Source organism: Episyrphus balteatus, chromosome 1 (genome assembly GCF_945859705.1).
Source record: "Episyrphus balteatus chromosome 1, idEpiBalt1.1, whole genome shotgun sequence".
NCBI classification, from domain to species: Eukaryota; Metazoa; Arthropoda; class Insecta; order Diptera; family Syrphidae; genus Episyrphus; species Episyrphus balteatus.
Window position 1 is genome coordinate 121,399,638 of NC_079134.1, and position 60,948 is coordinate 121,460,585.

General features: G+C 30.8%; 4 protein-coding genes across 4 annotated transcripts; 3 read left to right on the top strand and 1 right to left on the bottom strand.

Moving 5' to 3' along the window:
* Positions 1-4,487: 4,487 nt before the first annotated feature.
* On the top strand, positions 4,488-10,012 carry LOC129906216 (gamma-interferon-inducible lysosomal thiol reductase). The gene is made up of 4 exons (XM_055981894.1): positions 4,488-4,723; positions 4,790-4,954; positions 9,492-9,668; positions 9,738-10,012. Exons 1-4 carry the CDS (start codon positions 4,622-4,624, stop codon positions 9,987-9,989), a joined length of 696 nt encoding a protein of 231 aa, XP_055837869.1. The 5' UTR covers positions 4,488-4,621; the 3' UTR covers positions 9,990-10,012.
* A 1,906-nt stretch (positions 10,013-11,918) lies between these two features.
* On the top strand, positions 11,919-13,961 carry LOC129921561 (uncharacterized). The gene is made up of 2 exons (XM_056003447.1): positions 11,919-12,563; positions 13,767-13,961. The coding sequence occupies exons 1-2, from the start codon at positions 12,015-12,017 to the stop codon at positions 13,938-13,940; spliced, it is 723 nt and encodes a 240-aa protein (XP_055859422.1). The 5' UTR covers positions 11,919-12,014; the 3' UTR covers positions 13,941-13,961.
* Positions 13,962-15,941: 1,980 nt separating this feature from the next.
* On the top strand, positions 15,942-27,014 carry LOC129906178 (wee1-like protein kinase). The gene is made up of 6 exons (XM_055981853.1): positions 15,942-16,294; positions 24,642-25,087; positions 25,278-25,380; positions 25,450-26,145; positions 26,217-26,359; positions 26,657-27,014. The coding sequence occupies exons 1-6, from the start codon at positions 16,104-16,106 to the stop codon at positions 26,755-26,757; spliced, it is 1,680 nt and encodes a 559-aa protein (XP_055837828.1). The 5' UTR covers positions 15,942-16,103; the 3' UTR covers positions 26,758-27,014.
* A 3,648-nt stretch (positions 27,015-30,662) lies between these two features.
* On the bottom strand, positions 30,663-57,020 carry LOC129920159 (unextended protein). Its single transcript, XM_056001386.1, has 10 exons — positions 56,546-57,020; positions 40,532-40,877; positions 37,298-37,483; positions 37,013-37,228; positions 36,781-36,954; positions 33,879-34,524; positions 33,547-33,813; positions 33,246-33,481; positions 33,077-33,175; positions 30,663-31,315 (listed from the first exon to the last, which is right to left on the bottom strand). The coding sequence occupies exons 1-10, from the start codon at positions 56,908-56,910 to the stop codon at positions 31,109-31,111; spliced, it is 2,742 nt and encodes a 913-aa protein (XP_055857361.1). The 5' UTR covers positions 56,911-57,020; the 3' UTR covers positions 30,663-31,108.
* Positions 57,021-60,948: the final 3,928 nt, after the last annotated feature.

A 60,948-nucleotide genomic window follows, 5' to 3' on the forward strand; every position in this document is an offset into this window, starting at 1 on the left:
ACCTTAAGTCTTTTATTTTGCTGAACATTTAACAGCTGCGATCCTTTGAGAATATTTATCTACTGCGAAGTACTTAAAGCAGCTTTGAAATACTTTTTCAATATAGCAAACATAGTTGAAAGTAGTTTTAAGTACTAAGTAGTAGATAAATGTTCCCAAAGGAACGCAACTAACATAGTGTTTGACTTTATACCTTATTTTGTTTCAAAATTAAAAATAAAATATTAGAGATACAAAAATTTTCTATAGCTTATTTGAAAGATATTAACCTAAAATTGAAAACAAATGAAGGAATTTTAAAAATTCCGTCATTTAATAGGGTAAATAGGGGAAAAACAAAATTGAAAAAAGTGGCTATTTTCTAAACGCGACGTTGTAGAAACTTAAATTTTTTTTAATCTATAGATAAATTTATTGTAAGGATGACAATAGTATTCGCGTTGTGTCGCGTTGTGTCGCGTTGTGTCCCATTGTGTCGCGTTGTGTCGCGTTGTGTCGCGTTGTGTCGCGTTGTGTCGCGTTGTGTCGCATTGTGTCGCGTTGTGTCGCATTGTGTCGCATTGTGTCCCGTTGTGTCGCATTGTGTCGCGTTGTGTCGCATTGTGTCGCGTTGTGTCGCATTGTGTCGCGTTGTGTCGCGTTGTGTCGCATTGTGTCGCATTGTGTCGCGTTGTGTCGCGTTGTGTCGCGTTGTGTCGCGTTGTGTCGCGTTGTGTCGCATTGTGTCGCATTGTGTCGCGTTGTGTCGCGTTGTGTCACGTTGTGTCGCATTGTGTCGCGTTGTGTCGCGTTGTGTCGCATTGTGTCGCATTGTGTCGCGTTGTGTCGCGTTGTGTCGCGTTGTGTCGCATTGTGTCGCGTTGTGTCGCGTTGTGTCGCGTTGTGTCGCATTGTGTCGCGTTGTGTCGCGTTGTGTCGCGTTGTGTCGCATTGTGTCGCGTTGTGTCGCGTTGTGTCGCATTGTGTCGCATTGTGTCGGGTTGTGTCGCATTGTGTCGCGTTGTGTCGCGTTGTGTCGCGTTGTGTCGCGTTGTGTCGCGTTGTGTCGCATTGTGTCGCGTTGTGTCGCGTTGTGTCGCATTGTGTCGCATTGTGTTGCGTTGTGTCGCGTTGTGTCGCATTGTGTCGCGTTGTGTCGCATTGTGTCGCGTTGTGTTGCGTTGTGTCGCGTTGTGTCGCATTGTGTCGCATTGTGTCGGGTTGTGTCGCATTGTGTCGCGTTGTGTCGCATTGTGTCGGGTTGTGTCGCATTGTGTCGCGTTGTGTCGCGTTGTGTCGCGTTGTGTCGCATTGTGTCGCGTTGTGTCGCGTTGTGTCGCGTTGTGTCGCATTGTGTCGCATTGTGTCGCGTTGTGTCGCGTTGTGTCGCGTTGTGTCGCATTGTGTCGCGTTGTGTCGCGTTGTGTCGCGTTGTGTCGCATTGTGTCGCATTGTGTCGCGTTGTGTAGCATTGTGTCGCATTGTGTCGCTTTGTGTCGCATTGTGTCGCATTGTGTCGCGTTGTGTCGCGTTGTGTCGCGTTGTGTCGCGTTGTGTCACGCTGTGTCGCGTTGTGTCGCATTGTGTCGCGTGGTGTCGCATTGTGTCTCGAACTAAAAAAGTTTTGTTTATAATATTTTTATTGAATTTTTTAACATTTACCCACCTAAAAAATGACATAAAAAATTTGCAAATAAAAAATATATAGTATTTTATATATCTTTTTTAGTTCCAAAATTTTGAATGTGATCTTTTAAAGTAACTGTTTTCCAACCAGAATTAGGTATCAAACATTTAAAAAAAAAATATGATTTAACTTGAGAGAAAAAAAATTTTATGTATGAGTTCAAAATTTCCCATACAAATTTGTATGGGGAAAGTACGAAAAATTTTTGTTTGCTAAATTCCCCTTATTTATTCCCTAAACTTTCGATCTCGGGGGTGCCTACCCCGAAAACATCACTTTGGGAAATAACGGACAGCCTAACCCTACTAACACTTTTCCTTCTATAATGCTTTACAGAAGCAACAATTGCATCTGTTAAGCTTTATAACACCAAAATTGTTTGTCGGGAATTTACATGCGCACGGTTATAGACTACATGTTCTATAAGTTTGAGACTTTTTAAACGCTACGAAAAAATAGTAGGAAAAGATAGGGACACATAGCAACCATACGTTAAGGAACGTATGTCGTAATTCGACCCCTGTATTAGACCCTTAACTTTTTTTTATTTACTTTCGAATGACGTTTTTCAAATTGTCAAAAAAAATGTCCCTTACCTATAATCACTACTTTGTCAAATGTCTACTTCATGTTTTAGTGAGGAAAAAGTGGAGTATCTCGAAAAAATTGGAGTGTTGGAGTTGTTTGTTTTTTTTCCTAAAATCCCGATCGGAGCAAGGTTCGAACCCTGATTGTAAGTTGTACCTTCTTTGTTGGGAATCACAGTACACAGTCAGTGAACCATATGACAGTGACAGATTGCCAAGAAAAAACCTTTACAGTGGTTTTTCTTTTTTAGTTCAGAAGAAAGCTCTGAAAATTCTCTGAACTGAACGTGTTCTGAGTGCTCTGAATAAATATTGAAACAGATTTGAGAACAAACAGAGGAAAAAAAATTATGTTTTAAACATTAAAAATAGAATAGTTTGAAGTAATTTATTATTCAAATTTACCAACTACGACGCACGGAGCCGACAGCTTCAGCCACTATTTTAATTTTTCATTGAGGTAAAAGTTGTGTTCACTGAGGATTTTTCTAGATCAGAACAGGACAGGACAGCACAGTTTCGTGAGGAACCCAACAAAGAATATCCCTTCTATAAAGCTTTACAGGAGCAACAGTTACACCTGTAAAGCCTTATAGAAGCAAATTTGTTAGTCGGGAACGTCAGAACAAGTTAGAACAGTCATTTAAACGTCAGTTGTCAAAATAAAAAAAAAACAACAAATTGTAAATTATATGAATTTTTTGCTTATCGGTTCTCGTTAGTTTTATCTTTTTTTTTGTGTTTTTACTGAGGAAACTATAATTAAACATTGTTTTTAGTTATAAAAACCACGAACACCCGAGAAATATTCGCACCATTAAATCAAAACAAAAACAAAAAAATGACAGCTTTGCTTTTGACACTTCTCACGAATCTGTTCTAACCTGTGCCTACGTTCTGTAACTCTCGCATCGAGAAATTTCTCACATGAAACACGCAAATCGGAACAAAAATAATGTGAATCGACACAAAAATCATTTTCTCACATTCGTTTGTTTCTATACACAAAATTTTCTCGCCTTGAAACATTTCTGAATCAAAATGCTTGACAGATTGGAAAAATGTGAAAAAAACTGTGTCTGTAAGAAAATTATCGAGATAATTTCTCGATTGAACTGCCAAAATTACTCACAAGCAAAAAGGATGCGAGAAAGTAAGATATTTGAAAAAAAAATTGATAATCATGCATTAAATGTGAGATTTTACTTCTGAAAAAGTGTTCACGGTAATTAAATTTTGTATCACTTAAATTTTTAAAATAAAAAAAAGAATATTAAAGAAAAAAAAAGAAAAATTTACATGCCACAACTGTGACTTGAACTCGGTACCCTCCATTAGCTGACCCAGACTGCTCTACCTTCGGACTACCGAGCCTTGGGATATTTATTGTAAAACTATGTCTATATGACCTTTGATGGCCAAAGGTACAAATATTTTCCCTTTTTTTGACAGTTTCCAATAATTCCAATGGAATAAAAAATGTACAGGGTTGCTTCTCACATCGAGATACAGACACAGGTTATTTTTCCAAATAGAGAAACGTATGGAATTTTTGTTTCAAAATTTTTCGATGCGAGAAGTTCTCGACTAAGTTACAGAACATCTGACTTAAAAGCAAGAACAGAAAATCCTGTTCTAAACTGTTCTACATTTTTGTCAATGAACAGCAAACTAGAACAGTTCAGCACAGAAAAAACTCAATGAACAGCAAAAAGCTGATCTTTTCTGCCTAGAACAGTCCAGCACAGCGTCAGTGAACACAACTTTTAGTTCCAGGTTTTACTCAGAAATGTTCGAGCTCGAATTTCGTGCTCTGAACAAGCTCTGAGCGATTTCTGAACAAAAAAGATTGAGGCTCTGAACAAAAAATAAATACGATTTTTTTTTCATTTTTTGATAATTCAGACTCTGTTCAGAACTAAAAAAGAAAAAGCCCTTATGAGAGTGATGTAATTTTGACATTCCTCTCAAATCCTCAAAATCAAAACTCGGAATAAACTATTATATTATGTGTACTATCAAAAATGTACTATGGTTGGAAATACACTATCCATTTTTTTTTATAGAATTCAGCCATTTTCCATTGAATAAAAATCCGAATTTTTCAAGGTAAATGGAACACACCTATATCTTCCATAAAAAACTGAAATTCTTCATTCAACTTTTTTAGTACACCCTCCTACATTCTTTATTATCTGTGGCTTATTTGTACTAAATTTGTTAACGTCAACGTCAACTAATTTGACTAATCTCAAATTTGTTTACATACATTTTAGATTTTTTTTCGCAAATTCTAATTAATTTATGTTTTGTCTATTATAATTTTAATCGATCGATGTTTTAAAAGTAACAAATAGTTAAAGAAAAAATGTTATCACCAGCAAAGAAACGTATTGTTCTTATATGTTGCGTTGGAATTCTTATTTGGCTTCTTTTTCGATACTCGCTTGGCGATGGTTTAATGTTATCAGTAATTTCTTTTTTTTTTTTATTGATATAATAAAAATCTTACGTTTTTCTTTATTATATAAAACAGGTTGAAAGTGTAACACGAATACCAGGTACTCCGATATTAGTGACAGTATTCTATGAGGCTCTTTGTCCGGATTCGAAGCATTTTATTACAAAGCAATTAGTGCCCACTTATAGAGCAGCTCCTTCTGTTTTGGAAGTCGTCCTTGTACCTTATGGAAAAGCATCGGTAAATACAATAATGTTTATACATTATTTAAAATGTTTGTAGAATTTGTTGTCTTGTCTCAATTTAACCTCAGAAGTGTAACAATTAAATTATTGAGCAAGTGAATTCACAAAGGGTTCACACTTAAATAATGCCGGCAGACGCTAGTAATTGAGCGCTGCCTGACTGCCATAAGTTAAACATGGTAGCTACTGTTGCCGGCTGACGGTCTCAGAACCAAATATTTGTGGTTACCTATACTAGGTTGGCAGCTTCCTCAATTCGCGGCTGGCAACCAATTAGTCTAGTAATTTTAGTGAGCTCACCTAACACCTTTATTACGGCATTGTAACGAAGATGTGAAAAATCGACATTGATATCGTGCCGGCTAAAAAAGTTGATAGGGTCGAAAGGTCACGAAAATCAGTTTTTCGCAAATATGACGCGACCTTTTGCTCGGAGGTCATCAGAGACCATTATAAAATTTGTCGTCGTGAAATTATCTATAAATTTTGTTTGTAACTATTTTCTGTATAATCAAGCGTTTCAGGAGTAGAGCGCAGATAAACAGCCCTATTTTGCTGTTCGATTCACGTGAATCGAAAAATTTCCTTCCTTTATCACGTCAAACGTCAAAGAAAAAAAAAATTGCTTATGTTTATTGGGCACGTTCAAAGAGCTAACATAAAGCTATCGGATAGCTTTTTGTTGTTGTAAACAATGTTAAAAATTAGCAAGGAAACGAACCATTTTCTGTCAAAAAATAATCTGAAGGTATCCGAGAATTTCTGGTATACCTCAGGTATTCAAGTGATCAGCTGATAAACATTTAGTTTTTTTTTATTTTGATTACTTTTCGGGCTTAAAAATAAATACAAATTTGCAAGAAATAAAGTCAAAGCGATTGTGCAAGTACTATTCAACAATAAAAAAAATGTAATTTGCTCAAAATAAACAGTTTCCTCTTCTCAATATTTTTTGGTAGCTGCTTGGGCAAGCTATCTGGATAGCTCTTCGTTCAAAAAGATATTCCACATACGGGTATCCCAGATAGCCTATCCGATAGGTGTTTGAACGTGCCCATTATAACCGCCATTTACACTCTTCTTATTTTTGACTTTCACGTGAACCGAATAGCAGAATAGGGCTGAAAGTGACTAGATTGGACACATACGAAAAAATTCATCTCTTTGGTTTATGTGTCTCAATTTTTGAGGTTCTTATCAAGTAGCTTATAGGCCAATATAATGGAGGTAGAAAATTTGATGTCCAGGCATTTTTTTTTTAAACAAAATAACATTTAACTAATGTCGAATTCCTTTCAATGCAAAAATCGAATTTTCGTCGATCTCGATGCGAATTTTTTCTGAAATCATGAATCATGTTCCATAGAAAAAAAATTCGCCTCAAACGAAGCAGAATTCGAATTTTTTTGTTATCCCTCTTTTTTGAGAGATTTACACGGATTTGCACACACACTTGGAACAATTGACATTTCTCAAACCTCAAACGTCAAGCTAAAAGATTCCTTCGTGTTGTTTGTTTATTTGAGAATACCAACTTTAAATAAAGAGTAAACTATAATGGAATATCGTGTTTTTATTGCGGAAAATATGAAATAAAATTGGTATCAAATGAAAGGACTATAACTTAGGAAAAACTTTTACTATGGACGTTTCGCAGTATTGCGTTAAGAATGTAAGAAAATACAGTATTAGTATCGTTAATGCATTATTCAATGTATGAACGACAAATTGGTTTATATTTTTATTTGGAACATAAAATATGATGCTCTGTCATTTTCCCTGAGTCTGAAGTCATTACTCTTGAAAATCCGACCAATAGAACTCATAATATAAGATTTTAAGACAACCACTTCAAGATTTTGTTCGAAAGTTTTCAAACTAACAAAAAATTGAATAACGAAACTCTTAAAATAGTCTTGAAACTGTTGTTTTAAAATGCTTATAGTTTGGGTTCTAGTGGTTGGATATTCAAGATAAAGGTCTTCAGATTTAGGAAAAATGAGAGAGTATCGTATTTTTCACTTAAAATACACACATAATGTCGTTTTCTATTGACGAATCTCAGAATGAGATTTGTGAATTTGACAGCTGAAAGGGGGGGTGAAGAGGGGAAATAGTGGACAAATCTCAGATTTCATGATCTATTTGCGTCTTGAGATTCAAAAAAATGACAAAAAAATGAATCTGAGATTCAAGAATCTGATTCTGGATTTTTATCAAGATTCACGCATACAAACACACGCACTTTCACACACACTCCTCTGTTTGACATTTGTCTGAACATTTGTTGTTGTTTTATTTTTTTTATACGCACAGATTTCGCACACAATTACATAACTAGATTTCATATTCTATTTGCAGTGGAAAATCTGAGAATTTTACACACAAATCTCAAAAGTCAATAGAAAACGACATAAGATACAACTTTGAGACAATCTGCATAAAGTGTTATATGCAAAAATGCATTTTATCCGTTTTTGGAGTACGTCACAAGATTATAACTTTTCCACAATATATGTAAACCTTAATTACATCAAAAAATAACAAATTCATTCCTGGCCGCGCAACGTCCACATTCCATACAAACTTACCCATTCTCCTTTATATATTACCGATATTACCGAAGCAAATAAACAAAAGTATTGATCTTTGGTTTTATTTTACAGAAATTGTTTTGATTTCAGCTTGACGTTCGTGTAAAAATTGTTGTCAAATGACACACACACAATCGCAAAAAGAATTCGGTCTGTTTTCATGTTCCTTTTTAACACCAAAAATTCGATTTTTTTGAGGCGATTCTAAAAATTGAAAAGAATTCGACATAAAGTTTTTTTTTCATATTTACCAAGAGCAATAATAGTCACGCATCTAAGAATATATGTATATGTTTCGGTTAGAAAAGTCTCCATTTATTTTTATTGCATCTAATATACTCAAAAAACGTTCCCGGACATGTCCATTACTCCAAAACTTTAATTCAATCGGCTTAAAAACACATTAAAGTCAATTAATTATAAGTATTTCTTTTTTTAACACCATTTTTTGTACACAATACTCTTTATAATTTGTACATCTCTTACAAAAAAATCCTATCTAAGTATGGCTGTTATATACACTTTTATCAAAAAAAGTTACCGAAAAGCAAAAGAAAAAATTACTTTTGGGCTATTATTTCAAACATGCATAAAAAGCATTTTTTGTTTAAATTCATCTTAGAACCAAGAAATAAAGTTATATATGATTTATTTTAGACCAACTATCTTTATGTCGTCGTTTTCAAAGCAAAGTGGCATAGGTCGGAATTTGCTAATTTTCAGGAGAGACATTTAAAGTTTTTTGAATCATTAAAAAATGATTTTCGTTGTCAATAAAAAACAAAACTCAAAAGTTATATACACTGAAAAATTGCATTTTTTTTGCAATATTTAAAAAAAAATAGTTTGGAGTTATGCCGTTTTTCGAAAAAATAGAACTATTTTCGAAATTGTTTTTCTGACTCTATGGAAAAAGTGCCGTTTTGCACGTTATTGAAAGATAAAAAGCCGAAATGATGAAAAAATATTACCAATCCTATCTACGATAACGACATAACTAAAGAAATGCCATTAATGCATACAAAATGACAGCGATATTTGTGAAAATTAACAGCGGCTTTTTTTTTCATAACGTGGGAACTAGAAGAAGTAGAAAAGCGCTGATTGCTGATTGCGTTTTTTTTATAATCAGTTCTGTGCTCTAAACTCAAAAATGACAAATTTCCACTTTGCCTTGAAAGCGACGATATAATGATACATTATTCACATTGATACTATTTCTAGACTCCTAAATTCGTTTTGAAGAGGTCACCATCATTTCGAGGAACGTTTTTCTAGTACTAATTTCTGGAATTTTGAAAAATACACATTTTTGTGCTCTATCCGTTCTTGAACCGACAAATAATAGTTAGCGAACATTTGAGCATGAATTTTTTTTTTTAAGAAGTTCCAAAAAACATTTTATACGGAATTTCTGCTCGGGAATTTCTACACAGGTCCAATACTTCAGTTTTTTATTGAGGAATAATGCGACACTCTTAATTTCATAGCAAGAACCTTATCTTGCGTAAATATAGAAGCCACGAGTCTCAAAAACCTATTCCGAAATCCGAAGCTCTTTTATTTATTTACCACAATATAAAAAGGACATAATCCTTTTTGAGATTGCAAAATAGCCAATCATGAATGAGGAATATTTGATTTGCGATTTTCGTGACACGACATCAATGCCGATTTTTTCACATTTTCATTTCAACGCCGTAACAAACAAGATGTATACCAAAATTTACCCCATTAGGAATTTGTCCATAGATTGTGGTTTAAAATGCCTAAAATTACTGGACTACAATTTAAATTATAGAAACAAAATGCTACAGCTGCTTATTATAGAAACAAAGTCCCTGTAACATTTTTTAGAGTAGTCGGCTTCAAATTTATACAAGCTTTTCCCAAAAACAAATTATGTAGTGTATACCTTTGAAACATAATCTTTTGCAGACATCAATTAGTTCGGATGGATCACTAAAGTTCGACTGCCAGCACGGTCCACTGGAATGCCAAGCGAATATCTATCACGCATGTGCAATAGAAATCATTACTGACCCTAGAATACGACTCGACATGGTGACATGCATGATCAAAGACAATCGATTGCCAAAGGAAGCTTTGTACAGAGTAATAGAATTCAAACTCAATTTTATTTTTTTTCAAAATTCTATCTACTTTTTTTTTTTTTTCTTTTAGTGTGCTCGAGATTATAATCTAGAAACAGCTGACTCCATTCAAAAGTGTCATGATACGAATCATGGTAGTGAGCTATTGAAGTTGAACGGTGAATTGACGCATGCATTGAGACCATCTGTATCTTTCATACCAACCATCACAATTGATGGTGCGCAGGGTAAACAAGCAGCAATATTGAAAAACCTTATGGGTGAAATTTGTAAAATAGCTCATGGAGATAGTTTAGTGAAAGACATCTGCACGAACGATTAAACATTCCATATTCCAAAAGTTAATTTACTTTTATTTACTTTGAAAATGTTTGTTTGGAAGGTTTGTTCAGGCATCCATACAAACTATCAACAAAAAACAAATTCCTTTAACAAACATCGAAAATTTTCGCAGGCTCAAATTCGATTTTTTAATTGCGATGTATTTACATACATATGTAAGTACTATAGGACAAGTTTATACTACGTAAAAAAAAACAAACTCAAGATAATAATCAGAGATGACATTACTATGAAAGAGAATACCAGCAAAATGGGTCACACATTATAGTTTGTCTGCCTTCAGCTGTAGTCCGAAATTACTGGAGCGATTCCCTTCAAACTTGGTAGTGAAAAGTAGAAATTGAAAGTTTTTTGGAGGCCAAAATCAACAGTGCTTATGACCAAAATAGAAAAGATTACACTTATGTTACCATTGCCGAAACAAAAATATACTTTTCTGAAGGTTTTCAGTGTACTGAACTTGAATCCAAAGTCAGAAAAAATTAATCAGCTCCTGTTTTTGAAATTTTTATTACCTCTAAACCTCTAGTAAAAGCAAACAAAAAAATCTCTTTTTGGCTACTTTGGACGTTATTCTTTATGTAAATAAATTGTACGGAAAACAAAAAAACTGAGGTTGGGATATAAAAGTTTTTCCCGGAAAAAAGTGGGTCCCTTGTTGTTCTAAGGTCGCGAGCTGTCATGTATCGATTGTAACAAAGTTGAATTTGCTCGAAAATGATCCCAACGATTTCGTTAAAAAAATTCTAGTGTAAATTTGAATACAAGGTCTATCTTTTAATGATTTTTTTTTTTTTGAAAATCATTATTAACGGTACCTGTCATAGAACCGTTTTCTTAGTCCGATTTAAGGCTTGGCCACACCGGAGGGTACGCGGTAGCGGTACGGGTAGCGGCAACGATATTTGTATTAAAAAAATTCCACACCCGAACGTTGATGTGTCAGTTTGGAATTTTTTCCATACAATTACCCGTACCGTTACCTGTACCTCTACCGCGTACCCTCCGGTGTGGCCAAGCCTTTACTCCGAAACTGTTTATTCCATTTCAACGAAACTGTACGCAAAAAAGCACTTATACCTATAATTTTTATATAAGCCAAAAATAAAATTTTGAAAAACTTAATTTTTGGATTTTTTAAAAATTTTGAAATTCAAATTTTCGAAAACGGGGCATTGAATTTTTTTTTGAAATTTTGGTTTTAGATTTTGATTAGTGATTTCTAAAAAAGGCATACCAATTTTATTTTAAAACTTTTTTTCCAAAAAATCATTTATAAAAAATTAGTTTTTTTTTAAACGACAAACGATTTTGATTTTTTTTTTCTAAAAATACATCTTAAAATGAAATTACATTTTTATTATTTTGAAAAACGATTTTTATGTTTTTTTTTTTATTTTTTTATTAGCTACAATAATTACATTTACTTAATTTCTATATAAAAAGTCATAACAATTTTAGCAACGAAAGAGTAAGCAAACAACAGAGTAGATGGGAAGTAACGTGCTGTGCAAAATTTGAATTTAAGTCTATTTAGAGTATTCGGAATGACCCCAAATTTTCTGGGTTGCTCCGCTGACAAATTTTCTAAAAAATGACATTCAAAAGTCATTTTCAAAAAAAGGTGGAGGTTTCCTTATGAGACCGACGTTTTGTAATTTTTCCACTTTTTTGTTAAGTATGGGTTTTTATAAAAAAAAATTGTATACATTTTTTCAAAGCGGTAGTGAAAAAAATTATTTTTACTTTTCCAAAAAGTGGCTAATGCAGAGAAAAGAATCATTGCGTACAACAACAAAAAGCTATACAACAATTTTAGGTTAGAATTTTGAACGCATCGAAGTGTGGGGTTTTTAATGTCTCGTATCTTTGTATAGAATATCTTTGGTATTTTGTTCATGCCGACTGTCAAAAAGTCAAATGACAACTCAATTCTCAGTCGCCACATTTGTCTCGTGTTGGTGTTTTATTTTTTTTTAATATCGTTTTAATATATTAAAAAATAATGACGAAAAAGATTTCAAAAAACGTAAAATATACCCAAGCAGAACTTGAAAACTACACAAATGTCGACGGGTCATGTGTTAAAAAAATGAATACAAATTTACATCTAAATATTCTACCATCGGGTTTGAAAAATTTTAAGCAATCCCTACTAACCCTACTCTCGCACAAGAAAGTCGGTTCCTACGATGATAAAATGGAGGGAATCATTCTGGACATACACAATGTTAAATTAATTGGTGATTCTGGAGCCATCCGATTTGACGATCCAAAAATACACTTGGATGTTGTTTGCGATTGTTATGTTTTTAAACCAGTAATTGGAGCGATTGTGAAGGGAACAGTTCGCCATGTGTCTTCCTCTCAAATCGGTGTGATTATCTATCGGGTTTTCAGTGTGTCCATTCGGCTTGTAAATAAATCAAATGTTAAAATTGAAGTGAATTCAGAAATTGAATTCAGAATTAAACATTTTGATATGGAACATGTATTTCCGTACATTGAAGGAGAATTGGTGAATGGCAACGAATTGGGTTTGGAAAATGTAAATGTAAGTTGTTAAAAGGTTGTTACAATTGATTGTAAAATAATTTGTTCTAAATTTAAATAATATTTATTTGTTTTGGTGTCATTCATGAAATTTATGTTTTGCTTTTGTATAAACTGTCAAAATAGAATAACACGTGCGACATGCACCTGTTGCCAAAATGAAACAAAGAAGAGATGGGCAATTTGCACTCATCGAAAAAAATATCGATTACAGTTATCGAGAATTTTTAAGAGTCATAAAGCTGTTAAGCCTGGTACGCAGCTCTCGCTAAATTTTAGCTCCCATACAAATTATCGAAAAATTTTATCTGAGCTAAAATGGATCCCATACAAATTATCAATAACTTGTATGGGAATTTTATTTCGGCTAAAATTTTGCGCGAACAGCGTACCAGGCTTTAAGCCTGGTACGCAGCTCGCGCTAAATTTTAGCTCCCATACAAATTATCGAAAAATTTTAGCTGGGCTAAAATGAGTCCCATACAAATTATCGATAACTTGTATAAGAATTTTATCTCTGCTGAAATTTAGCGCGAGCAGCGTACCAGGCTTTAAAGCCTAGTACGCAGATCGAGCTAAATTTTAGCTCCCGAAAATACTATCGAAAAAATTTAGCCCAGCTAAAAGGTATCCCATACAAATTGTCGATAACTTGTATGGGAATTTTTGCTCGGCTTAAATTTAGATCGATCCGCGTTACTATGCCTAAAAACTTATGATGTTTTTTCTTGATTTTCAATAAATTTGGAATTTTTTTTATGATTTTGATGATGATTTTTCGTTAGCATTTTCTCTGTCGAGTTTGGAGACAGGAAATTTTTTCGTTTTGCTTCAGCAGCTTACTATTGATCTTTCTATCTTTTTCAACAAATTGAATAAAGGACAAAAGCCGTCAAAACGTTTACTTTCCATTCTTTCCAACCTTAAAACCTACCACGAAGACTCATAAAAAAATAGCAAAACAAAACCGCAAGCGAAAAGTCTCGTTATGCTTTTCTTTTCACAGTACGCAGGTCGACAAATGAAATTCTTAACTATTCTACATTATTTGGCGAGTTTTTAGACATTTTGCACATACATTTTTCTCAATGTTTTTTTTTAACTTACATTTAACTTTTTACAAGTATTTTTAAAACATTTTCTTGTGTATCTCTATTATTTCAATTTTCAATTGTATGTATTTCAATTTTTTTTTTTCTTGCAGAATTTAAAACGTGTCAAAATAGAAAAGGAAGAACCAGAAGATTGCAAAGATGAAATTGATATCATTGATTTGATTGATGAAATAAAAGAAGACGAACTCAATGAATCACAAACCATTTCACCATCAAAACCAAAGAAAAAGAAAAAGGGAATTAGTTTTAAAACTGAAGAATAAAAATTATATCTATAAAAAACTGACGCATTTTTAATTTAATTTTAATTATAAAGCCTGGTACGCTGCTCGCGCTAAATTTTAGCTCCCATACAAATTATCGAAAATTTTTAGCCGAGATAAAATGGATCCTATACAAGTTATCGATAACTTGTATGGGAATTTTATCTCAGCTAAAATTTAGCGCGAGCAGCGTACCAGGCTTAATCTTTGAACAACAACTTAGTGGTAGCACCTTCAAGATGTTGTTGTTGTTCAAAGATTATAATGAAATTGACGGTATAAAATAGCAGCCAAACTGCAAGTATAGCCTGGTACGCTGCTCGCGCTAAATTTTAGCTCCCATACAAATAATCGAAAATTTTTAGCCGAGATAAAATGGATCCCATACAAGTTATCGATAACTTGTATGGGAATTTTATCTCAGCTAAAATTTAGCGCGAGCAGCGTACCAGGCTTGAAGTTTCTTTTTTAATTTAACTCATTTGTAGCAGTTTAAATTCAGAATTTTTGAAAGGTTCTGCGGTGGGGCAGAAATTCTCCAATTTCATACGAATCATGCCTCGAGGTGTGCTTCCAAGTTCCAACAGGTGAAAAAGCAACACAGAAATGTCAAAATGATTCGGTGGACTGAGACCAATGTGAACAACTTCATAGGAGCACACAATTGAGTCTTTTATAGAGATCATAATTCATAACAAGTTTCATAACCTGTCACTATTGGAGAATCGTCGAGTGCATATTCCGACTTTCTTACAACATATTCATGCCTATTACCGAAGAAGCTGATGCCTATTACCGAAGAAGCTGATGCCTATTACCGAAGAAGCTGATGCTGATGGCGGCGAGTGGGAGTCATTTTTGTCCTTTTTCCTACTATACCGATCCCGCTGGTGCGGAAGTGATAGCATGACATTTTGCTATATAATACTATGTTTCCACCTACGCTAAATCCGAGATTTAGATCCTATTTAGGAACTATACTTCTCATTAAAAAACGAAGGAAGAAAGAAAGAGATGAAACATAATCAGCGTCGGCAGCGACCCCTATCCATTCATATGGCGTTACAATGTATTAGGTATAGCCTGGTACGCTGCTCGCGCTAAGTTTTAGCTCCCATACAAATTATCGAAAAATTTTATCTCAGCTAAAATGGATTCCATACAAATTATCGATAACTTGTATGGGAATTTTATCTAAAATTTAGCGCGATCAGCGTACCAGGCTTAAGACTTGGCCACACCGGAGGGTATGCGGTATAGCGGTGTGTCAGTTTGGAATTTTTTTCATACAAGTACCCTCACCGCTACCCGTACCGCTACCGCATACCCTCCAGTGTGGCCAAGCCTTTATAGGAACAAGCACTCCATATATTATATCCTCTAAAGCCTGGTACGCTGCTCGCGCTAAATTTTAGCTGAGATAAAATTCCCATACAAGTTATCGATAACTTGTATGGGATCCATTTTAGCTCAGCTAAAATGTTTCGATAAATTGTATGGGAGCTAAAATTAAGCGCGAGCAGCGTACCAGGCTTAAAGCCTAAAGGCTAAAATGGATCCCATACAAATTATCGAAAAATTTTATCTGAGCTAAAATGGATCCCATACAAGTTATCGATTACTTGTATGGGAATTTTACCTCAGCTAAAATTTAGCGCGAGCAGCGTACCAGGCTTCAATGTCAAAAAAATCCAAAAATTACCACTTGGGGAAAATAAATTTTACTTCTAGGCACAAAACGCACTAAGATTTTATATAATAATGCATTTAACATAATTTTCTATAATACATAATAAAAACTATTAAAAAAGATAACCATTTGCAAAATCGTTCGATGTAATGAGGGTCTAATCGTAGTATATGCACATCTCACCAACTGGAAATATCCCAGAGTGTGCCATGGGAAATTATATACCTTGGAATTTGAATTATGCACATGAATAATACCCTGGAAGTCGTGGAATATAATTGGAAATATTGTTGTCTCATTATCATTTTATTAAATTAATTTTAAATTTGAATACAAGCAACAATTTAAAACTAGTAGTAAATACAAATATTATTGTTAATCGTTATTGTGTTGAAAAATTAATTAAAAAAATACTTTCATTGTTTTGTCATTTGATATGAAAACATCTTCAATAAGAAAATAATAAAAACAAAATGCAATCTTCGCCAAGTTTCGCAACAATACAACCAAGAAAACTAACATTTGGCTCGCCACCATTTCAAACATTTAAAAAGGCTCCTTCTCTACGTGGTGGTGGTGGCAATGAATTGCCTACTACTGAAGCCACTAAACCTGTACAAGAAAACTCCCTATCACCCCCTTACCGAAAGGTTAGGGCCTTAAGGTATGTGATCAGATTAAATTTATTTGTATTTTTAAGTTTAAATTGACGTAGTCTTTTATTTTTATATATAAAATTAATTTCTGTTTTTGAGCTTGAATCAATGACCTTTTGTTTGTGTAAAAGAACACGAACTAAATAAGATGCCTCAAATATGAAAATTATTAAAATTATTATACGTATTATTTAAAGCGAATCAACCTTTTAAGAAACATTCTAAGGAAACGTATGCTTCTTTCATGTTGAGCGGGGTGTTTTAAACTGAAGAAGGTCTTGAAAAAGGATGAAACGCATTTAAATATTACCCACCATTATTCTCCATCAAATAGTTTCCTCTATTTATAATTATTAGTCTGAACTTGAGTTGGACCCATAACTTGTAAAACCTTTAGAGCCCAGTATTATTTCAGTGGGTACAATGTGGATTGAATAACAAATACGTTTTAAGTTTTACTAGTTGAATGAATGGATGTGGGGGAAGTTGCACTGCGACCTTTAAGGTCAATTGTGCTCCCTATTTTAGAGAATACAGAATGATTACCATTGTTGCAGTGAAGCAAGTTCCCAATTCAATTCAATTTTGGTTTATTGAACTTGTTATTTACAATTGACTTAAAATAACTTATTACTAAGATATTGATAGATACAAAATTTTGTTGGCACAAAGGGGGCCTAACGTTAAACAATGACAAAGTTAATATAACAAATATAATACATAGATAAACTTAATTTAAAAAGTCTGCTGTCTAGATTGTCCTCGGGGTGTTCAGACCCGGATGTCCAGTTGTAGGGTTGGTTGAGTATATCCAGTATATCCAAATATATTTTATTTTTTTCTCGAACATTTGTAGTTCCTTCATGGCTATCTTGGAGATGGTGTACCATAGCGGAAAGCTGTAGGCAATGACTGGTCGCAGAAGCTGCTAGAGCAAGTTCCCATTGAACTCGTAATTGTTAAACGAAATCCTGAACGGAAAATTTCGTTTTGCTTTTCGTTTTTCAGTACGCAGCTCCAGCGAAAAATTGGAGAGTTTTCAGTCATTTGTCACTTACTTTTTACTGTCCTGTGCATTTTTCTTGACTCCAAGTGTTGACGGTTTTTTTTTTTACTTTTTATTCATTTATTTCTTGCTTTAAAAATTATTTTTTGTTGATTTTTCTCGATTTAAAATTAATTTTGAATTTTTTTATTTTGACTTTGATAGAATACTCGATGAAAATTTTTCGTTAGCATTTTCGTTGTCGACTTTGGAGATTTGAAAATTTTTCGTTTCGCATCAGCAGCGTACTAGACTTACTGGTAGACCATAATGTGTGTCTGTGGCTTGTGTCTTGTGTCGCTGTCAAAGTTAAAAAGTATGAAATTAGTATATTGGTGCCAGAATACGTAGCTGTGGCTGTGGCAAGGAAATTCGCTGTGGTACAAGTCGAGTCGACTTTTACTTCAAGCTACAAGCGCAATAACTTTTGACGTTTCTAATGTGGTTGCTCAGTTAATATTATTTTTTTTCAAGGCAATTGACATTTTAGTGCGCCACATAATTCTGTTCATCTTTTCTACATTTTGAGCGATTTTGTTTGACATCTTGTACCACGGCGTTTTTCTTTGCCACAAGCGAATTTCCATTCTGTTAAGCCAGTTAAACTTTGAATATCTCACTACTGTATTATTAAGTTCAAGTTCAATAATAACTTAGATACTTTTATTTGTCAGCTTGTAAATTATATGAAAATTATTATTCCTGATAAAAACTTGGAACAATAAGCCCCCGCACACTACAGAGTTTCTATCGGCCGATATTTTAGTCGGGTTGGGCTCCTAGTGTGCGCACAGGCAGGCGACTAAATAGTCGCAACCAGTTCGGTTCTTTTGAGCCAGGCGATAGCCCCATAGGTATTATCACTAGAGTTGGGCACTTTAGTTCATTTGAGTGATCGATCACTTTAGTTCAAATCAAACTAATGAACTAGTTCTGAACTAGTTCATTTTAGTTCAATTTATTTTGATCACTCCGGTTTTGTAAGAATTAAAAAACAAAATTAGTTTACAAAAACTATATCCAAATTTATGTTAAATTAACGCATTCTACATAATAAAACAAATACAACCTAAAAATAACAGATATGTACATATTTTTTTTTCTATAAAAATTCTTATAGCGTTTTCGTTTGGGAATTCTTAGAAGCGTCACGGACTGTCCGATCCGGAATGCCAAACGATCAGAGTTAGATACTTTTTTTTTATTCTGAAGTTTGGGTTTCTTTGTATTTGTGAAACATCAAATGCGAACGTCTGATGAAAGTTTTGTTTTGTTTATTTTTTTTTTTATTATCATTAAGTTATCTATTTTTGTTTTCTTTCTTCACATTATTTTAATATAGTTTAAAGTTTGTGCATAGTTAAAAATCTTGAAATTGAGAAATGAATAACAAAGAATGACATTTCATTACTTTGACGTCTTAAGTGTTAACATGTGTGCGTGATTCTGGTTTTGATTCTGCCTCAAAATTCGGAATCGATTTTCTCTTCTTTTCAGAATTAGAACTGTCATTGAGTGCCAAACGATCAGTTTCAGAATCGTTCGGGAGAATTCCGGACAGTCCCGGACGACCAAACGAAAACGCTATTAATTTCGTTCATATACTTGTCGAGCTTTCTGGTTCCTGACAAAAGTCTAGAAGAAGTACGTTTTGCTTTCATTAAATGGAAATCATAGTAATGCAAGGACCAAGATGCTACTTGATTTTTTGTTATTGCTCAGAAATAAGAGTAAGGGGTGATTGAAGAAGATGTTTTACATCTAAATCTTGAGGTACAGCAGAAGAACTGATTTCGCTCAACAAAGAATTGGATGCAATTTCATATGCACTTTGGTTTCTGCATCCCTTCTTTAAATGTCTGTCGGGTTAAAAGGGCGCAGTCGTCGTATAAGACAAGGAGACCAGGACCAAATTTGAAAATTCCCTTCCTTTCACCCAAAAATTATATAAAAAAAATGATAATAGGTGTGTTTTTTATTACAACTGGTGTTAACTGGACAAAAAAAAACGCAGTCGGGGCTAAGCAATTTACATGTTAAATACAACAACACTTTAGCCCCGTGGGCGTAGTTGTTTAGCCCGAAGATTTTAAATCTGTGCTACCAAACTAATTTTTTCAGAAATTGTTTAGAATTTGTTTACAAACGTGAAAACTTACGTTTGGAATGATTAAATGTATTTAACTAGGTTTGCTAGCATACATTATTGTATTTTTTTTGTAAAACATACATGAAAATAAAGGAAAAACTCGAAAGCGAAAAATATGACAACTCTAAATATTTGTTGTGTCTTGTGTTTTCGGAACATTCAATATACAGTGCTGCAAAGATTTCGGGTTAAGCCCCGATGCGTTTTTTTTTGTCCAGTTAAACCCGGTGGTAATAAAAAACACACCTAATGTAAGGTGAGCGCAAGCTATTTTGTAATGTCATATTACGACTGCTTTAGGTTGCTGTTTAGTTTGTTGAAACAAATCTTTTTCGCTATTCGCGAACTAAATTGAACTAAGTAAGTGAACTAAGTTCACTAGTTCACCAAGATGAACTAGTTCATTGAACTAGTTCGTTCGCGAACTACACAAGCCTAATTATCACCTATGGGGCTACAGTCTATCTAAAAAAGCACTAAGCAAAGTTAAAGGATTAGCCTGCATATGGTCTCACCATCATAGTATACATCTACCTAATGATATATGGTTTGCAACCCTATGATTTATTACCCAATTTACGGGTAATACACCTCTCCTGACAGTTATTTCTAAGTGTCTATTCCAGAGGAGATCATAGTCTAGTGTTATATCGTAATATTTCTTTTTCTTGCAAATGTTACAATTTTTCTCCTCGATGGCTTGATATTAAGTCCCACAGATAAAAACCATTACTTCTAGCTTTGTCGTCTTTGGCTAATATCGCAAGGGGTCTACTCGAACTTCCCTAAGGCAGTTATTACAATGTTAAGGACAAAACCTAGACAGCGAATACGTAGGAATGTTAAATGTTCCAGTAATTCATCTGTTGCAAGACCCTAATCCCTCTGAATAGCCTCGTGTTGTAATGATTTTTTGTATCGTTTCACCTGTCTGCCGTTGTTGTGCACAGTATTTTCTCAATCCATTTTACTGGAAAGTACTTTCAAACAAGAGCCTTAGGTACTTATTCATGAGAGGTGTTATAATAGCCTTTGCTCTAGTTAAAAATCTAAATGGAAATTAGGAAACATAAATCTTGGCTTTGTTCTAAATTCTAATTTTGGAACTTAATAATCTTGGTCACAATCCAATTTTATCGACTTTCATAAGGATTTGTACTAACTTACTCAAGGTGGCTCTTGCAGTCCAGGATGATTCTCGAGCTCAAGCTTACTACGCAGATCGAGCTATATTTTAGCACCCATACAAATTATCGAACAAATTTAGTCGTTTCTTAGATAATTTGTATGGGAGCTAAAATTTAGCTCGATTTGCCTACTAGGCTTCAACTAAAAACCCTCTTCGGCCAGCTTGGTCTCTAGCTAGCCGTCGTTAGTGGCGCACATCAATTTGGTTGTGGTTGTTCTCTAATTTAGCGCGACCTTAGATGAGGTTCTCCTCTTCTACGTTGCCCATCAGGGTTGGATACGTAAATTCGATGGAATGGTGCGTCGGTGTTTATACGTAACATAAGACCAAGCCGCTGGAATTTCAGTTTTCTGATCATGTCGATGCTGTTGTAAAGCCCGTATAGTTCGTCTTTTACCGAACAGAAAATTACCCGAAGAATCTTTCTCTCAAAGCAATCGAAAACGTTTTCATCCACTCTGGTCAATGTTGATGTCTCCGCCCCATATAGTAGACTGGACTGATTAAGGTCTTGTTCATGGCTTCCTTGGTTCTTTGAGAGAGTGCCAGGTTAACTATTTCTGACTGTTCTATGCTCGAGTAAACGAGCCCGAGTCTGTTTCTGAAAGTAATTTCGATCAAGCCCAGTCTTCTCCGGTCTACCTTTTCAATTTTTTCATTTGAAATCTTCTTGAAAGAAGTACTCGTTTGTGTTTTGTTGATCCTCTTTTAGTCAGAAAACCCCGACGTCGGAACGATTGGAGCTCTTAAAAATGGAATATATGTACACCGCGACGGAACTCTTTGTTGATATTCGCACCTTAAACGCATTCATTTAAAAGTCACAGTCATGCACTTTCCACTAACCCAATTTATTTCATCGCCGTCGTTGCTTTAATCTAGAATACGGCTATGACAAGCTCTTTCATCAACAACACTGTTTTTCATTACAATAGGGTTTCCATTTAAAGGCCACCTTGTAGGGAGCTAGGAACTGGTAACTTATCTTTTGTCCTGCTTTCTCAAGTGTTGAAGTTCTTTTCAACAAAACAATACTTTTTATATCATATCTTTCCTCACAAACAGAAAATTCTGCGTCAAAGTTGGAAATACCTATTCAAAAACCCTATCCCTCGACAATTGAATCCCGCAGGGATCTCCCCTCTCTGTAATCCTTTTTGCCATCGCTTTTGATGAGCTAAGCATTTTAATTTCAAAATACAAAAGATGTAGATCACTGTGTGTATGCTGATGATGTATACATATGTATTATGTAAACACAATGATCTTAATCAAACAAAAATAATTTTTTCCAATTTACTTAAAGAAATAACAGAATGGTCTACCATCTCTGGTTCAAAATTATCATTAGATAAGTGTAAAACACTTCATGTTTGCCGCAAAAAAAATTGCGAAAACCTTAATTTGTCTATTAATAATATTATTATTGAAAATGTATTTGATTTAAGTATTCTAGGTCGCACTTTTAACAACAGGTATAATTGGAAGTCTCACTGTATAGCTCTAAAAAATCGCTAGCATCAAGATTGAATATTATTAAGTACTTATCCTCAAAAAAAAGTAGTGTGCATGTAAATACTTTTTGTTGTATGACAAAAACTTTATTATTAAGTAAGATTGACTACGCTTTAGCTATATAATGGTTCTTGCCCTAAATCTACAAAAAATATCCATTCTGCTACAACTAAATAAATTCCGAAAAGATAACACCAGCAAATCCATTTATAAAAAGCTTTTTTTATGAAACCTTCTACGATCTTACTGGGAAAGGATGGTCTTTCGTTTATACCGATGTTTCAAAAACCGCTGATAGTACGTCTTTTGCAGTTACGTCACACGATGGATCAATAATCGTTCAAGGGATCCTTCCAAACCTTGCCTCAGTATTCACAGCTGAAGCGCAAGCTATCTACGAGGCAGTTAAACATCTCTCACATACTCGAGGCAAATATACTATTTGTACCGACAGTCTTTCTGTTTTAAAGGCTATACTAAACACAAGACATGAATCTAGTTGACATTGTGGGAAACGAGCTCGCGGACCAAGCTGCAAACTCGGCTCACATCTCTCCATCATTTATGTTTGAATCGTACTCAAGAAAAGACCTCAACGCCTTCATTTTGGAAAAAATCAAATGCGCACGACAACAGGAGTGGTCAAATTATTTACACCATTACCAAACAATCAACCCCACCAGAATAATGTGTCTAAGTTCAACTTAAAGCCTGGTACGCTGCTCGCGCTAAATTTTAGCCGAGATAAAATTCCCAGACAAGTTATCGATAATTTGTATGGGATCCATTTTAGCTCAGCTAAAAATTTTCGATAATTTGTATGGGAGCTAAAATTTAGCGCGAGCAGCGTACCAGGCTTAAGGAACTATATTCGGCTGCGACTCGGACACACTCAAATGACGCACGGATACCTTTTAAAAAGGGAAACACCTCCAATATGTCCAAAATGCAATAACATCATTACTATTGCTCATCTCTTGGGCTCATGCTTTCTCTCGGAAAATCTTCTTCATGACCGCAACCAAGGCCAACACAACATCCCGGAACTCCTTCAAAACCCAAACAAAAACAACATAGATACAATAAACCAACTTCTGCATAAACACAAATTAAAAACATAATTATCATATAAATATATCTACATTTATATTATACAGACTATAAATTCATTATCTACTTAATTTATTTAACTCATTATTATTTATTTGAAGTTATAATTTATTATTTTTTCACAAAAAAAAAACATTAATTATAATTAATTCATCTATTCAAGAACTGAAAGTACTATGATGCTAGCGCTCTTTAAACTTTGTTAATAATAGATTTTAATTTATTGTTAATTCTTATAAATAAATAAATAAAATAAATAAATATCATATTTAATATTACTTAGTTTCCCTGCAGAAGCCGCATTTAAAAATGACCTTTAAATGGGACTCCACCTTAAATTCTTCTGTCACATTCATATTCTAGTTTCGTTTTAAAATACATTTAAAACCTGTTAAAATGTTTAAGCTAAAATATTTTGTTCTTTTTCGTCGGCTACAGGTCTGATTTGAATATATATTTTTTACCTAGTTCTCGATCGACGTTTCGATTGTAGTTACAATCTTCTTCAGGATCTAAGAAAAATATTTCTAAAAATTGCTATTATAAATAAAATTTATACTTATCTTAAAGTTTTTATATTAATGGATTTCTTTTTATTTCTTGGTTATGTTCAAATATTTCAAAACTCAAAAAAGGAAAATGTCTTGAAAAAGACGTTTTCAATCATCGAAATTTCAAAATATAAAAACTTTTTCTATCATTTGATAAGAAATTCAAAAAATTTCTTATCAAATTTAACTTTAAGAAATTGAGTTGATTATAAAGTTTAAGTTAGAAATTCCTTTTAACAAACTGACTATAAATACTGCTAAGCCCTTCACAATCTGATCTCCTGTTAACAGTATTCTCTGTGTCTATAGTCAGTTTGTTAAAAGGAACTTCTAACTTGAACTTTATAATCAACTCAATTTCGTAAAGTTAAATTTGATAAGAAATTTTTTGAATTTCTTATCAAATGATAAAAAAAGTTTTTATATTTTGAAATTTCGATGATTGAAAACGTCTTTTTCAAGACATTTTCCTTTTTTGAGTTTTGAAATATTTGAACATAACCAAGAAATCAAACAAGAATAAAAAGAAATCCATTAATATAAAAACTTTAAGATAAGTATAAATTTTATTTATAATAGCAATTTTTAGAAATATTTTTTTTAGATCCTGAAGAAGATTGTAACCACAATCGAAACGTCGATTGAGAACTAGGTAAAAAATATATATTCAAATCAGACCTGTAGCCGACGAAAAAGAACAAAAAAGAACAAAATATTTTAATAAAGAAAGGTCACGAAATAAGGAAGAATTTGTTTAAGCTAAATATATTTATGCATGAATATTTTCTATTTTCAGATTATTCGATACTCCGGCAACTCCAAAAACTATAATACAAAAATCATCAGTTAAAAGTTTCAACCATTTGACTAATGCTGACGGTCAAGGCCTAACAGAACGAAAAACATGCAATAATACAGAAATCAAAAACTCATGCCCATTGGAAAAGCCGAAACCGGTTCCATTGCATAATCGGGTTTTAGACAATTCAATGCAATCAGCTAATGTGAATCCATTTACTCCAAACAGTTTATTGGCACAAAACAAAAAACGATGTCGTACACAATTTGGTCGAGAGAACCAGAAAACTACATCTCTCATTTCGTTCCTAAATTCCGATTTTGCATCAATCGACTTACTCGAAGATAATGCAGCTGACTTTTTGCAAGCTCCGAAGCGTTTGGCCCTTCAAGACACTAATATAAGTCGATATAAAAAGGAATTTCTTGAAATCTCATTGATAGGTAAGTTTTTTTTTTCTATTCCATAATTATTTTTCATATAATTATCGTGCAAGAAAAGCCTTTATTTGCTGTGCTCCGAATCAAATAAACGAAAACTTTGAATTCTTCCGATACTGCTTCATTTTATAAATTTTCTTATTAAGAAACAAAAGTGTACTTAAAAAAGATGTTTTTCTTTTACTTTTTGCAGGCGTTGGTGAGTTCGGTCTGGTTTACCAATGTCTTAATCGACTTGATGGATGTATATATGCCATTAAAAAAAGTATTAAACCTGTTGCTGGAAGCTCATTTGAGTAAGATTTTAAATTTTTTTAAAATGTTTATAAAATACTTAAATTTGCTTTTATCATTGCTATTTTCAGAAAAAGAGCACTTAACGAAGTTTGGGCTCATGCAGTGCTTGGCAAACATGACAACGTTGTGAGATACTACTCTGCTTGGGCGGAAGACAATCACATGCTTATTCAAAATGAATTTTGCAATGGCGGATCTCTACAGTCGTTTATACAAAAACGATTTCTAAATGAACCAGAACTCAAAACATTACTTTTACATGTATCCGAGGGTCTCAAGTACATTCATTCGAATGACTTAGTTCACATGGATTTAAAAGCAGGAAATATATTTTTGACAAAAGTTACAACAAAGTGCTTGCCAGTGATATCGGATAGTTCATATGAAGAAGATATTGATGGAATTTACGATGAACTTGATAGTACAGAATGCATTATTACGTATAAAATAGGTGATTTGGGGCATGTGACTTCAGTCAAAGAAGCACATGTCGAAGAGGGCGATTGCAGATATCTACCGAATGAAATTTTGCAAGAAGATTATAGTCATTTGTTCAAGGCGGATATATTTTCTCTGGGTATTACATTGTATGAGGCAGCTGGAGGTGGTCCCCTACCGAAGAATGGACCAGATTGGCATAAATTGAGAAATGGTAACATTCCTGATGTTCCAACTTTGAGTAGGGAATTCAATGATCTTATCAAATTGATGACTCATCCTGATCCCGAGAAAAGGCCCTCTTCAACATCTATATTTAATCATCCGTAAGTTTTTCAATCAGACAATTTTTTAAGATATTTTTATATTTTAAAATTTTGTGTGATTTTTTTTACAGGATTCTCTGCTCTCTAGAATTCAAATCAAAATCTCAACTTACACAGGAACTAGCTATTGAAAGGCGAAAAAATGAGATTTTATTGAAAAAATTGAAAGAAGCAAGAAAGCTGTTGAACAAATATGAACATTCCGGACGAACAAGTATGTGTTGTATATTTTTGAATATTATTTAAAAGATTATTTTTAAATCCAAATTCTTGTAAATTCGCATGAAGTGTAACTTTTTTTCTTCTGTGAAGATCATTTTTTCCCATTTTAAGATTTAAAGTTGTTTAAAACTTATTCCAAAACATTTATTGAAATGTCAGTTTTAATAAGTTTTATTTTATTTAATATTCAAACATTAATAGAATTCTTAATTTTTTTTTTTCTTTTTATGTATAAAGCTTTTCAATTTCAACGTACTTACTAATAAATCTTTCTTTTTTTATATTTCAGATTATGATGACATTAAACATTCCCCTTCATCTGGTCGATGTTTGCGTTCCTATGTGCGTAAAAGAAGAAAATCTTGCATGTCGAAAATGGAAGAACATTAAGCGAGGAGCAACAGGAACACACTAACATGGCAGAATTAAAACTGTAGCTTTAACTGTACATAAATAAATAAAAATATTTACTTCATATCTACATACATATATATAATATTTGATTAAGAAATGGAACATTTAAACTTTTTATATTGTTTTCTATTTTTAATTCGTAAGAACAAACCAATAATGGATGCAGTTAAGTTTTTTTTTCCAAAAACATTCATTTCGAAAATAAAAAAAATTACTTTTTACCTATGAGTTAATTATTGTTTGTAATTAAAACTTTCCTGTCAAAACTTAAGTTTTAAATAATACCGAAGTTGGGAGGATCGAATTGCCTTTTAAGAAACGTTTGTAAAATTCGCGTCAGGAATAGTGTATTTTTGAAACGTTGCCATCATCGGGATTAAATTAATGAATTTTGGTTTAGACAGTTCTAGTCTTTTTCAACAAAAAGATTGAATTAAATGCAAGTACATAATCTTAAAATTTTTTAATTCTTCTTAATTTAGTTTCGCCTTTTCTGGGTTACGAAACCACCAAAAAGGAAACAATGTAAACGATAATCACGAAAAAGAGCGATTATGTAAAACGATAAGGTCGTTAGGCCAAACTTGAGCGGAAACCAAAACAATATACAAACATATATATAAACTTTTATGCATTGTCAGCAAAAAATATAAAAGCTAATAGTTTTCATTTAAAAAAATATTTAAGAAAATCGTTTTTTTTTAAAACTCAACAAAAACCAATACATAATGCATGGAGGTTTGGCAAAACTTAACAAAATTGCAGGTTTTTGCCAAACTAAATAAAGTTTCCTTGTTGTTGAAAAGACTTATCTTTTTTTAAATATCAAATATTTAGTAGTTTTAACATGGGTTTATTGGTTTCAGTTATTCATTGGTACATACATACATATGCATAAAAGGTTATAACGTTAGGTAGAAAAAAGTGTAGGGGAGAGTGGGGCAGTTTTGAACACTTTTTGCTTTCGCAACTGCTAGAAAGATATTTATTCGATTTATTGATCTGTTAAGTTTATTTATATGAAGCAGTGATATTGAACTTCGATTTTAAATTATATCTGGTTATTTTAGCATAGGGTGCTTTCATAATTGCATGGTTGCTTTGTTTACATGCGGTCATTTGCGATCAGACTAATGTCAGAAAAACTATTTGCGCATTTATTTTACTTTGAATTTATGAACACTTTTTCTGATTTGCGTCATTTGGCAAAATTTTTAAGTTTCAATTCACCCTCTTCTCCAAAACAAACATATCTTCTTTAAGAAGAAAAAAAAAACTTTTTTTAACATTTCTCTAAATATTAACAAATTTATTATATCCAAGAAATTCGCGGCTATTTTTGTTATTTTGCCTTGAACTTTGAATTTCCAATCAATATTTTGACGAATTTGAGAAATAAAGAAAAGCTGTATCATTTTTACCGCATTTTGCTTCTTTCTTTGTGTTTAAATTCATTGCGCATGGGAATTTTTTCATTTGCACATTTGCGCTGCAAATATTTGCGTTTTACATTTATGAACACCTGACATTTGTCATTTGCATTAATGAAAGCTTTGCATTCGTTAGACTTGCGCAACCATGCATTTATGAAAGCACCCATATTATTTATATTTAATTTTAATTTTTAACCAATATTAGATCTTATGTTCAAAAGTGCCCCATGTATGGGGCAGTTTTGAACATGAAAGGGGCAGTTTTGAACATCAGTATTAATTTCTTTGTAATGAATAAATAATACTTAACTTTTTATTAGTTTTTTAATAAGAACATACAAAAACTCCAAATTGATTATTATATCATATTCAATTAACCAACAAATAATAAAAACTCAGACAAAATAATATTAAAATTTAAACTATAGTTATTAGTTTATCACATTTATAAGTTCAAAAGAAAAACAAAAACCAAGAAAAATTCATTTAAAATATATCTTAGAAAAATGGTATTCATACCATTTATGCTTTTCAGAGTAAAATTGATTTATTTTCAATATACATTTTTTCTTTAATTTTGCCCACAAATGCTAGTTTCATTATTTTTTTTATAACAACATTACGATTTATTAAATAAAACACATTCAAGTGTCCTTAAAATGTCTGATACAAACTGCTCGGGGCGGTTTTGAACATGTTCAAAAGTGCCCCACCATACTTGTTCAAAACTGCCCCCACTGTGTCAACGACATAAAATGTTGAATAAATATTTAACATTAATATATTCATTCAAAAATTCACCGTCAATTAGTTTAAAATTCATTAACCATTAACAAAAACTGTATTGCGTTTTGAAATCACGTACCAATTTTTTTTTTTAACTCTTACAACTAAAAAACTGAAATAATGCAAAACCACTATAAAAATCACCTTCCACCTATAAATCTGAAAGTCAGCCGAGATAACGATGGAAAGTCTATGACATTTATGGATATCGTGTTGACGTGTTCAAATATCGAAATACTTCTAAAAAAGATTGATATACTAAAATTTTATATGCAGTGTTCAAATGTGCCCCGTGTTCAAAACTGCCCCACTCTCCCCTACTTTTGGATTTGTTTCATTTTGAAAAAAATGCCGTGTTTTCATGTTCAAAATAAGGACAAATCGTTTCAAATCCGAAAATAAAAGTTTAATAGTTCCAGTCATTTTGAATCACAATCTGCGGAAAAATTCCTAGTGGACTGAATTTTGGTATACACCTTTATTACGGCGTTTTAATGAAGATGTGAAAAATCGACATTGATACCGTGCCGGTTCAAAAGGTGACGAGTTTTTCGCAAATATCTCTCGAGTTATTGATCGGAGGTCATTATAAAAATTGGTTGTCGTGAAATTATCTACAGCATAATGCCTGTAACATTTTTCTGTAAAATAATGAATCGTTTCGGGAGTAAGCTTAAAATTAAAATTGAACCATGTTTAAAAAGTGTGTTCTATATAATGAAGGCGCTTATTGTACCAAAAAGGAAAACATACAAAATTTTCAAAAAAACGTGGTTTCGATCCCCTTTTGTATATTATTTTTTATCCCAATGTGTGCATTTTTACTTTTTTTTAGTTAATCCGTATTTACGTAATAATTTAAGTTAATAAGACCAAATAAATGTAAGCTACTTCGATAAAAACTTCAAAAATTGAGTAAAATAAACCAAAAATATGTATTTTTTCGTATATGAGTGCAATCTAGTCACCTTCTCTTCGCTCTGGCATGTGCTGTATATAATTTCACGACGAACAATTTTTATAATACCTCTGATGACCTCCGATCAATAACTCGCGAGAAATTTTTTACGCAGTTGACCCTTATAACTTTTTAAGCCGACACGGTATCAATGTCGATTTTTCACGTCTTCAATAAAACGCCGTAATAAAGATGTATATCAAAATTCAGCCCACTAGGGATTTTTCCGCAGATTAAACCTAAAATTACTGGACTATATCGATAAGGTTTGCAAGAGCGAACAACTCCTCGTTTCTACTTTTTGAAAATTTGGTTTTGTATTCAAATAAGAAACGAAAACCTTCTCCTGAAAAAACTAAAAAAAAAAAACATTTGTTGAGTTTTGAAAAACGGTCCTCAATTGGGTCCTGATATTTAGTGTAAAGGATGTATAGCCTGACTTTTTTTCTAAATTTATTTTATTGAAATCTTTGTATCGTATCGGAATCTTGCTACCAATCAAACAATATGTTTACAAAATTTCATACAAATTGTCATTAAAAACGCATTTTGTGATTGTTTTTTTTTTCCAGATTCATAGAAAATTTCCGACATTTACTTGCATACATACATCATACCTACTCAACAACAATTTACATAAAGCTTGTTGTCACTGAAAATAGAAAATTATAATTCATGATACAAGCAAAAAAAAAACAAACAAATTATTAATAACAATATTATTTTATTTTCGATATTAAATTAGTATTTCCTTGTTTTTGTTCATTTTTCAACTTAAATAAAAAAATCTCTTTTCAGTTATACTGATTGTAAGCTACTAAAAAAAACAAAAAAAAAACCGGTCGCATGTAAAATCTTTAAAAAACGTACATACATACCAAATAACAGCAGTAATATTATTACTACAAGTTTATTTTTACATGAAATATCTCGGATAAATCCATTATATATATATATATAGAATAAGAGAACTTTAGTTAGAAAGGTCCTAGATGTTTACTTAAGTACAGAGACAATTGCAAGTGTACGAAAATGTACATTTCGAGGTATACGTTTAAAAACAAAATAAATTTTTCCGAAAAATTATCAGAACAACGGTAGTGAAATTAATTAACATTATGTCGGTTAAGTTTTTTTTTCCCCGTAAATATTACTTGAAAGTATCTAAGGTTTTTGGAAGTAACGGGGCCGTGACAATTGAATGGTTTTCGAGTGAGTCCGCATCAGTTTGGGGTTCAGCACCTGTATGGTTGTTTGCCATTTCCTTTCCGCTTTTATCGGCTTCAGGGCTATTAGCGTTGCTGCGGCCTTTTGTATTATTTGTGGTGGAGGACAATCTTTCGCTTAGTGTTGGTTCCTGAAAAATGAAAAATAATGTTTTAAGTTTTAACAATAAGGGCAAAAACTCAGATTTTTTTAATTTAAGGGTAAAAAAAATACACCAAATTTAAATAAAAGCCGTGTTTTATTATTATTTATGTGGACCTAGATCAGGATCAATTGTACACGTAAAACAAAAACAACACGTGATCTTGCTTTCTATCGGGATAACTTTCATTTAACCAAAAATTAGTTCCTATTTGATAAGTAAATAGATCCATCTGCAGTTGGTACAAATCTTGATCTTTAAAGTGAATTCTTTAAAACTTTTTTATAGTTTAAAACTTTTTTAAAGTTTAAAACTTTAAAACAACTCCGAAAAGTTTACCAAAGTAACCCCAGTTTAACTTCATCAAGAACGAAATTTGGCAAACTTCAAATGTGCTGATTCTAAAAAAAAATTGCTTACTTTTTAAAGGTGGCTTAAAATGACGGGACAGTCAAAACAAGCATTTAAATTAAAGTTTTTTTTAATCAGTATATTACAAAATAATTCATCAATAATTTTTTAAAAAATAATTATTTTCCACGTCAATGCCAACGGATAGTTTTTTTTTGTCTTCTTTACGAATCCTGCATTCGAAAATGCTTTCGGACGATTTCTCACCTAAATCTGCATCATCAAATCTGAGACCATGCATTTATATAAAATGTCTTTTTGTGTTTCTAGTAACTCGTCCTGTTACCTCAAACAAGTTAACGTATTTGTTTCTTGTTAAAAAAAAAAAAAAAACAATTGAAATAAATCAACCAACCATCCAACTAAACACTTTGAAACACATCCAAAGAATAATTTTTTTCCGATCTTTACAGATCTTTTAGGATCTCTTCAATTCCTTTTCGTGAAAAAACGAAATCCGAAAGAAATTATATTTTCCGATCTTTCACGAATAAAAAGAATATGTGATTTAATTTGTTGCGAGAGAGAACTGAAATTTTCAGATACCAAAAAAAATAAACTGCTCTGCTCTTAGTCTACTTGTAGATTTTAAAAGCTGGATCTAAATTTTAAAAAAAATTGATATTGGGGAAGAGCCGACATTTAGGGCAAAATTTTGTTAAATGAAAAAAAAAATTTTTTTGTTATTTGACTTTTTTGAGAAAAAATAAAAATACAATTTTATTGCCACTGCTTTAAATATTACGTATACAAAGTTTAATCAAAATCGTTAGAGCCGTTTTCGAGAAATTCGTAATATCGTATTTTTTTGTATGGGAGGTATACGTTCTAAACGAGATATAAGAAAACAAAAAAAAAAACAACTTTCAGAATTCCATAAAAATCATCTGTACCAAATTTGAAGAAAATCCATCCACCCGTTTAGGCTGTGGAAATGTGTACAGATGGACGCACAGACGCACGGACGGAATTGCGGGACCCACTTTTTCGGAATTCTCCATCATCGTAATGTTGGTTTTGATTAAAACTTCAATTTTTTTTTTCGACACGAAACCAATACTTGCCCTATAGAGCAAGTAAAAATTGGATCGTGAGAAGATCGGAAAAATGTGAGAAGTATCGATATTTTTCAATTAGCGAACGAAATTTTACGAAACCTGTTGAAAATACGGCCTTTTGTAAATTCATTCCTCAATTAACAGGCTCACAGAACATTTTATTATAACTGTTTTAAACAATAATTTACTGCAGCTTTTTAAAATTCTTATTTAACCCAACCAAACTTTCTTTTCTGAATTTGAAATGTTTTATTTTGGTTTGTTTTACTTTTTTACTTACATTTAAGGATGGTGAACGAGTGGTGCTACCACTCTTTAATAATAAAGACTTTTTAGGATTTCGTGGAAGTTGTTCGTCTTCGTTAAGTGAATGAAGTAACTGTAATAAAATTAACCATGTAAAAAGTATTGAAAAAAAATTGAAATTTATTGAAAAATAGAAATATTACCTTTTCGACTTCAGCGTCTATCGCTTCACCTTCGTTTTCAACTCCAGATTTTCGTGACTTTTCCAATAATGTTGCACGTTTTGCCGTAAGGTAGAGGCTACGCTTAACTGCTATATAAGTAACATCACCAACTGCACGTACAGAGTAATCGGGCACGAAAGTTTGTCGCAATACCGAGTCTACATTAAGAGATTGTAGGGAGCCTTTGATTTGATTTTGTGTCTGATTTGGCGATTCTTAAAATATAAAATAAAAATTTGAGTATTTTTAATTAAAAATTGAATTGCACACACAAAAATACCTAAAACAATATTTTGCAAAAGTGCCTGAGTTCCGAAGTAAGTAAATGGCCCACTTTCAAACAATAAGTTTTCTTTGCCGACAGTAACTTCAACACGACCTTCCAATATAAGTACAAAAAAGTCTACAGGCTTGCCTTGCTGGAAGATAATCAAGCTGGGATCGTCCTTTTCTTTGCCTTTACTTTTGATATGATGGATGATATCTTGGTTGAGTAAACGACGTAGAATAGATTCAGAAATTGTGTCTTTTCTGAATGCATCGACAGCTGCGAAAACCATACATTTTATTTTATTTTGTTTTTATAAAAAAAAATATATATTTGAATTTAACCTGTGCTCAAATACTGGAATGTGGCTAAAATCAATTGGGGCGATATCCGAATAGCCTGGTGTTCTTTCCTTTCCGCAAATACACTAAAGTCCTGTTTCTTATTTCTTTGCCTTCTGACCTTAGTTCGGTTATCAACGAACACATCAGTTTCATCAATAATCTCAGCTTGTATAAGCTCTTCAATAACATCTTCCAAGGTGAGGAGACCAATTGTTTCGTAGAAAGGATCACCCTCTCCTTCATTATTAACACGATGCACAAATGCCATGTGTCCTTTATTGCCTTCTTTGAATTGATTAAACATAATATCGAGTGTAACATCTTCGAACACAAAATGACAAGGATTTTGATAGAATTCACACAAGGTTTTCAATGGAGTATTGTCATCGGTATCGACAAATGCTAAATCTTTGATGTAAAGTAATGTGACAATATTTTTCGGATGACCATCATAAACTGGTATTCTTGAGAATCCAGACTTCATTATGTCGGATACGGTTTCGAAATCAAGTATTGAATCGAGGGACAACATAAATGCATCTTCGATGTGTGTCATAACTTCGCCGACAGTTTTTCTGCGTAGTTCTAAAGCACCCGAAATAATATTCACTTCATTTTTATCTAAATCATTGATTCCAGTTGTAACCTACAAAAATATAAAAAAAAAATTAAAGAAATTGCTTAATATTATGTTATCATTATTTTTGTTTAAAGCCTACTACGCAGACCACGCTAAATTTTAGCTTTAAATAAGTTGTCTCCGTTTTTGTGACAAATAAAAAATGTAAAGGACCTTCCATTGTCGTTTTCTTGAAGAAATGTCTCTCCCTAATTCATTGAATCACGGCTGTTCTAATATTCGTTCGAATTTGAAAACGGAACTGAAAATTAACACCGTTCGGATTGAAAACGGTTGTTCGAATTTCCATTCGACTTTTTTGTTGGAGAATATTGTTTTCCGGTAGCAATTTGCTACCCGGATTGAAAACGGCAAAAATAATTTGTCCCATCTTTTTTCGAAACAATTATGAATCTGCAAAATGTGTTCGAATACGGAATTCGGAGTAGCTACAATTCGAAAACGGGAGAAAATTGAATTCGAATGGAAATCAGAACAGCCGTGAATTACAGAATTTTGTGTTCTGCAATATTTTCCAGCAAGTTAAAAATATGTTTTTTGGATGCAGTTTTGTTTATCTTCTTCTTCTATATGCATATATATAATCTTAATGTCGGCGAACCCCACTTACGGAGCCGTAGTGTGAAGCAGTAGAGTGGGAGAGTTGTAACCCCATCCGAGATCATGACTATCGTCCATAATGGAGAAGAAGAAGATATAAAATCTTAATGTTCGTTTGTTCGCTTATAACAAACGAACGTAAAAATGTAAATGTAAAAACAGCAAAAGTAGTTTTAAAATTGTCTACAAAAATTCGGATTTTCTTTTAGAAAGAAATCATTTAAAAAAACAAACGAATTTTTAAGTGTGTTGACTAATTGGACTTTCACTTCTGAGGTGAACCAGAAAACGTATTCTACTGATTCTTGCATATTCAACATTTAGGTGTTCGCGTTCTTCTGTTCAGATTGGTCATTTATTACTCAAGAGATACTAATACTAAGTAGATATTCTTGGAAAAACAAAGACAAAAAACTTTAAATAAAACATCTCGAGAACGTAGCAGTTGTGGCAAGTAAGGATACCTAAAAATATTTTCTTTCCAATGGGAATCCAATGGATAAATCTTTCAACCATAATTTAAATCGTTTGCATAAAATTCTATTGCCTTAGGTTTATGGTGAGAGTTAATTGTTTGGGGGTCTTTGAAAAAATTCATATGCAATCCGTATAAAAGTAAAAGTGTTTTAACTTAACTTTATAGCTACATTTAGATTTACATCGAATCTCCGAAGATTGATCATTAATCTCATGGACTAGCACCAATGTGAACTGAAACCATTGGTTGATACAACACAAGACATTAATACAACTTAGAAACACAGAAGAGAGAAAGAACAGAAAATACACATGAAAACAGCACGTAGTTTGTTTGGCGATCCCCCATCATTCAGTTTACAACGCTCAATAATTTCGGTTAATTATCGGGAACCGATGCTTTATCAGAGACAAGGCCGTTGTCACCTATAGATAAAAACACCACAAGACTTTTTATTTTCTCAAACGATTTTTGCAGAAGCTTCCGTGCCGCACTCTTTCAAATACGAAAATTATACCTAGGAAATTTCATCTTTGATGATTTTAGTGATCTAATTATACAGTATTATTAAAAGCTTCGACTAAAATAATTAGTGAGAAATTTCTTCGCAATATTTTGTGATATCAGTATGTGCCTATTATTCCACCTGTATCTACTCTAACCTAACTGCCTAATGACGGTGTTCTTTTGATCAGAGCACCAACCTTTTATGTCTTGTCTATTTTTTTTTTATTGCCAACATAACAGTTTTTTTTTTAAAGAAAAGATTGTATGTTAATGTATCATTTCATTAATCTTTGCTCTAATTTAAGTAAGAGTAATTGATCAATTCAACATTGATTAATTAAAACAATTCAATTTATTTGCTTTTGGTACTTTACAGTTTACGTTTGGGATTTTACTAAACAAACAAAACCTTAAGCAAATATGCATAGTAAACATTAAATGAGATTGTTTAATTTGTACCAACACATTAAAAGCAAATAAATAATTCAGAAAATTATTATCATCTTAGCTTCGCAAATAAAAACTGTAACGATGTACCTACCTATAGATAAGTTTTAAAACAAAGGGTTTTGAATAGTATACTTTAATCTTATGTCATTTTACTATTCATTCAAATTTGCTTGCTTTATTTGTGTTTAATTATGTATATAAAAAATTATTGATCAAAATAAAATTACCTTGACAAGTTCTTTCAGACGTTCACGATTATAAACATTTCCAATTTCTTCACCAAGACACCAATCTAAAATTTTGGATGTCGGGTATGATAAAGGCCATGTTAGTACCATCACAGTTCTTGTAATATAAATTGTTTTTGCTCCTACAGAAAGACCATGTCTAGAACAAAACGCCTGTATAAATTTAATTAAAAACATTATTTAATATAAAAAAATTTAAATAAACACTTACTTGTGGTGTAATTTCACCGAAAATGACAATTGCCAAAGTAGAAAATATAACTGCAAAAAGACCAGATGTTAGACCATCCAATAAAATTGTAAACGTTGAGTTAACCAAAACGTTGGCCAAGAGAATACTACAAAGTAAATAGTTGCCTCGATCTCTTACTGGTTGAATTTTACTTGCGTATAATCGTTCTTTTTCAGTTCCAGTATTTTTCAGAATCTAATAATACAAATTAAAAAAAAAAATAAATAAATTGATCGAAATTTATTGATAGTTATGGATATTTACTTTAAGTTCGGTACGATCCATAGACATCAAACCAAGATTCAAACCAGAAAATAAAGATGAGAATGCCAAACAGGTTACGATTATAAAGATTGAAGCCCATAATGGCAGAAGATTTTCATATGTTCCTATTTTTAACCAATCATCTGTTCCTTGATGAATCAAGGGTTTCGTCGTAGCGACATTTGTCTGAAATAAAAATTGAAAAATGGTTTATTTGTTTAAAAAATAAAATATATAATGTTTATTACAAGATAAGGAGTTATTTTGTTTAAATTCAGCTGTTTTTATTTTTAAGTTTGTCTTGTTTATTCATAATTTTGTTTGTTTTCTTTGTATGTTTTGTCTGTTCTCACTCCTACAAGAAAATCGAATTGAAATTTACAGTTCTTATGTGAGTCTTTTATTTGGATGAACTTAAAAATCTTACTTAACAAACAAAGTCATAAAATATCTAATCTCAATATTAAAAAAAAAAAATACAAAATATTTAACTTATTTTATTGCAGTCTGGAGGAATTCTTTGGCAAAAATTTAATTGGAATTTCAACTTATATTTTGGTCCATTTTTTTTTTCTTTCTAGAGAGATACGAAAGCTAAAATTGAAAATTATGCCAAGCTATTAATAAAATTGTACAACCGCGCTGATCTATTCATTAAATCAACAGATATGACAAATGACAATTGGGATATTGTTCCTAGCACCATAAGTAAAATGTGAGCATTTTTAAGATTTGATGACTGTTGTAAATACAGTCGACTGCCTCTAAGTCGAATTTTTTCACCATTCTCAATAAAAAAAAATATTAATTCCTCTAACTCGAATTCCCTGTGAAAGTTCGACTTAGAGGGTGTGGACTGTAATGTACAAAAAAAAAATGAAAAATAAATCCCTTGTCGAATATAACACTTCCGAGCAAAAGTATGAAATCATTCCCATTTCATTTTAAGCAAAAGAAATTCAAAGTACTGAAAGAAAGAAAAAATATTCGACGTTCGCCGTATAGAGTTGACAGATTTGTTGAAGTTACGTCTTTCCGAAATTGTCTTTTGATTAGGATTATTGTCCAAAAACCTATCACATAAGAGTAACAGTCGTTATTAAATGGAGAGTTAGGAGACGACTTTACGATGTTCAAGGCTCAGTTCATAATCTACATAAAACCGATCGTAAGTGCAGAGCATATAGACGACCTCGCGAGATGTTTTCCCAAAGCTATTTTGCCGAAACTAAGCCTTACGATGGAGGATCTGTTATAATGTGGGGAAGATTTTCAGTTCAAATAGAAAGGAGCTGGTTTCTGTGCCGGTGGTAAACGTGTAGGACATATAACCTTGGATCAGTTCGTCCCGATATTCTGGTGGATCCCTTGTCGTTCCTTATTTCAATTTATTGGACAAAAATTCGTTCAAATGGACAGTTACACTCGATTCCACACTTCGAGAACTTTTTAGGAAACTTGGCACTGTCACGATGGACGCGCGCCGCCGCCGCCTACTTTAAACCTATAATCTATTGAGCATTTATGGGACGAGTTTAAGTAAAGGATTAGAGGCAGAAATCTAGCTCCATCGACCGTAAATGGACTTAAGAAGACCAATGGAAGGGAATATCCAAGGATACAGTCAAGAAGCTCATCAGGTTAATGAAAAATGGATCAATAAATTGCACTTGATTGCGTCTTAAATGCATCGCGAGCAACTAATGCTCTAACACATAGCAAAAAGGTGATTGCATACTTTTGCTCGCAAGTGTAGAATAAAAAAAAGCCATTTTTGTATTTGATTTTTGTCAATATGAATCAAAGACGATAATTATGTTTATTTTTAAACAACAGTATTTCACTAATTAATGTTTATAAAATGTTATAATTATTAATGATCATCAAGTTGAACATTTATATTGTTAACCTTGAGTGAATAGCTTAAGTTGAAAATATCAAATAAATATAAAAACTTTAAACTTTAAAACACATAGAAAACAATATGTTAGCAGATCGACAATTAAAACAATTTTTTACATCAACTTCCTTCACCTTTGTAATGTAAACTGACTCAGAGTAAGAATCCGCAGTGATTTTTTAAAGTTGCAAGCAAACTTAAACCAAGTGTTTCGATTAAATAAATATTAATTCAGCTGGTTCATACTGAGTCACAAAAGAATACATTTATGATAAACAAATTTAAATCTCTTTGAAAATACATTAACAATGGGTAATTTTTCTAAAAAAAAAAATTAAGAGTTGAACTGTAATTATGTACATAATGTACACTACAGTACAGTACAGTGGATTTATATTTACCTCATTTTTATTCATTAAACGATCAAATGCAATTAAAGTCAGTTAGCAAAAGAAATTAAGGTAATTTTTAAAAACTGTTGTAAAAAAACTTAATTCCAAAAATAGAAAAATGTAAAAACTGCGACAAAAAAATTCATGCTAATAACGAAAATGTTATAATAAATCCAGAAGCATGACAAACGTCGAGTGGTGAGTGAGTAGGGGTGTAAGCCTAATAAATGGTGGACAGAATAATAAATGATGTTATGTCATTGGATAAAGGGTATTTTTACTTGCTCTATAGGGCAAGTATTGGTTTTGTAAAGAAAACAAAGTCGAGGTTTTAATCAGAACCAACATGACGATGATGGAGAAATATCAAAAAAGAGGTTTTCGTCATGCCGTCCGTCGGTATGTGCGCCTGTGCGCAAAACTGCTTTTTTAGTTTTTCTCAAAAAATGCGGAGAACGAAAATATGGCTGTAATAAAATTGAAAGTAAGTTAAAACCTATCACGCAGATCGAGCTAAATTTTAGCCGAGCTAAAACTCCCATACAAGTGATCGATAATTTGTATGGGATACATTTTAGCTCTGCTAAATTTTATCGATAATTTATATGGGAACTTAAATTAAGTACCATCTGCGTACTACTTAACAGTTAACACTGAAAATGAAGACAGTTTATTTTGTTTTAGAAATGGTAAATTACTTTGGTGACCCTAATTAAAGAAAAAAAAGGAGTACCTAACAAATATTTCTAAATCTTTTTAGATTTATCTAGTGGAAATCCAAGAAAATCAGATAATATTATATATAAAAAAAATCATTAACTGCCTTTATATCACAGTACACAAAATAAGGTAATATCTTCCGAACGTACTGTGTACTGTGCTTTTATGTATGTAGCTATAATGTTAAGTGAAGTTAAAATCTAATTACTCAATATTACTTACCTCAACATTAAAGTCATCGTTTTTTGCGCAAATATATAAAAATTGAGTTCCTTTTGGCAATTTAATTTTAAACAAGGCAGTTTTATCATTTGCAGTTCCTTTTAATGCATGAAATATTGTAGAGGCTGGAGTAAGGCACGATCCTCCAAAATTATTTCGGGCTCCAGTAAACGCAATACCAGTATCATTTGTAATTCCGATTCCGAAAACACGAATCACAACTTCCGACTCACAGAGTATACTTGGAACACCATCGGAGCCAAGATCCAATTCACTGCTAGTTTCTTCTATCCGAAACCCATGAATTTTTAAATCGCTATTCGTACTCCGAGTATGTCTAAGAGAACTGTAAATTAATGAAGAAGTGAAAACGATTTTATTAACTAAGTTTTGTTTAAAAAGCAACTATGTGGTCAATAAATTTATAAAAAGACTAAGATTTCTCATATAAAAAGAATGTGGATTTAATCTTTATTTTACAATGTGATACAGACATTTTACCACTTAAAAGTTACGACATAAATTAAAAGAGAAAAGCTAATATTTATTTATATTTCTAATAAAAAAAAAACATCAATATAGATTGTTCAGAATAGAAATCCATTTCAAATTGAAGTTCTACTCTTTGAAAATGTTTAACGACTTGAAGTACATACACTTGAATGTTAAGCAGGTCGTTAAACTTTAAACGCCGCAAAATATTTCTTTACCTACGTAAAAAGTTTACTTTATCGTTCTGGAGTTAGTTATTTCATAACTTAAAAGTTCTTTTTTAAAGATTAAAATTTGTTTTTCACTTGAGACATAAAACATCTTTCAACAAAAAAAAAAAAACAGTTGTAAATGTAATAAAAAGAAGTTTCAAAAAAATTATTGAATTTAAGAATGTTGAATGACTATAAAATCCATTTTGTCCCATCAAAATAAAGGGAATTTAGTTCAAAATCATATCCCCTTCATTCATAATTTTGGAATTTGAAAGAAATTTTGCTTTATTTACGGCAGAAATGGATTTTTAGACATTCAAAACAGTTTTTCGCCAATGATAAACTTACAATACTGTAGTACTGGTTCATCAAGAGGCGATAAATTTAGCAAATAATGAAACAATACAAAACCGCGAGACTTGATGCGCTTTCTTGGATCAACCCGGTGAACTCCATAGGTGGATCACTAGCGTGCAGCAGTCAGTGGAACAGTTATGATCCTCTCTCCACATTCAGATCATAACAGCGCCGGATAAAAGTTAGAAGAAATACCCTAAAAATCAATGAAACAAACATTCAACTTCATAGTTCAGATATTAAAAACTAATTGAAATCATACACTCAAACGAATAAGGATTTCAACTGATTTTTTTATTTTTGTAAAAAAAAAATTGTGCTATTAAAAAAAAAAACCGTTTAATCTTCATTTGCAGATTGAATACAAAATGACTTAGTAGTATCAACGACTTATCAAGCATGCTTTGTATCTATTTAATACTTTAAGTTGCTATCTATATTCTTTTTTATAGATACTTAAATTGACGCACTATGTTAGATTTTTTGTTAAGCTGTATAAAAAACCATTTAAGAATTCTTATCTTTTTCAAGATCTCTCGTGATAACGATAGAGAATATTTATATGAATTCGCGAAGGCATGATCTTCCCTCAAAACTTGTTTCCTTATAACAATTTTATCAATTCATCAATTAAAAAAGATAACTGTTTTATCACTTGCCTCTATCAGCCAAAAGACAACAAATATATAATTTTTCTAACACTGCTATTATTTTGGTTGGGACTCATTCTTTTTTTAATGATTCGTTTAAATTAATTAAAATTAACTTAATTACAACCTGAGTTAATGTAATTTTTTTTTTATTATTTTATAGTCGAGTCAATAAATGCTTAAAATAGACTTTGAATGTTTAATGTAAAGTGCAGATTTGATGTTTTTTATCTGTTTATATTTTCAAAATTTAAATTTATTAATAATAAAAAAAAAAATGTATGATAACTTAAAGTGATATTAAAAATAAATATAAATATTATGAGACGTTGCAAACTTGTAATATTATAATATCATCTTATAGCTTTCTTTGATGAGTCATAAATACATTCTTTAATTTTATGTATTTTTACATTCGGCTTTTTCCATGAACGATTTTTCAAAATATAAATAAGAATTCCAGATTATTGGCTACAACAAAATCGATTGCTTGAGTTGTTTATTAAAATTAAATTAAATTAAATTAAATTAAATTAAATTAAATTAAATTAAATTAAATTAAATTAAATTAAATTAAATTAAATTAAATTAAATTAAATTAAATTAAATTAAATTAAATTAAATTAAATTAAATTAAATTAAATTAAATTAAATTAAATTAAATTAAATTAAATTAAATTAAATTAAATTAAAAATTAAATTCATTCATTCCTTTGAGTAATAATAACACTGGTCAACAAAATTGTACTTTTTTTTGCCACAAGAACCAAGATATACTTTTCTAGAGGTTTTTGATGTGCTGAACTCGAATTTGAAGTCAGAAAAATTTGATTGGCCTCCGTTTTTGAAATGCTAAAAAACGTCATTTTGGCTGATTTCGAGGTTATGTTTTTATGTGGGGTAATTCATTGTAAACAAATTTGTAACGTTGATTATAAGAACAGATATTCTTCTTTCAAAAACTGTTTAAATTTTCCCGATATCTCTTATATCTTAAGTTTCAGTTAATAAACCAAAGAGAAACTAAATTTAATCTAAAGTTTAAGTCACTGGTTATAAAATTTTTGCCACAAGAACCAATTTATGCTTAGTAGTTTTTGGGTTGCTGAACTCGAAACCGCAATCAGAAAAAATCTATTAGACTCGTTTTTGAAATATAGCCGTTATAAAAAAAATCTTTGTTTTTTGCATTTTATAACGGTATTATTTCAAGAACGAAGGCTAATAGAATTTTTTTGATTGCGGATTCGAGTTCAGCAACCCGGAATGATTTAAACATTTTTTGGAAGAATAAGACCAGTTCTTAAAGGCACCGTTACAAATTTATTCATAATGAATTACCCCACCTCGAAAACAGCCAAAATGACGTTTTTTTTTGCATTTTCTAAAGGCAATATTTCAAAAATGGAGACCAATAAAAATTTTTTGGCTTCAGATTCGACTTCAACACATCAAAAACCTATAGAAAAGTATATTTTGGTTCTTGTGGCAAAAATGTTGTTGACTAGTGTAATTAGACTATCAAAAAATAATTTCAATGTAAAAAAATAGTATTCTTGCAAACAATCAACTGAGGTTTTACTGACAATTGAAAAATTGGTTCTTAGTGGTGTGAACTAAGCGTTTTTATTAATTCAATACTATGCAATCAAATATTCAACATTATTATTTCTTATGGCATATAGCAATATGGATATTGATGGTTTGTTTATTAAAAACAAAATAATTATCCAAGACACGTAGTCGTGATTATAACTGAAATTGTATACAAGTGGGAACAGAGCATAAATAAATGACCATCTTCCAACTAAACGCTGACATAGTGTCTGTTCCAATCCAAAGGCATACAGTTTTGATAGAAATTCTAACCCCCATGTAACTTTTATTAAGATTCACACACAGTCGGCTATCGGATAAGCAGCACCGACTACTCGGGGACATGGAAACACATACTTATGGCAGCAATGGCACAATGTCATGACTTCAGTGTATGTACGGATTCGTTTTATGGACATATACATATCGTCGGCTAAAGATGCAAACCTCGTAAATCCACTTTTTCCCAAAAATTAAATTTTTGAAAATTTATAAAGAAGGTATCGAAATGTATGTCTCCATTTAAGATAAAGTGAATATTTGTTTTATTAAATGACTATTAAATGACAAAAAGAGGCAAAATTAGACATGCAAAATGTAAAGAGCTTGTAGTATGAGTAAATTGAATATTAGAAATCACTCTCCTGAACAAATTATACGAAAGTGGATTTTATGAGGTTTGCATCTTTACCCGACGATATTGCACCTGATGGTATATAATGTAAGCTTAAAAGCGTGGAGAAGTAATGAGACTTAAAATCTTTACGAAGATTTTTCGGAAGTCCAAATGTGTCTGCAAATATCACCAAAACAGATATTAGATTGATAACGAGACTCGCCGTCATATAAGAAGACTTATAGTGAAGAGACGGCAAAGCTGGCAATATCTTTATACTCTTGGTAAAAGAACAATATGGATCATTTCATTAAACCTTGCAAATCCGAAAAATGCCAATGACTTTTTTTCTTAAGAATTTTGTTTACAAAATTTTGTCAAAATGTGTGTAAGCTCTATCCAAACATGTGTCCAAAATTTCATTTAATTTCGTTGCATAATTCAGATTTACCGAATTTTTACTCCCATTCAAAAGGGCACCACTGAGAGACGGTGGTTTGGCGCTTATGAATTTGATAAGGAGATATGTGTGAAAGAAGCCCAGTAAGTTCATTGTCAGTCAAAAATCGATATAACTGCTGTTGTTAATATAGTTCATTTAAAAAATTTGTATTTGATACAACTGAAGAGATCCTTAGCTTAAAGCTTTACAAAGTTAACCTTTGATTTAAAAAATTTTACTAAAATCATGAATCTTTTGTGGATAAGAAACTTTATGTTTCTTCCGCTAAACTATTTAAAGAACTTATTATTTGATGTCTTTTTAATAACAAATTAATCTTATCAATAAAATATTGTCATTAATTATTATTTTCAATTTGACACAATAGAAGGATAACAAAAAAAAATTTTAGGGAATTCACGTGTAAGATTGATTATACAAAGTTATCAATACTTTATTTATCTTAAAACAAAAAAGTATAAACGTTAAAAGTGTCATAAAATTTGAATTGGTTTAAATCAAGATTGTGTCAATATTCGATAGTAAAATAAATTTCTTTGACAGACTTAGATATTTCACAAACTACCAACAAATGTATTATTTATGTAATAATTGTAAGTGTCCTTTTATTCGGGCTGTCACTGATTATGTTGTAAAATATTATAATCAAAAAAGTTAATTCATTATTTTTGACATAACAAATAAATAGTCAAATTACTTTTACCAAAAACAAAAGTTTTTCTTTGAATTATCATTAAGTACCCTCAAACTGCAATATGTAGATAGATAAATGGATTATTCATGTATGTTAAATTAAAAAAAAGTAAGAATGAGAGAAGAAACAAATAATAAATTTCTATAGGTGAAAAGAACACAACTATGATATCATATGTGTTTAACGAAGCTCTAAGTGAGAAGTTTCATTGAGCAAAGTTGATATCTACTTCTTCATTAATATAAAAAAAAAATTAATTGATGGTAACAATAAACAAATACACAAGTGTTCATTTTTGAAGTTCATATTTTTACCTGCGATATGGGTAGGTACTGCTCTAACTACTTGAATTAAAAAAAAAAATTGAACCCAAGACATTAATAAAACATGATGTTACGCTGATAGAAAGAACACAAAATTAGTGGTTCATTGAATTTCGTATCCGACTTCTGCACTGGCTGAAGTATTTTTCTTCAATTTGATTCCATACTTTTTTATTTCCATTGCCATTATGCTAACCTCTTTTGTTTTATGAAACGACTCTGATAATAATAAAATAATTTTCTAATACTTTTATCTGATATCAATGCGATGGAACTACATAATAATAAACTAGAGATAAAATCAAAAGTACCTAAAAGAAAAATGTTTTCGTTTTTCTATCAGAGTACTAGGTATACATTATTGCCTCAACTATTATACGAAAGCATTTTTGTCAAGGTCTTTGTTGTTGAATGTATACAAAAAAAAAATTGTTTGGCTTCTAAATACTTTGGTTTGAAAAATCGAATTCAGTCATTGGAAGACTAAGATCTCTTTTTGTCTTGAAAAGACTATTGAATTTCCGTATGGAGAGCGTCCTGATAGTCAGAGTTTTCCAAAAATGGTTTTTTGTTTTGCATCTTGGCATCTTGTTTTGCATCTTGCTCCTAAGAAACCGCTTAGTTGGCCATACGATAATTATAAACTTAGTAATTAATTATTTATACTATATCAGTTCTTACTTAATATTAAATCATGCGAAACTCTGGCGATAAACTTCACCTACTGCAGATTCAAATAAAATGTTGAAATAAAAGTTACTGTGTTAATTCTAAGCATAACAATGTTTTGACTCCTAAAGTTCCAACAAATATTATTTGGGATTTGATATCCAAAAATTGAAATCATTCAATTTGAAAATCAGTTTGAAGTTGTCTAAGATAATTTCCAGCAATTTCTCAATTAAAATAATGAGAACAGTACATTTCAAAGTTGTTTTTTTTTTCGTAGGATGAGGAATTCATTCTTCTCTCTCTCATAATATCACGACTTCTACTACAGCTTCTCGTCCTCAAAAAATAAAATGACTATTAATAATTTGCAACAAGAATTAAACATTATTTTGATGTTCAAAGGTCAAAGGAGTTCAGGAAAACGGCTGACACAATTAGACCAGTAATAGATAAAAAGGAGCTGTGAGGAAATTTCCTACCAATTGAACCAGTTATTGCAGCGTATCGGTTATTTCAATCGACTGGTATTTACCTATAATAAAACACGTTTTTTTTTTAAATTCAATAATTTCATTATTTACTTAGTTACTTCGATATTTAGGGAGTAAAAAAAAGTTTAAATAATTTATTTTTATATACCCACAAATGCTAAGATTCAAACAAAAAACTTTATAATATTTATTTTTGGGCACTTTCCTAAAATCAAAAAATAAAACCTCGTTAGTTTATCCAGAAAAACTATTTTTTCTGAATTTCGTTGTTTTTTACACAAATTTGCACAACTTTCAACATTAACTGCCAATTAAAAACTATTGGTGCCATTTATCAGAAATATGGCATACTATTTCCATAAAGCAATGCTTAAAGATTATGTTAGAAGCTTCAAAAGGAAAAAAAATTATAGTTTCTTCAGCTTTTGTGCGATCTTATTCGTTTTGTTACATAAATGTCACATGGGGATACAAGGGGTTAAGGTTAAGATACTGCTTGATCTGTTCTATAAATGGCTTGATTCTTTAGAATATAAATATCCATTCTGATTCTGAATGAAAATTCCCAGGGAAATGTGTTCTAGAAAAGAACTCCCAATACAAAAACCCCGAAAATATCATTCCTTTTAATAAATATGAAAAATCGAAAAAAGCTTTAAACTTTTCTAAACTTTTTGATTGGGAGCCCTTCTCCCGAACGCATTTTCCCGGAAGTTTTCATTCAGAATAGGACTGAGCATCTCTATAACATCTCTTATCTCTTACGGACAGTCCCTTAAAAATAAAAACAACTTTGATAATGATAATTTTTGCAACTGTTTTTACCCTTTTAATCAAATCTTTAACAACATTATTCACCAAGTCCTGTTTACATAATGTACATAATAATGACTTTTTTTTCATTTTCTATTCAAGTGGAAAAAAACGTGTCCCGTTTTCAATAAATACTTTCTTTTTGCTACATTTTACAAAAAAAAATTTTATATTTAAAAATTTATTATGTTTCGATCGTCACAACTTACATATAATATTTAAATCTATTTTGAGAATCATTCATAATTTGTTTTCACAAAATGTGGACACACATACTTGTTACCGCCATATGTCTATGGGTAAGAAAATCACAAATACTTAAATGTTTTATTTACGTTACTTATTCAAAAAAAAAAAAAAAAAAAATAGAAAAATTGTTTCAATTTTAAAATGAGATTTTCCACTTTCACTTTCGAATAATAAATTCTCTCAAACATTATCGCATCACTAGTTGCAGCGTTGTATGTAAATTTATAAGTTTGTGTAAGTATGTATTTTCGGCCATTGATCGTATCGGTCGGGGTCAACTAAATAAACAAAATATAAAACAACCAGACACAATATAATCAAAATCAAAATACATTATATACTACATACTTAGTAAGCATAAGTGCGAATCTTCAAGGTTTTCCAAAACGCTTGTATATTATAATTTTGATTCTAGCCGGAATGACCTATATAAATGCATATTTGCTGCTTAAAGAGCTTTTAAGTTAGAAATGAGATTCATTAGATACAAAAGTTATTTTTGTATTTGTTTCTGCATCCGTTTTATAGTTTTTTTTTTTTTGCGGTAGGTACATTTTTGCGTTTAATATCAGAGGTGCGTTATAAATAGTTTTTTTTTTTTTTTATAAATCCTTAAACCAATCAGCATGAAATAATTGCGTTGGATTATTTTTGCACATGATTAAGCTAATAAAAGGACAAGTTGTGTATTCAAAGAAAAAAAAAAAGACTTTTCTGGGTTTTAATTAATTTTGATCAAAACAAAAATCAATGGAACAAGTAGTGGACTTAATGTACGAATTTGAGTATTTTTGTTTGAGAAATGTGCATTCCTTTGTACAAAAAAAAAAATTAACATTAACGCTCTAACCTAAAGGTTGAAGAGTAAAAAATCTGAATTTTTGCAGAACCTGCAAAGCTAACTTGAAAGATTAAATAAGTACTGTGAAAGAGATGCAGTTTTTTTCTTTCAATTTGATTTTGGGAAACTAAGCAGACAACCGTATAGCTACCGCATTAGCCGCCAAGGCGCCTAGTTTGTCTTGTCAGGCACTTATGGATTGAGAATTGTATTTTTCATAAAAAAACATTATCGAATTAAAATTGACTTCAAACGGAAAGATCTACAACACTGGAATATACATTTGTAAAAGTCCAGAATTGTTTTTGAAAAATTATTAAATTTTTAAAAAAATGTTAACACGTCTTTTTTTTAGCAAATATGTATGTAACACTATAATTTGTGATAGTTTTTTAAGAAAATCCATTTTTTGAATAAAAACAATTCTGTCAATAATTTAACAAAGGAAATAGAAAAAAAAAACAATTTTTGTGCGTATGTACATATGGTAAGCATATACATAAGTACATTGAAGCCTTGAAATACAAGACCAAGTTAGTGCGCGAAACATTTGTGCGTTTAACTTTTCTTTTATTTTTTCTGTTTTTTATGTCTAACACATAAAAATGGAGAATTCTCATAACATAAAACTACCCACAACAACCCTCTTCAATTTTATTTTTTAATTTTACTTTTTTAATTGATTATTTCTATTGGTCAAGGCGAAAAAGTGTGTACAAAATAAATGTTCAGCTTTAAGTTTTGAACTTTTCATGCCAAGAAGATACAGAGTGAAAAAGTTTCTAATATTTATTCATTTTTTAATGTTTTTACTTCTAATTTAATAATGTAATAATAAAAAATAAAATAAAGCGGTAGTAAAAACCTAAAGATTTTTTGTTTAAATTTAGAGAATTTGGAAGACTAAAATTATAATATTTGTTTACTGTGGCCACAAGCCATAACCGCCTAAGTCGAGTTAAGAAAACGAATAATTATTAACGATTTTATATTGCCTACCTAGGGTAAACCTGCACTCGCATAATTTATTTGATACAAACAAATATTAGGGCAAAACAACCTTAGTCGAGTTAAGAAAAATTTCAGCTGATAGTGCAGCAAATTAATAAATTGCAAGCATTTTAGTGAGACGATCTCTAAAAAAAATCCTATCTCGACTTAGGCAGTTATGGCTTGTGGGCGCAGTTATTAGTTTAGTCATCGAATGCACCGTTTGAAAATATACTTGTTTAAATTCAGGTTTGTTTTTAGCGTGAAATCCATATTAGGCAGTCTACAATGTAAATGACATGACGCTTAAACCTAGTAATTCTTTTGTGCACATGTTTTAATTTGGGATTTATGGTTAATTTTTTTTTTTTTTTAACAAAATTTAAGACTTATCGAACCGTTTTCGCCAAATTATCGTAAGCGCCTTTTTAAATTAAGAACTATGGACAACATATACCTAATTGTGTTCTTCCAAAACGAAAAAGATATAACTTTCTTCTCCTAATCTAATCAGCAATTGCTCAAGAAAATATTCACCTCAAAATTGTCTCCAACGAGTCTAAAAACAAAAGAAAATAAAGATTTTTCTGTTAACAAAATTATCGATAGTAGCAAAAACTGTAATCGATGAGTTATTTGACCAAGTGATTACTTAATTAAAGATGTTTAAGAAAATTACAATATTTGCATACACGTTTTTAAAAAGCCAGAATCTCATTTCTATCTGTAAAATTTAATCAAGAGTTTTTGAAAGAATGGTCCTCAACTGAGAATTTTGAAAAAAAAAAACGTTATTAAAAATTTTTAAATGACTTTTTTCACACTTTTTGGTAATAAAATATGAATTTTTTTTGAAAAATTTTTGGTCATAAATATTATCATAAATATTATTAAATTCCGAAGAGGTTTTGAAAAAAAAATTTAAAATTCCTTCAATTTCATTGGATTTTTTTGATAAAAACTGAATTTTTGCATTGAAATAATTGATTTTCTCAAAGACTATGGCAAATATGAACTTAAAACTTTTGCTATTTAACTTTCAACAATAAGGGCTATTGAATGAAAACAAAAACTAACTTTATATTTAAATGTTGAACTTAAAAAAAAAAATAAGTTAAATTTCTATTAAAAAAAGTTCTTCGAAAATGAAATACTTTTTAATTTTTTTCATAAACTGTAATATACATTGACATTTCCTTTTATAATTTCAAATCATAATAAATGTGGCCCAAACAAATTTGAAAAATAAATGCATTTTATATTACGAAAATTTTTTACAAGGGACATGTTAAAATTTTTTCAATAATTTTTTATTTCAAAAATCTGAGTTAAATTAACATTTTTTCAAAAACCCTTTCTTCCATTTACTTAATTTTAATTTTACAAATATGAATAAGTTTCTAGCTTTTTAAAAATGTGTATTTAAATATTGTAGGTATTGCCGTTGTGTTCAAATATTTTTTTTGTGTTTGAAGTCAATTTGTGATTGTCTTTCACTCCCATATAGTTGTTTTCCTTTAATTGTCTAGACAATCTTTTGGCATAGCAAATTTATGAAATTTAAGCAAAATTTTTGAAAAAAAAATTCATTGTTCACAAAAATCTTCAATTAAATTTAAAAAATCAAAACGGCAACAGCGGCAATTTTAAACTATATACTTTAAAGTATTTTTAATTACCGACGTTTGAAAAAAAAGATCATCAAAATCAGAGCTGTTCGGCCGGGTTCCCTAATATTGCCATTTTTTTGAGCTTTAGTTACTCCACTATTAACTGTTAGAATTTTTTTGAAGACAATTTTATTTATAAATTTTATAAACTGATAAAATTCACAAACAGGTTTCATTTTGTTTACAAAATTTACTCAGGACGATACCTATTTAGCTATCGTCCAATATATTCGAGTAACGGAAACCTTCGACGTGATTATTGAATTTAGAAAAATCAAACCATCTTCGAAACGATATCGTTTTCCGATAATCGAGTTACGGAATGACTCCCTTCAGGGGGGGGGTCCTGGTACTTGTGAAGCAAGTCCTGAATCCATACAAATTTGCATTTTTTTTTCTAACCCTTGAACGTTCCTGTGAACTGTTGTGTGTATTTTGCTCATTGTGAGCATGTCCATTTTTGTATATGATTTTTCGTTTCGCGTCATTAGCGTACTAAGCTTTAAATTTAAATTCAATTTTAATGTAATAGCCTGTTTTTGAAAATTTTCCCACTAGGCTATAAAGCCTAGTAGGTACACTGAAACGATACGACAAAAAATTCGATCAAAGTCAAAACAAAAAAAATTAAATTGAAAACTCAAAAGGAAAACGACTAAAGAGAGTGACTAGGCACTAGTGTAAACCAACATTACTGTTACATTTGACATTAACATTTTCTCTTTTTTACTTCTCAACACGACAAATGTCTACTGTTTCTAAACAACTTTTGCTACAATCTCTACATTTGCTACTAGACCCTTCAAAAACGTCTGAAGTGAAGTGAGACTCGACTTTATTTTTATTTTATTTTCAAAAGAAAATAAGCACACTTTTTTTCATTTCTTTTTTATATTATGTATTATTTTCTTCGACCGTTGATCGTCTTTAGTCGTTGTCTACGTTAAACAAACAACCAGACAAAATAATAAATCACTTGAATTGTTTTTTTTTTTTGTTTAATTATAAAAATACAGACCACAGTTTATACAAAACATAGGTATCTATATTATTGGAATTATAACAAAAAAAAAAAAATCACAACAATTCAAGGTTTGTTTTCCTACAAAAAAAAAAGATATCATTTAATCTGTAACTGTACGTAGGCAGGTAGAAACAGGAATGACCTATTTCATCGTTAAAGATATTTGGCGGCTAAAAAAAGCTTTAAGTTGATATTGTTGTAAATACAATCTATACAAAAAAAAAGTTTGTTTTTTTGTTGTGTCTGCACAATTCTGCCGTTTTCGAGATATATTTTATTTCTCTCTTTATTTTCATTCGTTTGCCATGGTTGCCACTCTTGAACGAAAATTCCTACCAAACTAAAAAAAACCTAGGAAAGCATACATTGAATATTTAATAATAAAATTTTAGAAAAAAGTAAACCCACATTATATTTTATTTTTTTTAAATATTCATTGATAATAATCAATAAATAAATCAGTTTCAATTTATCAAGGAATCAATTTTTATAAAGTCTATTTTTTTTACCGCAACAAGTTTTCGTGGTACGAGTATCTATTGAATTTTGATATTCGCAGGCCACGGGTCGTTTGAACGCGACACTACTCTAAGTGTCTTGCACTCCAGATTTTTTGATGCCGAAATGTTCCTTGGGGTCTAAATAGTAAAAAAAAAAAGCTTTTTTAAATTTTTTTATCGAGCTATTCGTTTTTGCGAGCTTATTAAGTTATGAAAAAACCGTACTTTTACGTACTCTCCCTCACGTTTTGGCTTATAACTCTGTTAATAATAACGGTAAAAATTTAAATAATGGCTCTATTTTTAGAAGAAATATGTCTCTTTTTAAATGCGTTTCAATTAAACTGATATCATTTTTAAATCTTCAGATATTCAAATTTAAGTCCCTTCATTTTTTCTGTCCTATTCGATTTCACTAACCAAAAACATGTTTGGTGCATATTCTCTATGCAAAAAAATTTTATTTTCGTTTGGGTTTCATGGCAAATCTAAAAAATTTCCTTCCCTATAAACTAACCAAAAAACTTAAATAAATGCAAATAGAATATTATGTCAAAATTTGAAAGTGATCGGTAAAGAATTTTTTGAGATTTGCCATGAAACCCAAACGAACATAATAAAAATTTTAATAAGATTTAAACAGATTTTGAAAGAAGAAGTTTAGTTCTTTGAGAAACCGCCACAAATTTAATTATAACAAATTATCACGCAAAAGGACATAACCTCAAAAACTGTTAAAAAAGGGTATTTTTGATTTTCTAACGGTAATATCTCAAAAACGTGATGTGATAGAATTTTTCTGACTTCGGATTCGAGTTCAACACACGAAAAACCATTAGAAAAGTATACTCTGACTTCTATAAAAAATCGAATAGGGCAGTGAAATCGAATAGGGCAGAAAAAATGAACGGACTTAAATTTGAATATCTGAAGATTTAAAAATGATATCAACTATACAATTTTTGTACAGGGTGTCCCAAAAGTAATGAATCAAACGAAATATGCTGATAGGCCAACTTAATGGCTCTCAGAATTTGGTAACTTGTTCATCCCAAATCCTTATGGTGTTCGATTAAATGCAGTTTTTCTGAAATTTCGAAAAATCCTGACCATGCATCAGTATTTTGCTTCCTCCGCTCATAATTGATTTTTGTTTTTTACAATTCTTTCACTTAAACATTGCCTAATAATAGGAAATAATAATTAATTAATCAAAATATTTTTTATTTCATACGCCATTTCGTTGCAAATTAATTAACAGTTCTATGTTTTATAAAAACTCAATTTCTTACTTTTATTTCAGAGCAGCATCCCGAAAAAAATTTGTATGGTGTGATACTGGTTTATTATTTTAAAAACTTGCCGTGTTATTGCAGTTTTCAAAAATGTATAAAAATTTCCAAAGTTGAAATTAGAACGAAAGATATTACAATTTAAATGCAACAAAACAGGGCTTTTCAGAGAAAAATAACAAAATATTAGCGCAAAATTTTAAACGACTTCTTTAAATGCTTAAGCTATTTTAGTAATTTACTAAGTCAAAAGCAATCTTATTTTTTACTAAGTGCGTTACTAAAACGGCTTTAGCATTTTACTAAATTGTTTAAAATTTTAAGCGATTGTTTCCTTAAGCTAATCCAAAAACCTACCAAATCGAGTTTAAGCCTACCAAAACTAAACTACCAAAGGGTAATTCCATGGAAGGGTTTTGGCAGATTTTTGTAAGTTTTCGCTTTTATTTCTTTAACTATTCACTAAGTTAAATATTTTTATACATTAACACTTCATTTGATTCATTGTTTTTAATATTAAAAGTATTCCAACTATTGTGCTGTCTGAAAATATATTCAAATAAGATGTAACGAGTGTGACGTTAGAAAGTTACACCCGTTGCATCTTATTTTAAGAGAGTTGGAATACTTTTAATATCTAAAACAATGCACCAAATGAATAATAATAAATAGTAATAAAATACTTAACTTAGTGAAAAGTTAAATAAATAAGATCGAAAAACTTACAAAAATCAGCCAAAACCATACCATGGAATTACCCCAAAGCCAAAAGAAAAAACTTACCAAATTTGATAGAATTCTACCAAAAATGGCAACCATATTCACTTGGTATATCTCTCACACAAGTGCGTGCCAAATATTTATATTTTTATTCTAATTGGATCCTTAATGCCAATCGGCATGATCTAATCCAACTGGACTAGGTATTTTTTTTTTTATTTTCTTTCTTTACGAAAAAAAAATAGTCTTATTTTGTTTTGAAGGAAAAGAAAAGCGCTTAGATTAGAGATTAATAAACAAAAAAAAAATAAAAACGTAGGTTAGGTATAATATTTTTTGGCGAAATATTATTATTTTTTAAAAAATTTATATTTTATTGCATATATAAGTCTTATGGTTCTATGTATGGAACATCTATATAAAAAATATTTGCTTATATATATTATATACATATATATGCCACTCATGGCCGGGGCTATTAATAGAGTTATTGGGCAGAGCCATGTTCACATTTTTTTTTTTTTTGCAATTATTAATGTGTTTTATATATTTTTTTTTTTTTATAATTTTAGCCAGACAGTTTTTTTTATATTTAATTTTTTTGTTGTTTCAAGAGATTTGTGTGACAATTTTATATATTTTAACTTGGCTAACAAAAAAAAAAAAAAACAAAAAGAAAATCGATAAAGTAATAATTTGTAAAAACAATTTACTACCCATCATCGGCACAATGTGTTAATTAAATTAAGAGGACTTTTCGAATTTTGTATATTCTTTTTTTTGGGCATGACTCAATCGGCTGATAAGGATTGGTGGTATCCATTATTATTAGTCATTGCTCTTCTCATCACCATTGTCGTCGTCGTCGTCAAATCCTCCCAACAACAACGACAAAAATAAAAACGGCACAAATCGAATGATAATAATATTCAATCTTTTTTTATATCAAAATTGAATAAAAATACATATCTCTCAATTGTCTGTTCGAGAGTTCTCGAGTAGGTTTTTGCAAAATTAAGGTTTTTTTTTGTAAAGTTCTTTGCTTTATTGAAAGAAGATTTAGGCCTCAATTTCATCAAAGATAAGATTAGCCTCCTGATAAAAGAATTTATTGCCTTGCTCCTAATATGTGCGTAGTGTGAAATTCGCTATGAATACACATATACAAATCTTTACATATATATATAAAGAAATACCTTCAAACATACATATACTTTTTTTCTGAGGTTATTTTGCACTTGAAGTGTAGTGGGAAAAAAGAGGAATTCTCAATTCCGTTTAAAACAATTAAAACCAAGAAAAAAAAAAATCACCGATCTTTTGTAAAGCCTTTATAATAAACTTACCCGACACTAAATTCATTGACATCATTTTGATTTAAATTTTGATGGTTTTGATGACTTTCTTCATCATCAAACAAAAATTGTTGAGATAAAGAAGAAGTAGTATCAACCAAATCACTTTTTTGCAATAAACTTCTTCTATCCGAATCGAATGATGGTGATAGCAATGAAGAATAACAAAATACAGTTGGGCAAAAGAAATTTATTATTAACATAAACACTATTAATACACGAGGTTGTGGTGAACATGAATTAGAACGAAAAGAATTAGAACCATTTTTCCATTTCACATTGGATGATGAAGAAATATTTTTGTTGTTTTTTGTAAAATTACTAGTCCGATGATTTGATTTAACAATGGCACCCATAATACTGAATTATATTAGAGGAGGAATTTTTTTTTTGTTTTAACTTTTTTTTCAAATGGTCAACAATAACATGCTAACTATACAACCAACAGCTAAACGTTGAATAAAATCTTTTAACTTGAATTATATGGTTGAATGTGTCAAAAAGTTTTTTTTTTAACTTTTTTTTTTTTTTTTTTGAGGGCGAAAAGAGAGAACTGTTTGATTTGATTTATTTTTTGTTTTGGATGAAATCGTTCAGGGGAGTGATGGGTTTACATGTGGAGGTAATTTTGTACAGTGTGCACCCGGAATTATAAGTACATTTACATTGAGCGATTATACGAGTGAAGATTTTATTTTCTTTTCAGAAATGGTCTGGATTTATTTACATTCGAGGCATATTTCGTTGCCTGAAAACTATAATCCTGACAAACAATTTTGGTTCTATAAAGCTTTACAGATGCGATTGTTGCTTCTGTAAAGCATTATAGAAGCAAAATTTTAAGCAGGGATGTTCCATGTTGAAAAAAATGTTTCGAGAAAATCGACTAAAAAGTTTGGAGTATCTGAATTTCACCCTTTATTTATTTATTTATTTTATGCCCACTTTTCACGAGTCGATTTTAGCCGCACGATATGTCGGTCGACTAGGATTTTTCTATGGGGAATGTTACTTTAGTCGCCTGCGACTTACGTTCACACGAGTCGAAAAGCTTGGCCGCACTGCAAAAATCGACTCGTGAAAAGTTCTCATTAGTATGAAAATAGAAAATTAACTACCGTAGCTGGATAATCTATCGATTTAAATGATAAAATTTCTTTCCTTATTGATAGGATATTCTTTGGATATTATTTTTCCTTGATGTTTCATGTCTGAATTTACATTTTAGGTGTGTTTTTTTGTTTATCTATATAGATTTTGTGCAAAAAAACGACATCGAGATATTTGAAATCAAAACAATTTACGTGTTAAACAACAAAAACTTTATCTGTATAAATTTTTGAAAAATCCAGATAATTATCCAGATTTTACTTTCTCTCGATAAAAACAGTAGTGCCAAGGTAGTTGAATTGTTGTGTTCATACAGAAATATCTGAAAATATTAGGTGTGTTTTTTATTACAGGAAGCCTCCACAGGAGATATTTTACTCTAACTCAATGTCTAACATCTACAACATAACAATTTTCATTTTCTTGGCTGGGCAAATTATGTTCGGACAATTCATTTCATACACGGAGAAAAAATAAGGTATGAACCACCTTATTTCTGGTATATTTAACTTTAATGTAAAGTTTAAATAGGGATGACTCCCCAATAAAATGGAATTTACCTTACTTTTCTAGTAAATTTATAGCTTATGATTAACTTTACAGTAAAGCCTTTTTTTGTATGAATTTCTAATAGAAATTACTGGAAAGTTAGGTACATATTTAACCATACTATAAGGCTGAAAATACTGATTTTTAAAGTAAATTGAACTTCTCTATGGAAGGTATATAATTTAGTTACAGATTGGATCAAGTAAAGTCAATTTCATTTTTATTGATGACATTTTCTAAATAAAATTGTATGCATTTATCTTACAAAAACTAAAATAAAAAAGTTGATTTTTGTAATTATTGAAAAGCATAACTAGGTAACACGTACTTAATCCTCAAAGCTATTTAGAAGTAAGTAAAGTATGACCCTGTTATGTTTTTCAATAATTACAAAAATCACCTTTTTTTATTTTAATTAATTTTTGTAAGATAAATGCATAGAATTTTATTTAGGCAAATATCATCAATAAAAATTAAATTGACTTTATTTGATCTAATTGTTTGCGAATTCTTCATGAATTAATGTAATCATCCCGCACTCGTCACCTAAAAGTTTTGATAAAAAATAAAAATCAAACACAAATGGAAAAAAAATGGCGCACTTTTCAATGACAGCTTTAAGAGTTTTTTCTATGTATCGAGGGTACTGATCTCTTTTGGGGAAATTTCCTAGAATTCAGTATTATTATTACTTTAGTGTAAGGTAAAATTTATTCATAGAATAGTTAAATTTGTAAAATATGTTTTACTAGAATCTTAAAGTGAAAAGATTCATACACTTTTTTGGTTGAAGGTATATTTGACTCTACGTAAAGAAAATATTGCTACTCGTAAGGTATATACTACTATAATTTGTTCACCATAACTTTCTTGTAAAAATTACTTTACGGATCCAAGAAATGTTCAATACCTAAGGTAAATTTTACTTAAAATCAAGGACTTTTTACTTTAATTACCTTACTAGTCATATGGTGTATAAAATACTAGATTCATTTTTCTCCGTGTATGCTTCGTTCGCCAGAGGATGATGTATGATTTTTTGCGGACAAAATTTATTTTATATGGCCAATTTTGTATGATTCTTTTTTTTTAATTTATTTCAATTTATACATGTACACGGAGAAAAATGAATCTAATATTTTATACTTCATATGACTAGTAAGGAAATTAAAGTAAAAAGCCCTAGATTTTAAGTAAAATTTACCTTACGTATTGAACATTTCTTGGCTCCGTAAAGTAATTTTTACAAGAAAATTATGGTGAACAAAATAAAGTAGTATATACCTTACGAGTAGCAATATTTTCTTTACGTAGAGTTAAATAAACCTTCATCCAAAAAAGTGTATGATTCTTTTCACTTTAAGATTCTAGTAAAACATATTTTACAAATTTAACTATTCTATGAATAAGTTTTACCTTACACTAAGGTAATAATATTACCTAATTCTAGGAATTTTCCCCTATACATAGTAATAACTCTTAATTGCTGTCATTGAAAAGTCTGCCATTTTGTTTTCCATATGTTTTGGATATTTTTTTTGTCAAAGCTTTTAGGTGTCCGGGTGCGGAATAATTAATAAAGAAATAAAATCTAAAAAATTCTTTTCCCATTTGTGTTTTTCTTTTGGAAGTGAAATATTTTCATTACTTTTTGTGTTCTTTTATGGATTGTTATTGGCTCCGTAATAGCAAATTTTTTTCTTGTGTTAGAATAATATACCTAGGTATCCATATATGCATTAACATCATTCAATCTAATTAATTAATGAAGAATTAGAAAAAAATTGGATCAAATAAAGTCAATTCCATTTTTATTGATGATATTTTCCTGAATAAAACAGCACCTTTAAAAAATTATAATAAACTAGGTAATTTATGTAATTATTGAAAAACATAACAGGGTCATACGTGATACGTTACTTACTTCTAAATAGCTTTAGGGATTAAGTACGTGTTACCTTGTTATGCCTTTCAATAATTACAAAAATCACCTTTTTTATTTTAATTTTTGTAAGAAAAATGCATACAATTTTATTTAGAAAAATGTCATCAATAAAAATGAAAATGACTTTATTTGATCCAATCTGTAACTAAATTATATACCTTCCATAGAGAAGTTCAATTTACTTTAAAAATCAGTATTTTCAGCCTTATAGTAAGATAAAATATGTACCTAACTTTCTAGTAATTTCTATTAGAAATTCATACAAAAAAAGGCTTTACTGTAAAGTTAATCATAGGCTATAAATTTACTAGAAAAGTAAGGTGAATTCCATTTTATTGGGGAGTCATCCCTATTTAAACTTTACATTAAAGTTAAATATACCAGAAATAAGGTGGTTCAAACCTTATTTTTTCTCCGTGTACCTATTGCTTGGTTTGTTTTTTATTTGCCTTCTAAATAATAAACAATCTATTTTTATAAAAATTAATTATAATACCTGTTATATAAATTCAAAATAAATAAATAAATTCAAAAAGTATATACCATTTCATGAAATCTAATTCAATTCAACATAAAACATGCAAAAATTCGCAAAACAAACAAATATTAGGGGTATTCACGATCTGGTGCAACAGGCCTAGTAAAAATGTAAAATTTTATTTTCTTACAATAGATCGTGAATTCCCCTCTTCTTATCCATAGTAAATATTGAAGCATGAATGATGTTTTTTTTTCCTCCACCGTTGCTTCTTCTTTTTTCCATTTTTTATAATTTAATTCTTTGTTTTGT

Coding starts and splice junctions, on each gene's coding strand:
- LOC129920159 (XM_056001386.1), bottom strand. CDS start 56,910: ATGGGTGCCATTGTTAAATCAAATCATCGGACTAGTAATTTTACAAAA. Junction 36,955..37,012: donor TCGGTGAAATTACACCACAA/GTAAGTGTTTAT, acceptor AAATTTATACAG/GCGTTTTGTTCTAGACATGG. Junction 33,814..33,878: donor ATTCCAGTATTTGAGCACAG/GTTAAATTCAAA, acceptor TGGTTTTCGCAG/CTGTCGATGCATTCAGAAAA.
- LOC129906216 (XM_055981894.1), top strand. CDS start 4,622: ATGTTATCACCAGCAAAGAAACGTATTGTTCTTATATGTTGCGTTGGA. Junction 4,955..9,491: donor TACCTTATGGAAAAGCATCG/GTAAATACAATA, acceptor AATCTTTTGCAG/ACATCAATTAGTTCGGATGG. Junction 9,669..9,737: donor CAAAGGAAGCTTTGTACAGA/GTAATAGAATTC, acceptor TTTTTCTTTTAG/TGTGCTCGAGATTATAATCT.
- LOC129906178 (XM_055981853.1), top strand. CDS start 16,104: ATGCAATCTTCGCCAAGTTTCGCAACAATACAACCAAGAAAACTAACA. Junction 25,088..25,277: donor TCTTGAAATCTCATTGATAG/GTAAGTTTTTTT, acceptor TACTTTTTGCAG/GCGTTGGTGAGTTCGGTCTG. Junction 26,146..26,216: donor ACATCTATATTTAATCATCC/GTAAGTTTTTCA, acceptor TTTTTTTTACAG/GATTCTCTGCTCTCTAGAAT.
- LOC129921561 (XM_056003447.1), top strand. CDS start 12,015: ATGACGAAAAAGATTTCAAAAAACGTAAAATATACCCAAGCAGAACTT. Junction 12,564..13,766: donor TGGGTTTGGAAAATGTAAAT/GTAAGTTGTTAA, acceptor TTTTTCTTGCAG/AATTTAAAACGTGTCAAAAT.